A 72,089-nucleotide genomic window follows, 5' to 3' on the forward strand; every position below is an offset into this window, starting at 1 on the left:
CCTACCAGGTTCCTCTGTCCATGGGATTTTCCAGGCAAGAGTACTGGAGCCTTCTCCATTGCCATTGCCTTCTCCGAGTCGTGTCCAACTCCTTTGCGATCCTGTGGACTATAGCCCACCAGGCCCCTCTGTCCATGGATCTTCTCAGGCAAAAATACTGAAGTGGGTTGCCATTTCCTTCTCCAGGGGATTTCCTAACCCAGGGATTGAACCTGTGTCTCCTACGTTGGCAGACAGATTCTGTACCACTGAGCCCCCAGGGAAGCCCTATGATAATTCTAGTAAACCATTAAGAATTATATGTTATAATTTATATCTAAGAAATTGCATTTATTTATAAATTCTTTCACCATGACTTATCAAGCCAATTATTTTTATTAGCAAACAGCTCATGAGCTTGTTTCTGCTTTGTTTTCTTTACAATTGCTGCCAACATGTTGTAAGGTGCCAGCACCTTTATAATTGCTGAAAACTTATATATCATTTCAACTTTGCTAATAAAAACAGACCAAGAATTGAAATGCTTTATATCAAGACCTTAATATATCAGTACTTAAATGATCAGCATCATTACTGAAAAATAAAATGACACACTGTGTAACTTTGTATATTTTGATATTACTGGTGATGTTGTAGGAACTGCCTGTGTTGCATTTGATGCTATTTTATTAAGGTCCGTCTAGTCACATTCAGAAAATGAAGATCATGGCATCTGGTCCCATCACTTCATGGGAAATAGATGGGGAAACAGTGGAAAGAGTGTCCGACTTTATTTTTGGGGGCTCGAAAATCACTGCAGATGGTGACTGCAGCCATGAAATTAAAAGAAGCTTACTCCTTGGAAGGAAAGTTATGTCCAACCTAGATAGTATATTCAAAAGCAGAGACATTACTTTGCCAACAAAGGTCCATCTAGTCAAGGCTGTGGTTTTTCCTGTGGTCATGTATGGATGTGAGAGTTGGACTGTGAAGAAGGCTGAGCACCAAAGAATTGATGCTTTTGAACTGTGGTGTTGGAGAAGACTCTTGAGAGTCCCTTGGAGATCCAACCAGTCCATTCTGAAGGAGATCAGCCCTGGGATTTCTTTGGTAGGAATGATGGTAAAGCTGAAACTCCAGTATTTTGGCCACCTCATGCAAAGAGTTGACTCATTGGAAAAGACTCTGATGCTGGGAGGGATTGGGGACAGGAGGAGAAAGGGACGACAGAGGATGAGATGGCTGGATGGCATCACTGACTCGATGGACGTCTGAGTGAACTCCGGGAGCTGGTGATGGACAGGGAGGCCTGGCATACTGCGATTCATGGGGTTGCAAAGAGTCGGACATGACTGAGTGACTGAACTGAACTGAACTGAACTGAACTATTTGTGGAATGAATTTCAAAAAAAGTTCAAAAGCCATTTTAAGTGTTTTACTCCTTATGGTTTTAAAATAAGCAGTTCAACAAGAATAGGAAAATATAATTAGTGTTTAAATTTAAAGAAATATGACTTTATACTGTTACTTACTATTAAGTCTCTAGGTTATAATCTAATCCATTATTTAATGGAGTTTGAATTTTTTTTTTTTTTGAACAAGTAAGAAAGTGTTTGTCTCAGAGTATTTGTTCCCAAAGTAATCCTTTTCGAGTGAGAAGGTCATTGGGGAATTAGGATCTGAGCTCTTATTAGAATAAACACTTTATCTATTTTTGCAGTATGTTTTATTTGTTGTGGTCCCTGTGACTGCTCAGATAACCTGTCTCCATTTTTATGCTTTGCTTAGACATCTATGTGTCACCTTCTCCATAGAAGGTCAGTGGCTGAGGAGTCAGAAATGGAGGAATCAAAATTTTTCAGACCATTCTGATATAGTATTAGTGACTGTAAAAGATAATATTTGAACTTAGTGGTATCAATTTAGAGTAACCAATAGAAAGAAAAGAATCTATATTAGCTAGGGATTATCTAGCCTCAGATTTACACACACAGGTGGTCAAGCTGAATGTTAATATCAGACAATCCAAGATTTGGCAGAAGGACATAAGAAATGCTTAGGCTGGTCCCATTTGATAAAGAAAAGAATGAGGAAAGCAAGGTACAAAATATTCTGTCTCCCCTCTACTTTTTCCAACTAATTTTTTTATATTTTCATGACTTGAAAGGAAAAAAATTAATATTTCCTAAAACACGTTGATTTCATGAGTCAGCTTATATTACTGCAAAGGAGAATGAGAATCATTTTTCAATGCTAGTTGATCTGTCATCATGGATCCTCAAATGAGGAAAACTACCTTGTCTTTAATATAGTCATCAGCAGAAGAAAGTTTTTGAAATAAGGTTTTAACTTAAACATAAACTAAAATCTCCTTTATATTCTCCAGATAACATCTGGGAAATGTTTGCCTGGAAATAGTTATAAGTACTCCCCACATGACTTTACGTTGTTGCTTACAAACCTGTTTTTGCTGTGCACTGATTTACACATGCTTTTTTGGAATTATTTTCTTGCCCTTTAAAAAATAGCCATTTTGAAAGTTTTCTTCAAAGTGATGATGGTTTTCAATCTGATATACAATAATATAAATTCATTAAGATGAAGTTAATAACTCTAGACAATTAAACACACATATTAACCACTGAAATGAAAGATAAGTTTTGTTCTTCTAAATATCCAAAGTCATTTTATTGGTATAGAATGTTTAATAGTTACTTTGAAGACACGTCTCTGCTTTTTATTCTCTCCTCCTTTGAGCAATGAAAAAAATGTGGTTAGTGCAACCACGATTACTTTCAACTTCATGTTAAACTAGTCTATGCGTTAAAAACGTATAAGCTTCATCTTTCCCTTGAGGAAGTGAACATAGATTAGGGTTTAGTTCTGTGTGGCACCTTGCATTCCTTAAGAAATTACTGTACTGGATTTTCTTCCAATTTTTAGTCTATCACTGCAGAGTAGAGAAGCCGCTGCCTTGTTGCTCATGTTTTACTGTTTTCCAGCTCCCCCATGCTGTGCATCCCTGTCATATTATGCTGAGAAAAAGTGAAAGACTGAGTCCAGCAATGTGTTGCCTGTTTAACTGCTTGAGGAAGACGGCAGCCCTCTTCCAATTCCCAATCTTTCTTCCCCTTGGCATCTGCACTTACTAGTGAAGAGGGAGGGCATCCTTCAAAAGTTCAGAAAAATGCTTTCTAAGGGGGACCAAGAAAAATCACCTACACTTCTGCCATTTGCAGATATAAAGATTCTGAATATTTTCTCTTTATAACTACACCAATAAATAAGCATTGCTATGTAAATTCATAAAGTTTTTTTAATGAAGAAGAGATGTTTATCTGTTTATTAAATGAAAAAACATTCTTTTCCTATACACAAGTAATTAATCTCCTGTCTTTGAATATTGTTGAGTATTGACACAGAGATTAGAAAAAAAAGTGGAAAAGAAAGGACATTATAAAAGACAGCATATGTCATATCAGAAAGGTAGAAGGAGTCTCTGAAAAGAGAAAAATATAAAATTACTATTTGACAAATAAAAGTCATGTTCCAGTTTTCCACCATACTCATCATGTCTCCTTGTTTGACAGATTTTTCAACTTAGTTCCTGTTGAATTCTTGGTATGCACTTGAATGTGCTGAATTTTGAGCTATATAAAGTTCATATAATTTAGGCAAGCATTTATGCTCCTCCATTATGTACCCCTAATTTTGCCATGTATCTTTCCTTATATGAAATTCTCCATCTGAAATTCTTCTTCTTCTTTTTTTTTTTTTCATGGTACACAACTAGCAATAGTCCAGACTTTCCATGCTCAGGATGCTGTGGTTAAAAAATATGACTTTCATTGTCACTACTAACATCCTGAACAAAGCCCTTAAATCCTCCTCTGGGCCAGCCTCTGAACACCCAGCCCACATGATGAGCCAGGTTCCTCCAGTCTCCTCCCACCCACACTGGGATCTAATAACATCTTTTGTAGGGCTCTCCTGTAGGAATGCTCTTCCTGTCATGAAGATGTATCCTTCCCTCAGCTACAGCTTCTAGCAACATTAAGCTCTCTGCAGCACTCTCCTTCTTGTCCTCTTCCTGCAGTTTCAGATCACTCTGGCTCCAGCACCGTTGTACAAGCAGAGACTTCACTTTCCTGTGCTGTCGTGTTCAGAGCTCACTTGTCACTTCCTCCTGCTCCCAGCTTCCTCGACTCCATGAGGGGTCGCCTCCCTCAAAAAAAAAAAAAAAATGTGTTAAATCTGTAAGGACAGGATCATGAAATTGTTCCATTCTGATTGTTGCTAAATTTACACAGGTTTGGGAAATCTGCATCCTGTACTTGACTGTCACCTCCAGGTTATCACATCATGACATCTCCGAATATCCCCTCTGTCCCCAGCTGAGCTGCTGAATGACTAAAATCCTGGCCAAGTTTCTGGGTCTTGCTTAGGAACTGAGTGACTATGGGCAATCTGCTTATACTCTGAGTGTCTGTAAGCAGGCAGTGGTGTAGCTGAAGAAAATTAAGTTCACACAGGGCCTCAAAACTCTAATCTCTCCACTCCCCAACTACATACTGATGACAGATTTAAAATCAAAGTGGAGCCTAATGGAAATCTCCGATGTGTTTTCAGACACATCCCTGAATCACTGAGAACTTGAATTTTCTCAACTGAATCACACTCAAAGAAACCAGCAGCTATTTTCAAAACTGTATATCTGCTAGCAGCTCTAGGGTCAACCTTGTAGTCCACTCAAAGTCCCCTCTCCCCCGCCCTGCAGTTAAGTAATCATTTGGAGCCCTAATCAATCATTCTCTGCTTAACAAGCACTTATACTTCTTGCCAGCTCCAATCCTAATTCTCACAACCAAGGTATGTAACCTTGCAGGGTCTTTGCCTTGATATGCCTCCATCTTGTAGTCGAGGGAATACAATCCAACTGCTTCTTGCACATGGGCCCTGGAATTTCAGTCCTAACAACTCGCAAATGAAGGCCTCTACTTCAATCAGGTCTTGGTTTCTGAAATTTTGGTTAACACTACAAAGTGCCCGTGACTGAGACATCCTAGAAAGGATCCCACAGTGGCTTCACTGGGAGCTTCCTAACACAGAAGTATCAGTCTCTCCATTCTTGGGCTCAGGACAGAGTGGAGACCAGGCACCTGTGCTCTCAGCAAGCACTTATGTGACTTAGGACAAGGCGCCACTGAGGGACTGGAACCCTAACAAAGGACATATTTTTATATAAGCGAAACCAGTCCAGATTCCCTTGGAGGGAGATCCCTAAGTTGGGCCCACAACAGGGGCTTAGGATGCCTGCTGGTCTTGCCTCCTCCCTGATCCCCTCTTGCCTAAGTGGGCAATTCTCTCTGGGCTCACAGGGCTGGGTCCTCAGGCTGCTGTCTCACCACATGGTCTCCACCTGAAATTCTTTTATTTCTGTATCTACAAATGCAAATTCTGTCTGAGTTTCAAAATTTTGATAAAATGTCCCTTATAACACCTATGCAAAATTTATTATGTTAGAAGAATAAATATGTTATAAATAAATATATTATGCTTTTATTTATATTTAAATATGTTGTACTTAAATAATGGTCTTCCTTGATGACTCAGATGGTAAAGAATCTGCCAGAAAGTCAGGAGACCTGGATTCAATTCCTGGCTTAGGAAGATCCTCTAGAAAAGAAAATAGCAACCCACTCTAGTATTCTTGCCTGGAGAATTCCATGGACAGAGGAGCCTGGTGGTTACAGTTCAGGGGATCACAAAGAGTTGGACAGGACTGAGCACTAACACTTTCACTTTCATTTCGTATTTAAATAAATATGTTATCCTTAAAAAGAGTATTCTATTTTTGTAGCAAAATAATAATTGACATAAATTTTAATTTTGATATGTCCACATCATATAAATGATCATTGCATTAAAGCACATTTAATACAGCTTGACAAAATCTGTAGTCTCCTGGAAAAAGAGTGATTAACATTTAGAAACAATTTTACTATAGTACAAATCATATATGATGTCTTTAAAATACCAAAGTCAATTGAAAAACAATGCTAGTTGATACCTAAGGCAGAGACTACAATTCAACCAAGAGCAGAACCTCCAGAAACTTTGACTCTTCAACACCATTAAATGGAACTTCAAACTCACAAAGCACGTGATCTTCATTCCCAGGCATTTATAGTGATGAGTTACCAAATTGTTTGTCATTGCCTGACAAAGATCTCTAGCTTTTCAATATCTGATAGAAGTTTTCTCTCACTACTTGACTATTATGCCAGTACCACAGTTTAGTTTTATATTAGAGTAATTCCAATTGTGTTATCAATACTGATGACTGAAGTGGCCTTGAGTGACAAAAGTCTTATAAGACATCTCATTTAAATAAATGACAGCATCACTAGCATTAGAGCTCTAATCTGTAACAATAGGCTTTAATCTCTTCTGTGATGTTAAAGATCTGAACCTTTTGTTTTGGATTGCCTTAAGGTAGCTGTCAGAAAATTAAAAGGGATAGGGAGCAAACATGCAAGGAAGCTGAAAACAAAAACAAAAAAGGACTTACTAAAAAGTGCATACAGGAGGAAACTGAGTACGGCTACTTCATACGGAACAGACTTGAAAAAATATATCATATATACCATTTCTAAAATTTTTAATTTTGAAATTATTACAGATGCACAGAAATTTGCAAAGTTAGTGAAATAGGTCCAATGTATACTGAATGAAATTTCTCCCCATGGTAACTTTTTGCATAATTATAATACAAAATCAAAACCAGGATTTTGACATTGATACTATTTGTGTGTATAATTTTATATCACTTTATCACTTGTGTAGATTTGGATATTCACTACTGCATTCAAGATAATAAGTTATGTTATTACTGAAAGATCTCCCTCCTGTTATCTTTTTATAATCAGGCTCACAGGCTATCCCCCAATATCACAAGGTCCTGGCAAATACATTAGTATTCTCTCCAGAAACCAGGAGTCCATCTCTCTCCTACTCAGCTAAGTCTCCACCCGCAGCCTGTCCAGTACTGCTTCAATCAGGAAAGAGCTTTTCAGAAAGCTGTCTTCCAGGATTTTCACCTGATCTTGAGTTTCTCTTTGAACTTTTGCAGGGAGAAGCCTGGGTATGAGTGGTATGTGCGGCCATGGTGGGAAACCAAGAGGGCCAGCTGGTCTTTGTTGAGGAATTCACTGGTGATGTAGATGATGCCTCGTTGACATCGATTCCAGTGGTCGCTGAACCACTTCTTGATCTTGCTGCTGGCAAGGCCGGTCACCTCAATGAACTGGTAGACCTCAGTGTCGTCGGAAAACTGGCTCTGCAGGAAGCTGTCCTTGGGATGTGTCTATCTTCTCCCTTGTCTCCTTGTCCAACTCTATAATTCGATGATTTCAGGAATTTTATAGAAATAGGATACTCTAGTACATAATCTTTAAGGATTGGCTTTTTTTCACTTAGCATATTTTTCTTGTGATATATCCAGGTTGTCATATGTATTAAAAGTTATTTTAATGTTCTATGTCATTTTTGATATAGATGTACCATTGTTTGTCTACCCATTTGCTCACTGAAGGACATTTGAGATGTTTCTGGAGTTTGGAAAAGCTATTTTGGCTATTATGAATAAAACTGTTATAATCATTTGTGTTAAGATTTTTCTGTGGATATAAGTTTTGATTTCTCTGGGATAAATATTCAGGGATACAAGTGCTAGGCAAAATGGAAGCTATATGTTCAGTTTTTAAAGAAACTAGCAATCTGTTTTTCAGACTCCAGACTGGCTGTACAGTTTTACACTCTGGCATGCAGTGTATGAGTGCGCAAGTTTCTATCCTTGCCAAGATTGGATAGCACATTTTTGTTTTAATTTTAGCTATTCTTAATAGATGTGTAGTGAAATTTAACTGTATTTAACTTACATTTCCCTAATGGCTAATAATGCTGAACATCTTTTCGTGTACTTATTTGCCATATGCATATACCATTTTATGAAATATCTCTTCATGTCTTTTGCCCATTTTCTAATTGAACTTTTTTAACTGTTGAATTTTGAAAAATTCCAAATATATTTTAAATCTAAGTTTTTTATTTGATTTGTGCTTGTGACTTGAAAATATATTTTTCCTGCCTGTAGTTTGAGTTTTCATCCTCATAATGGAGGTTTTCATAGAGCAAAGTTTCTAATTTTGCTAAGGTAAAATTTATTAATTTTTCTTTTTAGACTACATTTTTTATATGAAAGTTCACTACTATATTGTTCTTAGGACTTGAGGTTCCTAGGTGCTCTTCCTTCTTCTCTTTAACTTTCAGAGTTACTTAACATATGTTTATACATAATGAACAAGGTTTTCTGTTGTTCAGGAGAAATAGGTAAAAGTATGAAATAAACCTATACTACATTTTTGAGACAATTTTTCCCTGAAATAAACCATCTGTGCAGTCTAAAAAAAAAAAAAAAAAACCAAACAGCCTGGAATAGCTTGGCAAACATTAAAACAACTTTCATAGGAAACAGACTAAGATTGTGTCCATTCTTTCTTATGTCCAATTCATGTGTATACATAGAAGATAATAAATGCCCAAACTGTCAACTCAAGGATTACTAGAAGATAATCCTCCTAAAAAAAGAGCATCTCTTTCTTTTTTTTGGCCAGAATTATTGAGATATAATGATATATAATATCGCAACTGTTTAAGGCATACAGTGTGATGATTTGATATGTGTGCTGCTGCTAAGTCACTTCAGTCGTGTCCGACTCTGTGCGACCCCATAGACGGCAGCCCACCAGGCTCCCCTGTCCCTGGGATTCTCCAGGCAAGAACACTGGAGTGGGTTGCCATTTCCTTCTCCAATGCATGAAAGGGAAAAGTGAAAATGAAGTCACTCAGTCGTGTCCGACTCTTTGCAACCCCACGGATTGCAGCCCACCAGGCTCCTCTGCCCATGGGATTTTCCAGGCAAGAGTACTGGAGTGGGGTGCCATTGCCTTCTCCTTGATATGTGTATATACACTGAATACCACAATTAAGTTTGTTGAAGCATTGTTTACCTCACATAATTACCACTTTGTTGTTGCTGTTGCAATCATGGTAAGAATATTAAATCTATATCCTCATGGCAGCTTTCAATAAAATATAGTATTGTTAAATAACTATAATCACCATCTTCTACATTAGAACCCAGGAAATTATTTCTCTTCTAACTGGATATTTGCAACCTAACCACCATCTCCCCATTTCCCCTACCCCCAGCTCTAAAAACTACCATTCTACTTTGTTTATATGAGTTAAATGATTTCCAATTGCACATACAAGAAAGAACACATATACCTGTCTTTCTCTGATTATTTTGCCTATCATAATGCTCTCAAGGTCCATTCATTTTGTTACAAACAGAATGAGTTCATTCTTATTGTAATAACTGAATAATATTCCATTGTATGTTCATAAGACATTTACTTTATACCTTCAACTATCATTTTGACCTTTCTTTAGGTTGTTTTCATGTCTTGACTGTTGTGAATAATGCTGAAATGAACACAGAAATATATATGTCTCCTTGAGACAGTGGTTTTATCCTCTTCAGCTACATACTTAGAAGTAGGATTGCAGCATCATCAGTTCAGTTCAGTCACTCAGTCCTGTCCAACTCTTTGCAACCCCATGGACTGCAGCACGCCAGGCTTCTCTGTCCATCAGCAACTCCTGGAGCTTGCTCAAACTCAAGTCTATAGGGTGGGTGTTGCCATCCAACCATCTCATCCTCTGTCGTCCCCTTCATCTCCTGCCTTCAATCTTTCCCAGCATCAGGGTCTTCTCCAATGAGTCAGTTCTTCGCATCAGGTGGCCAAAGTATTGGAGTTTCAGCTTCAGCATCAGTCCTTCCAATGAACATTCAGGCCTGATTTGCTTTAGGATTGGCTGGTTGGATCTCCTTGCAGTTCAAGGGACTCTCAAGAGTCTTCTCCAACACCACAGTTCCAAAGCATCAGTTCTTCAGCACTTAGCTTTCTTACAGTCCAACTCTCACATCCGTACAAGACAACTGGAAAAACCATAGCTTTGACTAGATGGACCTTTGTTGGCAAAGTAATGGCTCTGCTTTTTAATACACTGTCCAGGTTGGTCATAGCTTTTCTCCCAAGGAGCAAATGTCTTTTAATTTCATGGCTGCAGTCACCATCTCCAGTGATTTTGGAGTCCCACAAAATAAAGTCTCTCATTTTTTCCATTGTTTCCCCATCTATTTGCCATGGAATGATGGGTCCAGATGCCATGATCTTAGTTTTCTGAATGTTGAATTTTAAGCCAACTCTTTCATTCTCCTCTTTCACTTTCATCAACAGGCTCCTTAGTTCTTCTTGACTTTCTACCATAAGGGTGGTGTCATCTGCTTATCTGAGGTCATTGATATTTCTCCCAGCAATCTTGATTCCAACTCAAAATTTAGTCCTTCTTTTCTTTCTGCCATAAGTGTGGTTGTCATCATATGGAAGCTTTCTTTTTTAATTTTTGGAAGAACCTCCATGCTGTTTTCTATAGTGGACACACCATTGTACATTTTTCCAAAAAGTATACCAGAATTCCCTTTCCTCCACATCATCACCAGTATTTATTATTTCTTGTCTTTCTGATAATCATTGTAATGGAGGTAAAATGATACTTCACTCTTATTTTGATTTGCATTTCCTTATGACTGGCTTCGCAGGTGGTGCTAGTGGTAAAGAACCTACATGCCAGTGCAGGAGATGTAAAAGATGCAGGCTCAATCCCTGGGCCAGAAAGTTCCCCTGGAATAGGGCATGGCATCCCACTCCAGTTTTCTTGCCTGGAGAATCCCATGGACAGAGGAACTTGGCAGGCTACAGTCCATAGGGTCACACAGAGTTGGATACGACTGAAGCAGCTAAGCATGCATGTATAAATGATGGCTATTTTTTTCTTTGCTATTGAAATGTCTGAGTTTTTTTATATATTTTGTATATCAACCCCTTATCAGATATATGATTTGCTTTGTTTTTTTCTCAAGACAGTCTTGACAATTTGAATCTTTTGTGATTTCATGAAAAATAAATATTTTTCTGTGTCTGTGAAAAATACCACTGAAATTGTGATAGTGATTTTCTTGAATTTATATGGATTTATAGTATAGACATTTAAAAAATATTAACTTTTCCAGTTCATAAACTTAGATATCTTTCCATTTATTTATATCTTTGGTTTCTTTCATTAATATCTTGTAGTCTTCAGTGATGTACTTTTCATTTTCTTGGATAAATTTATTTCTAAGCATTTTGTTATTTATATGCTATTGGAATGGGATTGTTTTCGTTTCTTTTTCAGACAGTTCATTGCTCAAGTACAGAAATCCTATTTTGTGTGTGCATCATAGCTTTATAGAAACTGTTTATTGATTTTAGCAATTTTTTGGTGAAATCTCTAAAATTTCTCTATATAAAATTATGACATCTTCAAATGGAGAGAATTTTACTTAACCCTTTTGGATTTGAATGTTTTTTATTTCTTTTCTTGTTTAATTGCTCTCGCTAGGACTTCTAACATGCTACTGAATATGAGTGGTGGTCAGCATTCTTGTCTTGTTCTTGATCTTAGAGAGAAAACTTTTCTAATTGAGCAATTGAGCATGTTATTAGCTCTGGATTTACCATCATATTGTCTTTATTATATTTAGGTATGTTTGCTTCTGTACAAAATTTTTAAGAAGTTTTTATTGTGGAAGGTGTTAAATTATTGTCAAATATTCTTTCTGTTTCCATTGAGATGATTATATGATCTTTGTCTTCCATGCTATTAATCTGGTGTGTGTATTTATTGATTAGAATATATTGAATCTCCCTTGCATTGCAGAAATAAATCCCACTTGATCAAAGTGTATGATATTTTTAATACATTGTTGAATTCAGTTTAATAGTATTTTGTTGAGAATATTAAATCCATATTTATCAGGGATATTGATCTTTAGTTTCCTTTTCTTGTAGTGATCTTGTCTAGCTTTGGTTTCAGGGAAGTGTTGGTCAAATGGTAAGTGCTCTCTCCTCTTCAACTTTTTGGAAGAGTTTAAGAAGAATTAGAAAAATTGACATTAATTCTTCTTTAGATATTTGGTAGAATTAACCCATTAAATAATAAAGTTCTAGTCTTTTGCTTTGTTTTTAATTGGGGGATATTTTTAATTATTAATTCAAGCTCCTTATTTGTTTCTGCTCTGTTCAGATTTTATATTTATTCATGATTCAGTCTTGATAGTTTATATCATCCTAGAGATGCATTTTTTCCTTATAAATTTTCCAATTTGTTAGCATATAATTGTTCACAGTTGTCTCTTTTGAGCTTTTGTATTTCTGTGGTAACACTTGTAATTCAGTTGTATTATTCAGTGTAACATACTTTTTATCTATAATTTTAAAAATTTGAATCCTCTTTTCTTGTTAAGTTAGCTAAAGATTGGTCAATTGCTTTATCTTTTCAAACTATCAACTCTTAGTTTTTTTGAGTTTTTCTATCATATTATTTTTCTCATTTCTATTTTATGTATTTCTACTCTGATCTTCGTTATCTCCCGCACAATTGCACTCATCTCACATGCTAGTAAAGTAATGCTCAAAATTTTCCAAGCCAGGCTTCAGCAATATGTGAACCATGAACTTCCTGATGTTCAGGCTGGTTTTAGAAAAGGCAGAGGAACCAGAGATCAAATTGCCAACATCTGCTGGATCATGGAAAAAGCAAGAGAGCTCCAGAAAAGCATCTATTTCTGCTTTATTGACTATGCCAAAGCCTTTGACTGCATGGATCACAATAAACTGTGGAAAATTCTGAAAGAGATGGGAATACCAGACCATCTGACCTGCTTCTTGAGAAATTTGTATGTAGGTCAGGAAGCAACAGTTAGAACTGGTCATGGAACAACAGACCGGTTCCAAATAGGAAAAGGAGTTCGTCAAGGCTGTATATTGTCACCCTGCTTATTTAACTTATATGCAGAGTACATCATGAGAAACACTGGGCTGGAAGAAACACAAGTTGGACTCAAGATTGCCAGGAGAAATATCAATAACCTCAGATATGCAGATGACACCACCCTTATGGCAGAAAGTGAAGAGGAACTAAAAAGCCTCTTGATGAAAGGGAAATTAAAGAGTGAAAAAGTTGGCTTAAAGCTCAACATTCAGAAAACGAAGATCATGGCATCTGGTCCCATACTTCATGGGAAATAGATGGGGAAACAGTGGAAACAGTGTCAGACTTTATTTTTCTGGGCTCCAAAATCACTACAGATGGTGACTGCAGCCATGAAATTAAAAGATGCTTACTCCTTGGAAGGAAAGTTATGACCAACCTAGATATCATATTCAAAAGCAGAGACATTACTTTGCAACAAAGATTCGTCTAGTCAAGGCTACGGTTTCTCCTGTGGTCATGTATGGATGTGAGAGTTGGACTGTGAAGAAGGCTGAGCACTGAAGAATTGATGCTTTTGAACTGTGGTGTTGGAGAAGACTCTTGAGAGTCCCTTGGACTGCACAGAGATCCAACCAGTCCATTCTGAAGGAGATCAGCCCTGGGATTTCTTTGGAAGGAATGATGCTAAAACTGAAACTCCAGTACTTTGGCCACCTCATGTGAAGAGTTGACTCATTGGAAAAGACTCTGATGCTGGGAGGGATTGGGGGCAAGAGGAGAAGGGGACGACAGAGGATGAGATGGCTGGATGGCATCACTGACTGGATGGTCGTGAGTCTGAGTGAACTCCGGGAGTTGGTGATGGACAGGGAGGGCTGGTGTGCTGCGATTCATGGGGTCGCAAAGAGTCGGACATGACTGAGTGACTGATCTGATCTGATCTGATAAATTGTGGTATGCTATGTTTTCATTTTAATTTATTTAAATATATTTTAAAATTTATCTTCTGATTTTATTTTTGTCACAATGGATGTTCAAGAGTATTATTTAATTTCCAGACATTTGGTAATTTTCCACTTTTCCTCTTGTTGTTTTATATCATTGTGCTTGGAATTGATACTTAATATAATTTTAATCTTCTTAAATTTGTTGAGGTTTGTTTTGGGGCATATATATGATGATTTTTTGAGAATGTTCTGTGTGCACTTCAGAGAATACATATTCTCCTGCTGTTGGGTAGATGTTTTAATTATCTGTCTTGAATTTCTGGCTGTCTGTTCCTTTGGGGCCAGTTACTGGAGGTGTTCCATACTCTTTTAATGAAAAATTAGTTTCCTGATTCTTCATTATCCTTGTAACATTGTTTAGATATGTCAGGCGAGTGTATGCTTCTCAGTTCTTGTCTTGTCACAACAATGATTTGGAGCGACGGACATTAAAGCCCTTGGCATGTCACAGCTCTCTGGTCTTGAACAAACTGTGTCATAGCTCTTAGACAAATCAGTGTTACAGCTCTATTTTATTTAGAAGATAGCAGGAGAATCCATCCACGAAGAAGAGAAAAGAGTTGAGGAGCGTGCTGGCATGCGTGCAAGGTAGGGGTGGGCAGAGGGGAGAGAGAGAAAGAACATACGCACATGGGAGAGAGAGAGCGAGAGTGCTTGGCTCCTGCTTTTATAAGTTTTCTTCCCCCTGGGCCTGCCCTATGCAAATTGGGCTCCACCAGGAGTGCTGTTCTACCTGAAGTTCTCACTCCAGTCCTCGGACCTTTCTTTGACCTTCCTTTGTTCTATTTTCATGGGCTTTTCCCTTTCTTGTCCCTTCCACCACCATTTTGGACTCCTTTTCCCTATTCTAACTACCTAACATTCCCCCCTCAAGAGATGGGAGGCCTAATTCTTTGGAAATAAGGGCGTCAAGGTCTTTCTAGCTGTTTCCTGCTGAATTGGGATGGCAAGGGATATTGGGCCTCCCCCTCTTGCTAGTCTCAGGCCTCAGAGTCCTCATAGCAGTGTTCATCTAAGGGTGAGTGATATTTTCCATGGTGGGCTGTAGTTTTGTATCTTTGTTGAACTGGAATGGCATGTTGTAACTTGTTGACCTGAGCAGAGACAAACAGGTTAGACAATTGATAATGCATGGGAGAATCATAAGCAGCATCAATACGGTGTAACAGGGACTAGTAGGGGCATTAGCCAATTCCAAATTCACATCCCCAGGATGGCTCAAGTCCCTCCTTATTCAGGGATCAGATTTATTTCCTGCTTGTCTTGGAGTAAAATCCCTGCCAAGCTGTGCTGACTCTTTAGAGCTATCCTGAGAATTCCTATCCCCAGAAACCAGATTGTGGGGATGTTTATTAGAATGTCACTCCTTTGTAGTTCTGAATAGGTATCTGAGCTGGCCCAAGGACTCACAGATGTATTGACTAACCTCTTCTGTTTTTTTCCACGGCTTGACTCTTGAGTAGTGAATCCAGGAGTCATGTCCTGGTACTTTGACTGCTGGTGGCAGAGGCTTAGCCTCTATGGTCTCAAAGTTGGAGACTACTGCATACCCGGCTCTTCTTTTTCCATCTAAGATAAAGCTGCTTCTATCAGTGTACCAGATTTCCTCAGGATTGGTCAGAGGATCTTCCGACAATCCCTCTTGGGGTTTTGTCCAGTGGTCCAAGGTTTCTAGACAAGAGTGAAAGGGGAGACAGCCCTTGGGGGTAGGCAGGAGGGTGGCTGGGTTAAGAACCTCACAAGGGGATATAGTGAGGCCTGGATATTCCATCATTACTTGATAACTGAGGATTCTTTGATCAGATATCCATAAATGACCTTTCCCATTTAGGAGTTGTTTTACTTGGTGGCTGGTAAAAATAGTTATTTTGCCCCAAAAGGAGATTTTTAAAGCATCTTCAACCATGATTGCAATAGCTGCAAGATTTCGAAGGCAGGGGGGCCAGCCCTGGGTGGTTGGATCGAGTCTCTTGGATAAGTAAGCTACAGGCTGGGGCTCAGATCCTAACCTTTAAGTTAACACTCCCAAGGCTATTCTCTCTCTTTCATGGACATAAAGTTGGAATGCTTTCTCTGGGTCTGGCAACCTCAAGGCAGGTATCTGAGTTAAGGCCTGTTTTAGTGCAGTTGCTTTTGAACTGTGGTGTTGGAGAAGACTCTTGAGAGTCACTTGGACTGCACAGAGATCCAACCAGTCCATTCTGAAGGAGATCAGCCCTGGGATTTCTTTGGAAGGAGTGATGCTAAAGGTGAAACTCCAGTATTTTGGCCACCTCATGCGAAAAGTTGACTCGTTGGAAAAGATTGATGCTGGGAGGGATTGGGGGCAGGAGGAGAAGGGGACAACAGAGGATGAGATGGCTGGATGGCATCACTGACTCGATGGACGTGAGTCTGGGTGAACTCCGGGTGTTGGTGATGGACAGGGAGGCCTGGCATACTGCGATTCATGGGGTCGCAAAGAGTTGCACACGACTGAGCAACTGAACTGAACTGAACTAAACTGCCTGCTTCTGAGGAGTTCCCCACATCAGTGGGATTGAATCATCTCATCCCTTTAAGCTTTCATATAAGGGCTGGGCAATTAGACCATAGGTGGGTATCCAGATTCTAAAATATCCAGTTAGTCCCAAGAAAGCTTGCAATTGTTTTCGAGTCATGGGGGAGGGCACTGGAGGATTCCTTGTACCCATTCAGAGGACAGCCTCCTGGACCCATGTATAATCTGAACTCTCAGGTAAGTGACCTTCGTCTTGACCATCTGTGTCTCAGCACGGGAGACTTTATATCTCCTTTCTGCCAAAAAGTTTAGAACCTGAATTGTATGTTGTTGGGCATTTTCCTCATCTGGAGAGCAGATTAGTAGGTCATCTATGTATTGTAATATTTTCCCATTAGGTCCCAGGTCCAGATCTAGGAGATCCCAGCTAAGGGCCTGTCCAAACAAGTGGGGGTTATCTCTGAACCTTTGGGGTAATACTGTCCAGGTCATATGTTGGTGTTTTTCTCCTGGGGCCTCCCACTCAAAGGCAAAAAGATATTGGGATTCTTTAACCAGTGGTATGGGGAAAAAAAAAAAAAAAGTATCTTTGTGATCCAAGACTGTAAACCACTTGGCACTGGGTGGGATTTCTCCCAAGATTACATAGGGATTGGGTACTGTGGGATGGAGGTGGACTACAGCTTCATTTATGATCTGGAGATCTTGAACCATTCATCAGGTTCCGTCCTTTTTCTTTACTGAGAGGATTGCGGTGTTACATGGCGAATTGGTGGGGACTAATAGCCCTCAAGCAAGGAATTTATTTATTAAAGGCTGTAGTCCCTCCAGAGCCTCTCTTTTGAAGGGATATTGTTTCCCGTTAGGAAACCGAGTGGGATCTTGGAGGACAATGATGACCAGTTCAGCTTGGTGGGCTCATCCAGGAATTCCCTGGTCCCACACCTGGGAGTTACTTTTGTCCTCCCGTAGTTTTTGGTTCCTCTCTATTGGAGTAACCAGGAGCTATAGAGCTCTAGGGGCTGAAAAGTTTCCCATCACAAGGGTGGTCCCCAATTTAGTGAGTATATCTTTTCTCAATAAGGGACTAGGAGACTCAGGGACCACCAGAAACTGATGGGAAAATATTTGTCCATCCCAGCAACAAAGAAATCTTTGTAGTTGAATCTTCTGTAGTTGCTTTTCCTGTAGCACCCCAAATGGTACAGGCTTAGGAGGAGAAGTCTCTGGAGTAGGATATCAAGACAGAGTAGGTAGCCCCTGTGTCAACCAAGAAATTCTTGGACCAACCTGCCACATCCAGTAGCACCCTTGGCTCCAGCTCCGTGATGGTTATCTGTGACAAGCGGGCTGGCTGGAGTGGGCCTCTTCAGTCCTCTTGAGCCATTGTGAGGGTAGGCTTGGCGCTTGACCTTGAGGCTCTTGGGTCCCAAGGGCAGAGAGCCGTCCAATGCCCCAGTTGATGGCATTTGTGGCAAGCCAATCTAGGAGACTTGTCACGGTTTGGACACCCTTTGGCCCAATGCCCTGCCTGTCTACAGATTAGGCATTTGCCTTGTCCCTTGTCCTTCAAGGAATCGGGGTGTGCCATAGGGCTTCTCTGGAGGATAGCCAACATCTGGGCATGCCTTGTCTCTTTCCTTCTCTCTCTCTTCTAGGCCTTGGCCTCCTTCTTTTGTTCTCTATTATAAAAGGTACTAGTGGCTGTCTGGATCATCTCATCTAAAGAGGCAGCAGGGTCCTGCTGCTGTAGCCAGTGTAACTTAATTCTGATATGTGATGCACATTGGGACAGTAATTTGTCCTTTAAAATCACCTGTCCCTCGTAAGAGTCTAAGTCCAGATTGGTAAACTTTTGGAGGGCCTCTTTTAGCCTTTCCAGAAAGGCAATGGGATTCTCACTGGGCTCCTGAGTTATTGCTGAGACCCAGGCATAACTGATTACTTTTTGTTGGGCTGCTTCAGTCCTGCCTTCACACAGATTAGAGAATGATTTCCTTCCCAGACATGCTCAGGGTCATTATAATTCCAATTAGGATTGGAGGAGGGGACTTCAGTTTCCCCTACTGGATATCTGTCACTGGACATGTGAAGCCCCATTGCATACCTTTGGTGCTTCCTTTAAGACTCTAGTACATTCAGGGTCAGATAACGTTTGAGTAAATATGACCATGATGTCCTTCCACGTCAAGTCAAAGGCCAAGGTAATATGTTGGAACGTACCTATATATCTGTGTCATCTGTATAGCTTCCCAGGTCTTGTTTGATATGTCTTAGTTCTAAGAGGGAGAAGGGCTTATGGTCCCAGGTTGGTCCTAATTCTCCTCCAGTTTCAACTAAGGGACATACTCGAGCTGGCTTTTGTGGAGGGGTGCTCCTGGATATAGGGGCACATTCAGATACAAGGAAGGAGCACGAGGCAACTCGGGAGCTGTGGAAGGGTCCAGTATCTTTGGGGGTATGGGAGGTGAGCCTTTACAGGGGTGGTTCCTTCTTTTGGTTGCCTGTGCCTAACACTATTTGCCTAGTAAGCTCACTTTTAGGGCATACAATAATCCCATACTTAAGACAGTGTTCCTTCATATCCCTTAGTTGGAAGAAAATTTGGACATAGGGGATCTCTGTCCATTTCCCTTGTCTTTTGAAAAATAATTCTAGTTGCAGGGTGGTATTGTAGTTTAAACTCCCATCCTCAGGCCAGTGTTCCTCATCTCCCAGTGGATATTGTGGCCACACAGTGGCACAAAAGAATTTTAAGCGACTCCTCCTCAGAGTTAGAGGATCAAACAGCTTCCAGTTATCTAGGATGCATCTCAAGGGCATCTGCCAGGAAGCAGATTGGTTATTTCCCATCTGAAAGACAGTCATGTCAGGGAGGAAAAGAAGAGAAGAAAACTAATAGGCCTCCTTCAATTTTCATGGGTGGACTTCCCTAGGGGTGAGTCTTTCTGAAGCTTATCTTACCCAGAACTGTTGCAACCTGAGAGCCAAGCGTCCCCTGATCAGGGTGCAGATCCCCAGGAAGGCTGAGGCATCACAAGCTCCTAGAGACTGAATCCCTGGGCAGGTCAAGGCATGACGGCTTCCCGAGAATTGGGTCCCTGGGCAGGTTGAGGTGTGATGACCTCCTGGGACCCCTGGGACTGGTGGATCCCTGAGGAGGTTGAGGCATGACAACCTTTCAAGCACCAGATCCCTAGGCAGGTCAAGGTGTGATGACCTCCTGGGACCCCAGGACTAGAGTTTGGGTGTCCCCAAGGTCTCAGGCGTGACCAGTGGTGGGTAGAATTAAGGGGTTGTAACTCATTGCTAGTTTGTTCACCACAGATGGGAATAGATAGCATGATGTAAAACAATCCAAGCCTGTGCCCTGAGACTGGGAAATAGTGAAACAGTCATAAGCCTTGTCCTCTTACTCTAAGGGATTGTAAGTCACTGATTTCTTCCCCTAGTCCTCCTTAAGAGCAGGTTAGGGTGTCTCCCCTGTTAAGCATTTTGTTGTCATAAACTCACTTTAGGTAATAACAGAAGTAGTGACAAAGGAGTGGGTTATCTGACCCTGTTGGGAGCATTAAAGTATTTTTATAATAGGCTGGGTGGAGCAGCATTGCCTACAAGGGGGTAGAGTCCTGATTGTAGGAGTTAGTAACTGGCTTAATAACCAGTTTGTTTAGAGGCAACAGACCAAATGTTCCATAAAAGTGGAGAGGAGAGTAGATCCAGGGGGTGTTTGTAACTTTAGGAGAAAGGTGGTAGAGGTTTGGGCGCAAACAGCCTGCAGGGCTAACTCCCAAAGTGACAAACATTATCCCTGGAAACCCAGTTGCCTTTGAAGGGATGCCAACTGATGGATTTCTAGCAGGCATTGTGGCCTGTTGCCCACCCTAGCGGGTTCACTGAGATACTGATGTTATACATGAAGGTCTGAATATCTAGAGGGGTTGGATATTATACAGTATTTTTCTCTAAAACGCCAGCTATTTTCTGGTTGTCCCTCCAGAAGATTGTAGAGGTGACATTGTGGACTTGGACAGGGCTCAGGAAAGGAGCATGAAACAGGAGAGAAGGAGGCAGAGCACAACCTTTGAAAGAATGACATAGCACAAAGGCATAAGGTAAACCAATTAAAATCAATCAATTGGGCCCAAGATGACAAGTCAAATTCACGTAAACCTTAATCCCCAATCTATAAGCCAACAGATACACCCAGAGGTAGCAGGACAGCTCTAAGGCACTGTCAAAAGAGGGAGGAGTGTGTGGTTCCCCAATGGTTGGGATGATCCTCCCACTCAATAGCATATGAATTCATCCCACTAGCAAAACCTAGCAAGGCCTCATTCCATGGCCCCAGCCCTTGCCCTTGGCAATGGCCCACACCCTCAAGAGTGGGCTTCTCTCTGAAACCTAACAAATCCACCTCTTACTTATCGTTTTGACTCAATGAATTTTTGCAATGAGACCTCAGAGCCTGAGCTTCATTAGGTCCTGAAGTCAGGCATCCTGGGTTTTGGTCAGGCTCAAGTCTCAGGAGACAGAGCTGAAGGACAGGAGTGGGAAAATCATGCCAAGGAATCCCCTTCATAGCCTGCTGGAAAACCTGCTAAATTCCTTACCTGCGCTCACAGTTTTCATTGGTCTGATTCTTGGCACAGAGAAGAGTAAGGACAGAAGAATCCCCACCGGCTTGGGTAACAGCCTACTGGGGCCAGAAGATAGTGCCTTTGGGACATACCAAAGAGTAGCCTCTCCAGAGTCCCTCAGTTGAGCCCACTGTCACCCACCTGTTCATGGGGGGTTCAAGGAAACAAGAAATGAGAGATTGTAAAGGAATTAAGATTTTGTTAGTCATGTCCCTCCAGCCATAGGAGCGAGAATCTCCTACCTTAACCGGAGGTCTTCTGGAATCTGAGACTGAGCTATGTGAGCTTTCTGCTGAGTTCATTTGTTGCTGTCCCGGTTTCCAGCACGGTGGGCCTCTCGCCACTTCCCTTGCTCTGAGTTTTCTTCGCGTTCTGCTTCAACCATGGGAGCTTTCACCAAGTTTGGCTCCTGTGCTTGGCCTCTTCCGAGCGGAGGTTGTTCCAGCCAGGTTAAATCTGAGTCATGGCACCATAGATGTCAGGCAAGTATATGCTTCTCGGTTCTTGTCTTGCCACAACAATGATTTGGAGCAACGGACATTAAAGCCCTCAGTGCATCACAGCTCTTGGATCTTAAACAAATTGTGTCATAGCTCTTAGACAAATCAGTGTTACAGCTCTATTTTATTTATAAGATAGCAGGGAAATCTGTTAGGTAGGTAGAATAGGGAAAAGGAGTCCAAAATGGCGGTGGCTAAAAGATATGGAAGGTCCGAGGACCAGAGTGAAGACTTCAGGCAGAACAAACAGAACAAATAGCACTCCTGGCTAAGCCCAATTTGCATAGGGCAGGCCCAGGTGGAGGAAAAAACATATAAAAGGAGGAGCCAAAGCGCTTTCTCTCGGACTTTCTCTCCTGTGTGCATGCGCTCGCTCTCCCTCTCTCTCTCTCACTCTCTCTCTCCCACCCCACGCACTCCTCCACTCTCTTCTCTTTGAGTCTTGGATTCTCCTGCTATCTTCTAAATAAAATGGAGCTGTAACACTGATTTGCCTAAGAGCTGTAGCACGATTTGTCCAAGACCCGAGAGCTGTGACGCACCGAGGGCTTTAATGTCCGTTACTCCAAATCTTTGTTGTGACGAGACAAAGAACCGAGGAACATATACTCGTGTTACATATCCATCCTTGAAGAACAGAAGAGAGTGGAGGAGAGCAGCAACGCATGAGCGGAGGTGGGGGGGTGGGTGGTTGTTGATTAGAGAGAGCAAGAGAGAGAAAGAGCGTATGCACGCAGGAGAGAGCAAGCGAGAGCACTTGCCTCCTCCTTTTATAAGTTGTATTCCCCCTGGGCCTGCCCTATGCAAATTGGGCTCAGCCAGGAATGCTGTTCTACCTGAAGTCCTCACTCTGGTCCTCGGACCTTTCTTTGACCTTCCTTTGTTCTATTTTCACAGGCTTTTCCCTTCCTTGTCTTTTAGACACTGCCGTTTTGGACTCCTTTTCCCTATTCTAACTACCTAACAGGTACCTGTGCATTTTAAGACACTGTCACCTCTTCCAGATTTTATGGACTGTGTTCAGTAAGAAAATCTTCACTGGTGGGCAAAATGATGCTGGAAATTGCTATGGTTAGTGAAAGGAAACAAGTGTGGAAACCTCTTTGAATCAGATCTCAGGGTCATGGTGACTCAGCTCAGGTTGATAGCTTATTATGAATAGTGTCAGATTCATGATCTCCAAGGAAGAGAATTTAGCTTCAGGACCAAATAAAAGCTTGATCACTCAGAGCTTTTGTGTAGCAGAGATTTATTACAGTGAAAAAAGGACAGAGAATGCTTCTGACACAGACACATCAGAAAGGGGCAGAGTGCCCCACTCACTAAGCCTATCAAGGCCTTACATACTTTTTCAATTGGTTACTAACAATAGAAAGGTCTTTCCAGGTCCACTTCCACAACAAATTAAAATAACAGGATTACTCAGAAAGTTCTTATTAAGAAGCAGAAACATGTCCTTGAGTACGATACATTGTTGTGGCATAATCATTAGTACAGAGTTTAAGGAAAAACATACCCTTGAGCAAGATTAGTTGTTTTGTTCTGTAATCTTTCAGTTCGGTTAAGTCACTCAGTCCTGTCCAACTCTGTGCAGCCCCATGCACAACCTCCAACCCTGTGCAACCTCCCTGTCCATTACAAACTCCCAGAGTTTCTTCAAATTCATGTCCATTGAGTTGGTAATGCCATCTAGCTATCTCATCCTCTGTTGCCCCCTTTTCTTCCCACTGTCAATCTTTCCTAGCATCAGGGTATTTTCAAAAGAGTCAGATCTTCACATCAGGTGGCCAAATTATTGTAGTTTCAGCTTCAGCATCAGTCCTTTTCAATGAATATTCAGGACTGATTTCCTTTAAGATTGACTGATTGGATCTCCTTGCAGTCCAAGGGACTCTCAAGAGTCTTCTTCAACACTACAGTTCAAAAGCATCAATTCTTCAGCACTCAGCTTTCTTTATAGTCCAACTCTCACATCCATACATGAAAAACTGGAAAAACCATAGCCTTTGGCAGAAAGTGAAGAGAAACTAAAAAACCTCTTGATGAAAGTGAAAGTGGAGAGTGAAAAAGTTGGCATAAAGCTCAACATTCAGAAAATGAAGATCATGGCATCCGGTCCCAGCACTTCATGGGAAACAGATGGGGAAACAGTGGAAACAGTGTCAGACTTTATTTTGGGGGGCTCCAAAATCACTGCAGATGGTGACTGCAGCCATGAAATTAAAAGACACTTACTCCTTGGAAGGAAAGTTATGACCAACCTAGATAGCATATTCAAAAGCAGAGACATTACTTTGCCAACAATGGTCTGTCTAGTCAAGGCTATGGTTTTTCCAGTGGTCATGTATGGATGTGAAGTTGGACTGTGAAGAAGGCTGAGCACAGAAGAATTGATGCTTTTGAACTGTGGTGTTGGAGAAGACTCTTGAGAGTCCCTTGGAGATCCAACCAGTCCATTCTGAAGGAGATCAGCCCTGGGATTTCTTTGGAAGGAATGATGCTAAAAGTGAAAGTCCAGTACTTCGGCCACCTTATGCGAAGAGTTGACTCATTGGAAAAGACTCTGATGCTGGGAGGGATTGGGGGCAGGAGGAGAAGGGGACGACAGAGGATGAGATGGCTGGAGGGCATCACTGACTCGATGGATGTGAGTCTGAGTGAACTCCGGGAGTTGGTGATGGACAGGGAGGCCTGGCATGCTGCAATTCATGGAGTCATGAGGAGTCGGACAAAACTGAGTGACTGAACTGAACTAGACAGACCTTTGTTGGCAAAGTAATGTCTCTGCTTTTTAATATGCTGTCAGATTTGTTATAATTTTTCTCCCAAGAAGTAGGCGTTTTTTAATTTGATGGCTGCAGTCACCATCTGCAGTGATTTTGGAGCCCCCCAAAATAAGGACTGCCACTGTTTCCACTGTTTCCCCATGTATTTTCCATGAAGTTATGGGACCGGATGCCATGATCTTTGTTTTCTAAATGCTGAGCTTTAAATCAACTTTTTCACTCTCCTCTTTCACTTTCATCAAGAGGCTCTTTAGTTCTTCTTTGCTTTCTGGCATAGGGTGGAGTCATCTGCATATCTGAGGTTATTGATATTTATCCTGAAAATCTTGATTCCGGCTTGTGCTTCATCTAGCCCAGCATTTCTCATGATGTACTCTGTATATAAGTTAAATAAGCAGGATGACAATATACAGCCTTTACGTACTTCATTCCTATTTGGAACCAGTCTGTTGTTCCATGCCCAGTTCTAACTGTTGCTTCCAGACCTGCATACAGGTTCCTCAAGAGGCAGGTCAGGTGGTCTGGTATTCCCGTCTCTTTCAGAATTTTCCAGTTTATTGTGATCCACACAGTCAAAGGCTTTGGCATAGTCAATAAAGCAGAAATAGATGTTTTTCTGAAACTCTGGCTTTTTTGATAATCCTGCAGATGTTGGCAATTTGATCTTTGGTTCCTCTGCCTTTTCTAAATCCAGCTTAAACATCTGGAAGTTCACAGTTCACGTATTGCTGAAGCCTGGCTTGGAGAATTTTGAGCATTACTTTACTAGCATGTGAGATGAGTGCAATTGTGCAGTAGTTTGAGCATTCTTTGGCATTGCCTTTCTTTGGGATTGGAATGAAAACTGACCTTTTCCAGTCCTGTGGCCTCTGCTGAGTTTTCCAAATTTGCTGGCATATTGAGTGCATCACTTTCACAGCATCATCTTTCAGGATTTGGAATAGCTCAACTGGAATTCCATCACCTCCACCAGCTTTGTTCGTAGTGATGCTCTCTAAGGCCCACTTGACTTCACATTCTAGGATGTCTGGCTCTAGGTCAGTGATCACACCATCGTGATCATCTGAGTCGTGAAGATCTTTTTTGTACAGTTCTTCTGTGTATTCTTGCCATCTCTTCTTAATATCTTCTGCTTCTGTTAAATCCATACCATTTCTGTCCTTTATCGAGCCCATCTTTCCATGAAATGTTCCCTTGTTATCTCTAATTTTCTTGAAGAGATCTCTAGTCTTTCCCATTCTATTATTTTCCTTATTTCTTTGCACTGATCACTGAGGAAGGCTTTCTTATCTCTCCTTGCGATTCCTTGGAATTCTGCATTCAGATGCATCATATATCTTTCCTTTCTCCTTTGCTTTTTGTTTCTCTTCTTTTCACAAATATATGTAAGGCCTCCTCAGACAGCCATTTTGCTTTTTTGAATTCCTTTTTCTTGGTGATTATCTTGCTCCCTATCTCCTGTACCATGTCACAAACTGCCATCCATAGTTCATCAGGCACTCTGTCTATCAGATCTAATCCCTTGAATCTATTTCTCACTTCCACTTTATAATCATAAGGGATTATATTTAGATCATACCTGGATGGTCTAGTGGTTTTCCCCCAATTTATTCAATTTCAGTATGAATTTGGCAATACGGAGTCCTTGATCTGAGCCACCACCAGCTCCAAGTCTTGTTTTTGCTAACTGTGTAGAGCTTCTCCATCTTTGGCTGCAAAGAATATAATCAATCTGATTTCAGTATTGACCATCTGGTGATGTCCATGAGTAAAGTCTTCTCTTGTGTTGTTGGAAGAAGGTGTTTGCTATGACCAGTGCTTTCTCTTTGCAAAACTCTATTAGCCTTTGCTCTCTTTCATTCTGTCTTCCAAGGCCGAACTTGCCTGTCACTCCAGGTATTTCTTGACTTCCTACTTTTGCCTGCCAGTCCCTTATATGAGAAGGACATCTTTTTTGGATGTTCATTCTAGAAGGTCTTGTAAGTCTTCACAGAACCATTCAACTTTAGATTCTTCAGCATTCCTAGTCAGGGCATAGACTTGGATTACCGTGGTATTAAATGGTTTCCCTTGGAACGACAGAGATCATTCTGTTGCTTATGAGATTGCATCCAAGTACTGCATTTCGGACTCTTTTGTTGACTATGATGGCTACTCCACTTCTTATAAGGGATTCTTGGCCACAGTAGTAGAGATAATGCTCATCTTAGTTAAATTCGCCCATTCCCATCCATTTTAGTTCACTGATTCCTAAAATGTGGACATTCATTCTTGCCATCTCCTGTTTGACCACTTCATATTTGCCTTGATTCATGGACGTAATATTCCAGGTTCCTATGCAACATTGCTCTTTATAGCATCTGACCTTGCTTCCATCAGCAGTCACATCCACAACTGGGTGTTTTTTTTTTTTTTTTGCTTTGGCTCCGTCTCTTTATTCTTTCTGGAGTCATTTCTCCACTGATCTCCAGTAGCGTATTCGGCACCTACCAACCTGTGGAGTTCATCTTTCAGTATCCTATCTTTTTTGTCTTTTCATACTGTTCATAGGGTTCCCAAGGCAAGAATACTGAAGTGGTTTTCCATTCCCTTCTCCAATGGACCACATTTTGTTAGCACTCTACACCATGACCCATCTGTCATGGCATGGCTCATAGTTTCATTGAGTTAGACAAGACTGTGGTCCATGCAATCAGATTGGTTAGTTTTCTCTGATTGTGGTTTTCAGACTGTCTGCCTTCTGATGGAGAATGATAAGAGGACTATGGAAGCTTCCTGGTGGGAGAGACTGACTGAAGAAGAAACTCTGATTGTTGGTGGCATGCTCTGAACAGTATGAAAAATCAAAAAGATAGGACACTGAAAGATGAACTCCCCAGGTTGATAGGTGCCCAATCTGCTACTGGAGATCAATGGAGAAATAACTCCAGAAAGAATGAAGGGATGGAGCCAAAGCAAAAACAACACCCAGTTGTGGATGGGACTGGTGATGGAAGCAATGTCCGATGCTATAAAGAGCAATATTGCATAGGAACCTGGAATTTTAGGTCCATGAATCAAGGCAAATATGAAGTGATCAAGCAGGAGATGGCAAGAGTGAACATCGATATTTTAGGAATCAGCGAATTAAGATGGACTGGAATGGGCGAATTTAACTCAGATGACCATTATATCTACTACTGTGGGCAGAAATCCCTTAGAAGAAATGGAGTAGCCATCATAGCCAACAAAAGAGTCCGAAATGCAGTACTTGGATGCAATCTCAAAAACGACAGAGTAATCTCTGTTCATTTCCAAGACAAACCATTCAATATCACGGTAATATAAGCCTATGCCCCACCCAGTAATGCTGAAGAAGCTGAAGTTGAACGGTTCTATGAAGACCTACAAGATCTTCTAGAACTAACACCCCCAAAAATGTACTTTTCATTATAAGGGACTGGAATGCAAAAGTAGGAAGTCAAGAAACACATGGAGTAACAGTCAAATTTGGCCTTGAAGTACAGAATGTGGCAGGGCAAAGGCTAATAGAGATCTGCCAAGAGAATGCACTGGTCATAGCAAACACCTTCTTCCAACAACACAAGAGAAGACTCTACACATCGACATCACCAGATGGTCAACACCGAAATCAGATTGATTATATTCTTTGCAGCCAAAGATGGAGAAGCTCTATACAGTCAGGAAAAACAAGACTGGGAGCTAACTGTGGCTCTGATCAAGAACTCCTTATCACCAAACTCAGGCTGAAATTGAATAAAGTGGGGAAAACTATTAGGCCACTCAGATATGACCTGAATCAAACCCCTTACAATTATACAGTGGATGTGAGACATAGATTTAAGAGACTAGATCTGATAAACAGAGTGCCTGATGAACTATGGGATATCTCCTCATTGCCACCATGCCTGACTTTGGACGTGGGGTATCTCCTCTTGTCTGCTTGCTGCTCCAGCACCACACAGCTGTAATCATTAGCTCTGAGCTTAGAGAAAATTACATCTTATATAACTAAGATGAAGGAATGTAGGAAAAAAAAGAAAGGAAAAAATTTGTCCTTTTCTCCTCCTTGAGGGCCTCAGACCCCTTTCTTCTCCTCAGGAGCCCCAGACTCCTTATCAACGTACCTAAGAATTAACTCTCCCAAGTCATTGTCACTCTTAGCATCAATAATTGTATGGTCCTGGGCAAATATTGTGGGGATTCACAGAGACTGCAAGGGCTGTTGTGGTCTTCAGTGCTGACTTCAAATCCAGCATCTAGGAATTATGCCAAGCAGTGATAGTCACTGGAGCCAGTGGGGTGTACAAACTCAGTTGTGGGAACCAGCTGCAGGTGTTTGTATAGTAGCAGGGCCCAGTTACAAAAAATATAGTGGTGGGGGCTAGGGCAGGTCTCAAGGGCTGGGACCAACTATAAGCACAATGAAAGCTGTAGCCCTCACCCTCCTCTGGCTGTAGTGTTCACTGCCATGATTGCTGAGCAAGTAACGGTGGAGGCTGGTGATGGGAGGTAGGGAATGGTTGTCAGATATGCAGCTGGAAGAGTGAATACAGTGGTACAGGCCAGTGACAGAAGAGAGAAGAAAGCTGATGAAATCTTCAGGTGATCTGTGGCAGCTGTGCTGGCTTTTGATTCCTTCAGTGTCAAAAACTGCTGAGGTTGCCTACAGAACATTTTACTGGAAATCCCATTGCTCCTATTGTGTGGCTGGTATTGGTAGCTTCTTCTTTTCTTTCTTGTCATTGACCATCTCTGGGAGCCTCAGCTTTGCTGATCTCTTCATGGAGATGAAACTGAAGTAGATCCACATAAAATAGGCAAAAAAAAAAAAAAAAAAAAAAGCTTGTGCAAAAGGCTACTCACTCAGCTCTTTGTTTCCCAAGAAGGAGTACTCTTTCTAGGTGGGGAGTTTCTTCTTGGCACTGAATATCATTGGCTTTGGGGGTGGGATAATATAGCCAAAATAAAGCTATCTTTCCTCCTCTTTCCATGTGATTGTTCTCGATTTTTTGCTCCACTGTTTTGTTGAAGCTTCTTAAGTGGACTCCAGACTGCTCCTTCAGTGGTTCTGGCTTGTGTGCTATGCTGTGCTAAATCACTCAGTCATATCCAACTCTTTGCAAACCCATGGACTGTAGCCTACCAGGCTCCTCCATCTATCGGGATTCTCCAGGCAAGAATACTGGAGTGGGTTGCCATGCCTCCTCCAGGGGATCTTCCCAACTCAGCGACTGAACCCAGATCTCCCTCATTGCAGGCAGATTCTGTACTGTCTGAGCCACCAGGAAAGTCCTTGGCTTATGTATCGATGTTTAATTGTTGACTTTTTGGGGAGGTTAGGCCAGAGTCTTCTACCCTGTCACCTTTGTGATGCCACTCTCCACTTATTTCTCATAATGGAATTTATATCCTTATTTAGGTGTTATGCTGCAGATTTTTTTTTTCAAAATCATGAAATAATTTACTGTGGTTTGGTTTATGCTCAATGGACCAGAATGGGGCTGGGAAGATAGTAACAGCTGAGGTTCTGATGGCATACATTTAATGGCAATTTGTGAAAAGTGTTTCCTGGAAGCTCTTTAGTTACTCTGTCCATCTACCTTGGGATGGCTGGATTCTAATGGTACTTGCTTCATTTGTTTCTTCCCTTCCTCCTTCCTCTGTCCTCATCTTCTCTGGGCACCTGGCACCTCCATGTGACACATTGGTGCCAGCAATGACACAAAGGATCAGCAGGGATACTAGAGTGAACTCAATGATGACACCATCAACAGAGCATCCTGTATGCGTCATTTTGAGGCTAAAGTTGTTAGCATTCTATCTTTCTCAGCCCTACTTACTCATTAAATCCTGAATTTTGAAGAAACAGGTTGATGATGGAGACAAATTTTGGAAGGAACTTGGCTCCCCGTAATGTCTCCTACAAGATTCCTTACTGAAAACCCACACTGGATTGCTCAGTGAGTGGGGAGGAAAATTCCACTAGAGTTTATCTCTTAGAACAATCATTATTGTCCTAATGATTATAAGACTTACAGAGACTATTATAGTTGATGACCACCTAACTCCACAATTCTCATTTTTTTCCTTATAACTCTGAAGCTCCAGGAAGTAGATAGACACCATGAAATAGAAAGCATTGTTAGTTTTCATAAAGTCTAAAGCTTTCTCTTTCGGTTATCTTAAATTCCTTATGTCATTCTTATACTGTGTTTATAAAATAAATAGGTTTTCTTTTCAACGGGTATAGCAGGGCACTGTAGGTGCTAACAGTATTCAGCACATTTTTATTGACCAAGTGTGCTAGGATGTGAGTAAATATGCATGGATAGTACACAAATACAAGTGCTTCTTCTTCTTCTTTTTTTTTTTTTTTCCCTTGAGCGTAGGTATAGAAAGTGTTATCTCACTCAATAGAAACACAAACAAAGGACTATAATTTTCTATCTAAATGCTATAGTTCATACCATCTGGTGAAACTGCAGTGAGAGAAAGTAGTGTTATATGATAGGTATCATTGTCTATTATAGGAAGAAAAGAACCAGATGTTAAAATAATTTATATCATTCCCAGAGTTTAAATATGTATGAAGGAAGGTTTGTTTGTTTTTTTTTTTTTATATACTGGACTAATAGTGTTAATATTTAAATGGCTACTCTTTTATTCCTAAAGTAACATTTCATTAATATGTGAAATATAATATCAACTTTGGTCATATTGTTTTAGTCTGTTTGACTGCAGGCCCGGTGTGACATCCTTGCATTGATTTACATAGTATGGAATATTTTTTTTTTTTTTTTTTGCTGCTGACGGGGACTAAAACTTCATGTTTAAACATAGGCTTTTACAAGGAATAAGAGAAAGTGAACAGTTCAGACTTGTAGATTTCAAATGACTGTTATATTGGAAATATGTTAGTGTGTCTAAAGTTTCTTCTCTTTGATTAAGCAATATATGTTGACTTCTAATTTCTAAGAGACCTTCATTAACCTGACAGAAATTGGAAACTGATAATCTCAAACTCTTCTAGGATTAGTAATATTTAAAAACTTGCCTTCAAAAGTCGAGCCCAGAAGTATTACTAAAATGCCTTTTCTTACTATTTTTTATGAGTCAAGTTTCTGTATTTAGATTTTTATTATGATAAATTTTAGATAAAAGCAAATGCATGATAAATATCTCCAAATACCAATTCATGATCAATACATTTTCATTTGCATTTCCACCCTCTTCTCTTCCCCTTGAACTGATATGAAATAAACCCCAGATGTCATAAAATTTCCTTAAACCAACAACTTAAATAGAATTAGCATTATGATAAACCATGAGTCAAAAATGTTATAAATATATATATATATATATAATTCCACAACAATATGCAGTTTTATGTATATAATATTTCTCTTCCTTAGAATCATTACTTGAGAATAATTATGACCATCCCAATCTACTGTAACTCATTTTCATTATTAACATTTCCTTGGCAGCTTACTATTATTCTTAGTTGAAAAATGCATTTTCAGATGACTCTTTCTACCCTGGAGCTTACATTATAGAAAGATAGGTAGAAATGGATAAGAAAAGATCAGTGATGATAAGCCATATGCCAAACATACATTATGATTTTTTAAAATACTAAAACAAGGGTAATGGAATAGAAAAATTCAACTCCTTTTTTTTTAACCTTTTCTTTTTAAAATTATTATTATTTTTTAATATAAATGTATTTTAATTGGAGGTTAATTACTTTACAATATTGTATTGGTTTTGCCATACATCAACATAAATCCTTTTTCTTCATCAGGTTTTCTTACTCACCTGTGAGTAGATGTATTCAGAGTTACTGGCTCAAGATGTAGCAGTAAATGCCTGTAGGAAAGCAAAAATCATCACCCAAAATGTGGTTTCTTGGCATAAGAATTAGTTCAGGTTCATCATTTTTAAGGTCTGAATGACTCAGGAAGAACATTTGACCTTCCCCCTAGCTGCCTAAAAGAATGTACATAGAGGTCCTATTCCAGGAAGGAAACTGCTGTCCCCATATATAGCTACAGTATCAACTAGGTGTGTAGACAGGGAGGAAGCTAGCAAAGTCTTCCTGTTAAATTCCTCTTTGGGTTCCATTGTCTCTACCTGTCCCACCAAACATTTATTTACCAAATACTGGCTTTTCCACCTCGATGTGAATTGCCTTCCCCTTTGAAGGTCCAAACCACTATACCCAACATCTTCACATCCTTTTTAGTCCTTAGCTGAAGATGAAATTTATGGTGAGGACTTTGGCCATTTGAGTGAGTTACTCAGTTTTTCTTGGTATGTCTCATATATTAAAAACGGTGCACTGGGATGACCCAGAGGAATGGTATGGGGAGGGAGGTGGGAAGGGGGTTCAGGATTGGGAACACATGTACACCCGTGGCAGATGCATGTTGATGTATGGCAAAACCTATACAATATTGTAAAGTAAAAATAAATAAATAAAAGAAAAAATGTTATCAAAATTGTTTTATTTTTCTGCTGTTCATCTGTCTCATGTCAATTTAATTCTTAAACCAGTCAGAAGAACCAAGGAGGGTAAAGAAAAATTTCTTCCTTCCCAATACCCATGCCAATTTTTATAAATACTGCTCATAGATATATCTAGTGTACTTTAAATTATGCCACCTCTGGACATAATTTAAATTGTGCTCTATTCCTGATGTTTTGATGTTAACATCTGTAAACAGATTACCTGAATATATACTAGCATAAGTAAGAGATATGTACAAATACTCAGCCTTCTTCACAGTCCAACTCTCACATCCATACATGACCACAGGAAAGACCATAGCCTTGACTAGACGGACCTTTGTTGGCAAAGTCACGTCTCTGCTTTTGAATATACTATTCATAACTTTCCTTCCAAGAAGTAATACTACATACTGTAGTAATACTACAGAATAAATACAAAGTACATTTAGAGCTGAATTCACATTACTGGACAATCCTCCAACAAAATGTGGGGTGTGTAGCCTCTCCCTTTGAATCTATGAGGACTCTGTGGTTAATTAACCAAAATGGATACAGAAGAAGTATTTCTGAGACAGAGTCTTACCGGATTGTCAACTTCACTTCCTTTCTCTTAAAATACTTATTCTTGAAACTCAGCCATCATCTTGTGAATAAGCTCAGTTCAGTTCAGTCGCTCAGAAGTGTCCGACTCTTTGCGACCCCATGAATCACACCACGTCAGGCCTCCCTGTCCATCACCAACTCCCGGAGTTCACTCAGACTCACATCCATCGCGTCAGTGATGCCCTCCAGCCATCTCATCCTCTGTCGTCCCCTTCTCCTCCTGCCCCCAATCCCTCCCAGCATCAGAGTCTTTTACAGTGAATCAACTCTTCACATGAGGTGGCCAAAGGACTGGAGTTCAGCTTCAGCATCATTCCCTCCAAAGAAATCCCAGGGCTGATCTCCTTCAGAATGGACTGATTGGATCTCCTTGCAGTCCAAGGGAATCTCAAGAGCCTTCTCCAACACCACAGTTCAAAAGCATCAATTCTTTGACACTCAGACTTCTTCACAGTGCAACTCTCACATCCATGCATGACCACAAGAAAAACCATAGCCTTGACTAGACGGACCTTTGTTGGCAAACTCATGTCTCTGCTTTTGAATATGCTATCAGGGTTGGTCATAACTTTCCTTCCAAGGAGTAAGCGTCTTTTAATTTCATGGCTGCAATCACCATCTGCAGTGATTTTGGAGCCTAAAAAAATAAAGTCTGACATTGTTTCCCCATCTATTTCCCATAAAATGATGGGACCAGTAGCCGTGATATTTGTTTTCTGAATGTTGAGCTTTAAGCCAACTTTTTCACTCTCCTCTTGCACTTTAAGTAAGAGGCTTTTTAGTTCCTCTTCACTTTCTGCCATAAAGGTGGTGTCATCTGCATATCTGAGGTTATTGATATTTCTCCCGGCAATCTTGATTCCAGCTTGTGCTTCTTCCACTCCAGCGTTTCTCATGATGTACTCTGCATATAAGTTAAATAAGCAGGGTGACAATATACAGCCTTGGCGTACTCCTTTTCCTATTTGGAACCAGTCTGTGTTCCATGTCCAGTTCTAACTGTTGCTTCCAGACCTGCATACAGATTTCTCAAGAGGCAGGTCAGGTGGGCTGGTATTCCCATCTCTTTCAGAATTTTCCACAGTTTATTGTGATCCACACAGTCAAAGGCTTTGGCATAGTCAATAAAGCAGAAGTAGATGTTTTTCTGGAATTCTCTTGCTTTTCCCATGATCCAGCAGATGTTGGCAATTTAATCTCTGGTTCCTCTGCCTTTTCTAAAACCAGCTTGAACATCTGGAAGTTCACAGTTCACGTATTGCTGAAGCCTGGCTTGGAGAATTTTGAGCATTACTTTACTAGCATGTGAGATGAGTGCAATTATGTGGTAGTTTGAGCCTTCTTTGGCATTGCCTTTCTTTGGGATTGGAATGAAAACTGACCTTTTCCAGTCCTGTGGCCACTGCTGAGTTTTCCAAATTTGCTGGCATATTGAGGGCAGAACTTTCACAGCATCATCTTCCAGGATTTGAAATAGCTCAACTGGAATTCCATCACCTCCACTAGCTTTGTTCATAGTGATGCTTTCTAAGGCCCATTTGACTTCACATTCCAGGATGTCTGGCTCTAGGTCAGTGATCACACCATCGTGATTATCTGGGTCATGAAGATCTTTTTTGTACACTTCTTCTGTGTATTTTTGCCACCTCTTCTTAATATCTTCTGCTTCTGTTAGGTCCATACCATTTCTGTCCTTTATCGAGCCCATCTTTGCATGAAATGTTCCCTTGTTATCTCTTATTTTCTTGAAGAGATCTCTAGTCTTTCCCATTCTGTTGTTTTCCTCTATTTCTTTGCATTGATCACTGAGGAAGGCTTTCTTATCTCTTCTTGCTTTTCTTTGGAACTCGGCATTCAGATGCTTATATCTTTCCTTTTCTCCTTTGCTTTTTGCTTCTCTTCTTTTCACAGCTATTTGTAAGGCCTGCCCAGACAGCCATTTTGCTTTTTTGCATTTCTTTTCCATGGGGATGGTCTTCATCCCTGTCTCCTGTACAATTTCATGAACCTCATTCCATAGTTCATCAGGCACTCTATCTATCAGATCTAGGCCCTTAAATCTATTTCTCACTTCCACTGTATAATCATAAGGCATTTGGTTTAGGTCATACCTGAATGGTCTACTGGTTTTCCCTACTTTCTTCAATTTAAGTATGAATTTGTTAATAAGGAATTCATGATCTGAGCCACAGTCAGCTCCTGGTCTTGTTTTTGTGACTGTATAGAGCTTCCCCATCTTTGGCTGCAAAGAATATAATCAATCTGATTTTGGTGTTGACCATCTGGTGATGTCCATGTATAGAGTCTTCTCTTGTGTTGTTGGAAGAGGGTGTTTGCTATGACCAGTGTGTTCCCTTGGCAAAACTCTATTAGCCTTTGCCCTGCTTCATTCCATATTCCAAGGCCAAATTTGCCTGTTACTCCAGGTGTTTCTTGACTTCCTACTTTTGCATTCCAGTCCCCTGTAATGAAAAGGACATCTTTTTTGAGTAGCCGAGAGGAGCTACCCCATGTCCGAGGTCAGGGGTGGCGGCTGAGAGAAGCTACCCCATGTCCAAGGTCAGGGGCGGCAGCTGAGAGGAGACCCCATGAACCAGGTCACGGGAGGTGGCTGGAAGGAGCTACCCCACAGCTCAGCGCCCAAGGCCAGGGGTGGCAGCCGGGAGGACCAACCCCATGCCTGAGGCCAGGGGCGGCATCAGGGAGGACCAATCCCACGTCCAAGGAGCAGTGGCTGCGTGGGTGCAGGAGGGCCTAGAGGATCTATCCCACGTTGAAGGTCAAAAAGGGTGGCAGTGAGGAGATACCCCTCGTCCAAGGTAAGGAGCAGCGGCTGCGCTTTGCTGGAACAGCCGTGAAGAGATAGCCCACGCCCAAGGTGAGAGAAACCCAAGTAAGATGGTAGGTGTTGCAAGAGGACATCAGAGGGCAGACACTGAAACCATACTCACAGAAAACTAGTCAATCTAATTACACTAGGACCACAGACTTGTCTAACTCAGTGAAATTAAGCCATGCTCATGGGGCAACCAAGATGGGTGGGTCATGGTGGAGAGAACTGACAGAATGTGGTTCACTGGAGAAGGGAATGGCAAACCACTTCAGTATTCTTGCCTTGAGAACCCCATGAACAGTATGAAAAGGCAAAATGATAGGATACTGAAAGACAAACTCCCCAGGTCAGTAGGGGCCCAATATGCTACTGGAGATCTTGGAGAAATAACTCCTGAAAGAATGAAGGGATGGAGCCAAAGCAAAAATACCCAGCTGTGAATGTGACTGGTGATAGAAGCAAGGTCTCATGCTGTAAACAGCAATATTGCATAGGACCTGAAATGTCAGGTCCATGAATCAAGGCAAATTGGAAGTGGTCAAACAAGAGATGGCAAGAGTGAATGTAGACATTCTAGGAATCAGTGAACTAAAATGGACTGGAATGGTGAATTTAACTCAGATGACCATTATATCTACTACTGCAGGCAGGAATCCCTCAGAAGAAATGGAGTAGCCATCATGGTCAACAAAAAGAGTCCGAAATGCAGTACTTGGATGCAATATCAAAAACGACAGAATGATCTCTGTTTGTTTCTAAGGCAAACCATTCAATATCACAGTAATCCAAGTCTATGCCCCAACCAGTAATGCTGAAGAAGCTGAAGTTGAACGGTACTATGAAGACCTACAAGACCTTTTAGAACTAACACCGCCCCCTCAAAAAAAAAAAAAAAAGAATAAGCTCAAGCTTCTCCATACAAAAGGACTCATGTAAATGGGAACCAAGGTCCTACTAATAACTGCAGCTATGCTTCCAGCTGATTGCCTGTACCAATTTACTTGCTATGTGAACTTTTCCGAAGTTGTCCTCTAGCCCAGGTGGACATGCTGCATTTTGAATTGATTAAAGCAGAGAAGACTGTTTTAAACTCTAGAATCAAGAACAACATAATTGCTGTTATTTTAAACTCCTAGATTTTATTCATTATGAAACATTAGATAATCTTAAAGTAATAAATATCTACATAAGTTACCTTTTTAGGTAACAGATTTTGTAAAGGAGGTCTATTTCTGAGGTTTATTCTGTATTCTCAGGCAATTACCATAATTTTTAAAACATCAAGTTGTTTGTTGATTAGCCAGTATCCTCCTTGATGCCATCACTAACATTTTATACTACTCTTCCAGTTCTTTTCATTTCTTCCCCCTGTATGTCATGCATATCTCCTGCACTGGAATTTTTAAAAGGGCATAGATTGGGTTTGGTATATTTTCAATATTATATAATGTGGTGTCAAGCTCTCCTCTACATAAAGTATAAACATCATTGAAAATAACATTTTAGAATAAGAACAAGTTTTTTCATGTTTTGAAGGATTATATTTGTCACATAATCAATGTTAACTTTTGAATGAATGAATGATTTAAACACTATCTGGCTTAATCTTCTTATTCCTTGAGTTTTTTACCTACCTAAATATATCTTGCTGTAATAACTTTATACACTCTATCCTTTTTCAAATACAATTACTTGAAACAGGTCGCAATGAAAATTCTTCTTCTTCTTCTTTTTTTTTTTTTTTTTAAACAGTGATATATGTTGAAATTAAACTCAGTAGGGTACCTGTAACATACAGCTTTTACACCAAAGGATAATACAATAAATCAGTCTTACGATCCAGTGTTTTTTAAGGGAAAACTCTACATGCAGGGAATTAAGGAGAGAAATTAACTTTAGATTTTTATCTTCTACTTAACTGCTAGTAGCTAGGAGCTAATTGCCAAAATTAGAAATGATGTATCAAGCAAGGTCCATTCAAGAGATTAGAGACAACACTATTATCTTAACAAAGAGAATTTAATATAAGGAATTGTTAACCAAGTATTAGGAAATTAAAAGACAAAAGGGGACAAAAACATAGTAACTGATGTAGCTATCACCTCTAGAGTGGAAAGAAGTAGAAATTATTAAACTTCACAAACAGGGAGGAGGGGCACTGTATTTCTGAGAAAGGGGCTCAGTGGGCTGCAACTTGTTTTTCTGAAGGAAGTTGCAGGGCATCTTCTAGGAATACAGGAAACAAACTGGAGCCAACTGTTACTGGAAGAACCAACTGCCACAGTCAGTGTGAAGAACCACTGCTGGAGCGTTGCATGAAACAAAGTGCCCCTCCCTCCTCCTCAGGTAGGTATGTTTCCTTCAGTGTCCTTGTTGGCAGGATATTGAATATTTTTGTAATACTTTAATGCTCTTCTTTTAGAAGTTTTCTCATACAGGAAGGATATTGAATATTTTTTTTTCCCCATACACAAAGGAAGAAATGTGGATTACTGATATAATAAGTAAATATCCAGTTACTCTGCCTGGATTTGTCAGGATTCAATAAATTTGAATTAGATTAATGAGAAAATTGGATGCAGATACAAAAAGAAATATGGTTATATATGCATATATGCCTATTGCTTAGCAATTACAGGTGGAAAAATGCATGAAAAATACAAAGACAAGGATTAAAAAATAAATAAAAACAAGAGCCAAGTAGGAATAAGAAGCATATAAAGGAATGAATAAGAAAATAAAGATATTGGCAGCTTAGTCAAAAGGAAAACAAAAAACTAGTATAGAACCAATCTTTTGTAATCTAAGTGCAAATCATGTTCATAGCCAAATGTAATTTTAAGAAGTGAGGTCAGGAAAAATCATGATCTCTTTGAGTTCTTTGGAATAAATTAGTCTACCTCTGCTTCTCTGTTCACAGAGTTTCAATAAAGCTATTTTTGTACTTAGTAAGTTGTAGCTTTCTTCTTTCCATTTCATCATCTGCAAGAATGGGGCATATCTTAGGCTTTTTTGTTTCACAACAAAAAACAGCATTACCAGTTTAGTAGAACTTGCTTATTACTTACAAAGTTTCACTCCAGGTAAGAGATGTAATACATTTGTAAATCTATTAAATATTGGGACACAATTTCAGACTGAAAAATGTAAGAACTGAATATGGTAGAAGTTCTACTAATGTGACAAAGGAAAAAGCCATTTTATTAATTATCTATCTACATTTATCTATTTGTATCTCTATTCATATATTTTATGTTTATTTATGTTTAATAATTTCATATACTTTGAAGAATGCTTCCATAAACATGATCGACTATCTGGTATCTAGGAAAGAGAGTTTCTACTTCCTAATTATGTTTCTAAGACCAGTTGATCAATACGTGACACACATGACCCTTGGGTTCTCTGTTTATTTCAGCCTGGACAGTGGCTCAGGGGATAAGGATTTTGATTGGTCACTAGTGGAAGTCATATGCCAGCATAATCAACCATATTTGTGTTCATCTCTGTTCTTTCCACCACCATCTGTGAGTTTATATATTATCATTAGATAATGTTTTCAGTATCCTTACTAATATTTTCTTATGCTAATATCTTTCGTGACCTTAATTTTCATGTATAAAATATTAAGAAAAATAATAAATCTGTATTTCACTGAATTGTTTTCTTGGGCCATTATTCTTCAAAGGCTGGTATCGGTCCCAAATGCATAAAACAAACACAAACTTTCTTCTCCACTACACATTATGATTTTAGTTGACAAAATACCCAAATAGTGTTGGTGTTTATGTTCTTCTTTATTTGGATATTCAATTGTTATGTTATTTTGACAAGAGAGAATAAAATATTAGAAGAGTTTTCTTTTACAGCTTCAATATTTATAATTTAAAATAAAATAAACAAACTTTATTATTTTAATTAGATGGGCTTTATTCAGTGAAACAATGAAACAGATTCTACAAATTTGCATCGATTTGGCCTCTTTGTTTGGCATTTACAAAAAAATACATAGGTGAAGATACATATATAATGCCCAGGTATCTCCATTGCTTATCTTAATTGCATCTAAAACATTACAATAGTTCAGAAATAAAGAACTCCAAAATTTTAACTACTCCAATGAGTGAGATAACAGAGAATGTGAATAGGCCCTCAATATCAAGTTTATTCTTTCATTAAGGACATAATTAAAATATTTGAAATTTTACAAAGATAAGAAACAGGAAAAAAGAAGAGAGAAAATAGGAAAAAAGAGAGTAAAGGAAAATAAGAAATCAAAGAGTGAAATAAGAAATCAGTGGGTGAAATGAGAATTGAAGATAGAAGAGATAGAGAATGGGAAGTGAAAGTGAGAGCAAAGGCAAGCAGGTGAAAGAGAAAGATGTAAAATAATTTTGCTAAATGATGTCTGAGATTGTATCTGATTCACTAGTGAAGAGAGACTGCAGAATCATAGAAAATCTGCAAGTTTAGAAGCTGATTTTTTATAACTGATTTTTCTAATGATTTTAATCAGGATATAATTTATTGTGCATTATGCCGTTTTAAAGAACTTTACTTAAGTATTTCTATTTTCTTCAGATTCCAAAGTTTCACAAAAGCCTAGATTTTGCCACTTTTAAAATACTCTCTGCAATTTGCAAATCAATGCACCATTTTCTTGCTAAAATGAGCCTTGCCTAAAAGTATCTGTAGCTAAACAGGAGCATTAGCAAAGGTGTGAACTACTTCAGAGAAGTGCTAACTGCAGAGCCCAAATGAGCCCATCTAAACGCTAAAATTTTTCAGCAACAACAAACAAATGTTTCTGTAAAATATTATTCTTTTCATATTTTCCAAACTGCTATTTTTATGTACATCCATTTTTTCATTCTTCAGACTTGGACTTTCCTGCCACTTTACCAATTTTCAGGGTCTATTCATCCTTGAAATGTTTCATTTTTACTTCTAAACCTCTCCTCCTCTTCAGTAATTGCAATGGAAGATGGGTATATGGTTTTGCTCTAAAAAATGAATTCAGTATTAGTGACATGTACCAGGCTGATGGCATTGCAAACTAAAGGCCATTGTTTTAATCACAGCAACCCAGGCACCAAACAGCATATCTCACAGTTGCCTGAACAGCTATTCTCAATTCTGTTATGAAAGAAGAGACGATGATTAACCCTTTTGCATAAAACACAATTTGTGTTAATTTTTAAAATGACTGTGCATGATATAGATTTCTGCCTGAAAAGACATATTGTATTGATGATGCCAAACAGAGACCCATTAGATTCTATTGAATTTAAATGGCTCACTAAGGCAGACACCTGCCTATTAATTATGTTTCAAATAAGTTTGTGACTGTCTAGAAATTAACTCTCAAAAAGAGATAAATATATTTCAAAGGCAACTTGGATGATTCTAATATATAAGCAAATTTTTTTTTTTTAATTTTATTTTATTTTTAAACTTTACATAACTGTATTAGATTTGCCAAATATCAAAATGAATCCGCCACAGGTTTACATGTGTTCCCCATCCTGAACCCTCCTCCCTCCTCCCTCCCCATTCCATCCCTCTGGGTCGTCACAGTGCACCAGCCCCAGGCATCCAGTATCGTGCATCGAACCTGGACTGGCAACTCATTTCATACATGATATTTTACATGTTTCAATGCCATTCTCCCAAATCTTCCCACCCTCTCCCTCTCCCACAAAGTCCATAAGACTGTTCTATACATCAGTGTCTCTTTTGCTGTCTCGTACACAGGGTTATTGTTACCATCTTTCTAAATTCCATATATATGCGTTAGTATACTGTATTGGTGTTTTTCTTTCTGGCTTACTTCACTCTGTATAATAGGCTCCAGTTTCATCCACCTCATTAGAACTGATTCAAATGTATTATTTTTAATGGCTGAATAATACTCCATTGTGTATATGTACCACAGCTTGCTTATCCATTCATCTGCTGATGGACATCTAGGTTGCTTCCATGTCCTGGCTATTATAAACAGTGCTGCGATGAACATTGGGGTACTCGTGTCTCTTTCCCTTCTGGTTTTCTCAGTGTGTATGCCCAGCAGTGGGATTGCTGGATCATAAGGCATGTCTATTTCCAGTTTTTTAAGGAATCTCCATACTGTTCTCCATAGTGGCTGTACTAGTTTGCATTCCCACCAACAGTGTAAGAGGGTTCCCTTTTCTCCACACCCTCTCCAGCATTTATTACTTGTAGACTTTTGGATTGCAGCCATTCTGACTGGTGTGAAATGGTACCTCATAGTGGTTTTGATTTGCATTTCTCTGATAATGAGTGATGTTGAGCATCTTTTCATGTGTTTGTTAGCCATCTGTATGTCTTCTTTGGAGAAATGTCTATTTAGTTCTTTTGCCCATTTTTTGATTGGGTCATTTATTTTTCTGGAGTTGAGCTGTAGGAGTTGCTTGTATATTCTCGAGATTAGTTGTTTGTCAGTTGCTTCATTTGCTATTATCTTCTCCCATTCTGAAGGCTGTCTTTTCACCTTGCTAATAGTTTCCTTTGATGTGCAGAAGCTTGTAAGGTTAATTAGGTCCCATTTGTTTATTTTTGCTTTTATTTCCAATATTCTGGGAGGTGGGTCATAGAGGATCCTGCTGTGATGTATGTCAGAGAGTGTTTTGCCTATGTTCTCCTCTAGGAGTTTTATAGTTTCTGGTCTTACGTTGAGATCTTTAATCCATTTTGAGTTTATTTTTGTGTATGGTGTTAGAAAGTGTTCTAGTTTCATTCTTTTACAAGTGGTTGACCAGAGTTCCCAGCACCACTTGTTAAAGAGATTGTCTTTAATCCATTGTATATTCTTGCCTCCTTTGTCGAAGATAAGGTGTCCATATGTGCGTGGATTTATCTCTGGGCTTTCAATTTTGTTCCATTGATCTATATTTCTGTCTTTGTGCCAGTACCATACTGTCTTGATAACTGTGGCTTTGTAGTAGAGCCTGAAGTCAGGTAGGTTGATTCCTCCAGTTCCATTCTTCTTTCTCAAGATCGCTTTGGCTATTCGAGGTTTTTTGTTTTTCCATACAAATTGTGAAATTATTTGTTCTAGCTCTGTGAAGAATGTTGTTGGTAGCTTGATAGGGATTGCATTGAATCTATAGATTGCTTTGGGTAGTATACTCATTTTCACTACATTGATTCTTCCAATCCATGAACATGGTATATTTCTCCATCTGTTAGTGTCCTCTTTGATTTCTTTCACCAGTGTTTTATAGTTTTCTATATATAGGTCTTTAGATTCTTTAGGTAGATATATTCCTAAGTATTTTATTCTTTCCGTTGCAATGGTGAATGGAATTGTTTCCTTAATTTCTCTTTCTGTTTTCTCATTATTAGTGTATAGGAATGCAAGGGATTTCTGTGTGTTGATTTTATATCCTGCAACTTTACTATAGTCATTGATTAGTTCTAGTAATTTTCTGGTGGAGTCTTTAGGGTTTTCTATGTAGAGGATCATGTCATCTGCAAACAGTGAGAGCTTTACTTCTTCTTTTCCAATTTGGATTCCTTTTATTTCTTTTTCTGCTCTGATTGCTGTGGCCATAACTTCCAAAACTATGTTGAATAGTAATGGTGAAAGTGGGCACCCTTGTCTTGTTCCTGACTTTAGAGGAAATGCTTTCAATTTTTCACCATTGAGGATAATGTTTGCTGTGGGTTTGTCATATATAGCTTTGATTATGTTGAGGTATGTTCCTCCTATTCCTGCTTTCTGGAGAGTTTTTATCATAAATGGATGTTGAATTTTGTCAAAGGCTTTCTCTGCATCTATTGAGATAATCATATGGCTTTTATTTTTCAATTTGTTAATGTGGTGTATTACATTGATTGATTTGTGGATATTGAAGAAACCTTGCATCCCTGGGATAAAGCCCACTTGGTCATGGTGTATGATCTTTTTAATGTGTTGTTGGATTCTGATTGCTAGAATTTTGTTAAGGATTTTTGCGTCTATGTTCATCAGTGATATTGGCCTGTAGTTTTCTTTTTTTGTGGGATCTTTGTCAGGTTTTGGTATTAGGGTGATGGTGGCCTCATAGAATGAGTTTGGAAGTTTACCATCCTCTGCAATTTTCTGGTAGAGTTTGAGCAGGATAGGTGTTAGCTCTTCTCTAAATTTTTGGTGGAATTCAGCTGTGAAGCCGTCTGGACCTGGGCTTTTGTTTGCTGGAAGATTTTTGATTACAGTTTCAATTTCCGTGCTTGTGATGGGTCTGTTAAGATTTTCTATTTCTTCCTGATCGAGTTTTGGAAAGTTGTACTTTTCTAAGAATTTGTCCATTTCTTCCTTGTTGTCCATTTTATTGGCATATAATTGTTGATAGTAGTCTCTTATGATCCTTTGTATCTCTGTGTTGTCTGTTGTGATCTCTCCATTTTCATTTCTAATTTTATTGATTTGATTTTTCTCCCTTTGTTTCTTGATGAGTCTGGCTAATGGTTTGTCAATTTTATTTATCCTTTCAAAGAACCAGCTTTTGGTTTTGTTGATTTTTGCTATGGTCTCTTTTGTTTCTTTTGCATTTATTTCTGCTCTAATTTTAAGATTTCTTTCCTTCTACTAACCCTGGGGTTCTTCATTTCTTCCTTTTCTAGTTGCTTTAGGTGTAGAGTTAGGTTATTTATTTGACTTTTTTCTTGTTTCTTGAGGTGTGCCTGTATTGCTATGAACTTTCCCCTTAGGACTGCTTTTACCGTGTCCCACAGGTTTTGGGTTGTTGTGTTTTCATTTTCATTCGTTTCTATGCAAATTTTGATTTCTTTTTTGATTTCTTCTGTGATTTGTTGGTTATTCAGCAGCGTGTTGTTCAGCCTCCATATGTTGGAATTTTTAATAGTTTTTCTCCTGTAATTGAGATCTAATCTTACTGCATTGTGGTCAGAAAAGATGCTTGGAATGATTTCTATTTTTTTGAATTCACCAAGGCTAGCTTTATGGCCCAGGATGTGATCTATCCTGGAGAAGGTTCCATGTGCGCTTGAGAAGAAGGTGAAATTCATTGTTTTGGGATGAAATGTCCTATAGATATCAATTAGGTCTAACTGGTCTATTGTATCATTTAAAGTTTGTGTTTCCTTGTTAGTTTTCTCTTTAGTTGATCTATCCATAGGTGTGAGTGGGGTATTAAAGTCTCCCACTATTATTGTGTTATTGTTAATTTCTTCTTTCATACTTGTTAGCATTTGTCTTACATACTGCGGTGCTCCCGTGTTGGGTGCATATATATTTATAATTGTTATATCTTCTTCTTGGATTTATCCTTTGATCATTATGTAGTGACCATCTTTGTCTCTTTTCACAGTCTTTGTTTTAAAGTCTATTTTATCTGATATGAGTATTGCTACTCCTGCTTTCTTTTGGTCCCTATTCGCATGGAAAATCTTTTTCCAGCCCTTCACTTTCAGTCTGTATGTGTCCCCTGTTTTGAGGTGGGTCTCTTGTAGACAACATATGCAGGGGTCTTGTTTTTGTATCCATTCAGCCAGTCTTTGTCTTTTGGTTGGGGCATTCAACCCATTTACGTTTAAGGTAATTACTGATAAGTATGATCCCATTGCCATTTACTTTATTGTTTTGGGTTCGAATTTATACACAATTTTTGTGTTTCCTGTCTAGAGAATATCCTTTAGTATTTGTAGGAGAGCTGGTTTGGTGGTGCAGAATTCTCTCAGCTTTTGCTTGTCTGAAAAGCTTTTGATTTCTCCTTCATACTTGAATGAGATCCTTGCTGGGTACAATAATCTGGGCTGTAGGTTATTTTCTTTCATCATTTTAAGTATGTCTTGCCATTCCCTCCTGGCTTGAAGAGTTTCTATTGAAAGATCAGCTGTTATCCTTATGGGAATTCCCTTGTGTGTTATTTGTTGTTATTCCCTTGCTGCTTTTAATATTTGTTCTTTGTGTTTGATCTTTGTTAATTTGATTACTATGTGTCTTGGGGTGTTTCGCCTTGGGTTTATCCTGTTTGGGACTCTCTGGGTTTCTTGGACTTGGGTGATTATTTCCTTCCCCATTTTAGGGAAGTTTTCAACTATTATCTCCTCAAGTATTTTCTCATGGTCTTTCTTTTTGTCTTCTTCTTCTGGGACCCCTATGATTCGAATGTTGTAGCGTTTAATATTGTCCTGGAGCAAATTTTGAACTCCACAGGGCATATGCGTTTCTAGTAATGTGTCTTTTAAAATATAAAAGAATTAAAACTTGTCTTCCCATACCTAAGTATATGACCACTACAGACAAAATGCTAACTCCAGAATAAGTCTCTTACTGTTTAAAACAACAACTCATCCCCACAAAAATCAACTGATAGTAGTTTTGTGAGGCTATGACAAAAAAAATGGACTAAGACTCAGGATGACAAAATTAAGTAAGATGCATCAATAAGGTAGAGTGTTGTTTTTCAGTCACTCTGTCATATCTGACTCTTTGTGTCCCCATGAACTGTAGCCCACCAGGCTCCCTTGTCCATGGAATTCCCCAGGCAAGAATACATGAATGGGTTGCCATTTCCCTCTCTAGGGAATCCCCTCAACTCAGGGATTGAACCCATGTCTCCTGCTCTGGCAGGCAGATTCTTTACCGCTGAGTCACCAGAGAAGCCTATCCGGTAGAGTAGATAATCACAAAAGTCTCATACTCATCTAATAATTTCCAGTTGAAATAGCCAAGGGCTTTTGAATTTAGAGAAAAATTCTATGAAAAAGTATAGAAATTTAGAGTCTATCTCAATAAATCTTTAAAAGAGTATGACTCCTTTTGGATAGTTAGAAACTGTTCTCGATGTTATAATTTGATGTATCCTTAAATATCTTCTAATATGTAATCCCATCACATAATTCCCCACCATTAGGATTTATTACTTTAATGGATTTTGTTCACTATTTTACTAAAAAGCAAATAACCTTGAGGTTCACCATACTTTGTATTTGTTATTCAGTTCAGTTCAGTCACTCAGTCGTGTCAGATTCTTTGTGACCCCATGAACCACAGCACACCAGGCTTCCCCATCCATCACCAACTCCCGGAGTTTACCCAAACTCATGTCCATTGAGTCAATGATGCCATCTAACCATCTTATCCTCTGTTGTCCCCTTCTCCTCCTGCCTTCAATCTTTCTCAACATCAGGGTTCTTTTTAAATGAGTTAGTTCTTCTCAGCAGGTGGCCAAAGTATTGGAGTTTCAGCTTCAACATCAGTCTTCCAGTGAACACCCAGGACTGATTTCCTTTAGGATGGACTGGCTGGATCTCCTTCCAGTCCAAGGAACTCTCAAGAGTCTTCCATTTGTTATTAGCTCATATAATAGCTCAGATTGGTTTATAGCTTAAACCTTCAGGAGGACAGGACACAAACAAAGAACATGGGGATTAAAACCTTGTCTTTGAGAAAGGAAAAGAGGATTAGAAAGCACAATTCCTCACTGCTAACTCAAGTATTTGAGGGACTAACTAGATTACATTTAATGGAGCCATGTGATTATGAAATGACTTGAATTTTAATTGCAAGAGGTGAAAATGAAATCTAAGGTCATAACTGGCACAAATGATTAGAAATTACATGAAGCAAATTACAATTAAATATCAGCATAAACTTAATGCTTAAAGCTGCATAATGACAAAATCATGAATCTATAGAGGTACTAGTTTCTCCATCTCTGGAATTTAAGTAGAGTTTAAACAGCCATTGTCAGAAATATACACAATGTTTTTGCCTAAAATTAGCATTTTGAGACTCTGTAAAAAGTATTCAACAAAATGTTAATTCCAAAGGATATTGTTATCTCTAAAGTGGAAAAATTATATTGTCAAATAAGTATAGTAAGTTAATCATGCAACTTCAATGCACATCATTTCCCAATCTTCAATATAATAACACACTATTCAAATTACTGGTGGGAAATGTCAAGTGTTTATTAAACACAGAACCCCATGAAATCCTTTTTTCATTAATGATCATATGGTATAATATTTTGCATAACATATTTGCAAAGTATAATCTATTTTACAAGTTAGAAAAGATCTTATGTTTTTTCAGAATTTAATCTGGTTCGAACTATCAATAGGCCTTATTGGTCTGATGTGAGTAATTATGATCTAAGTATGAAATATTTCTAAACCATGCAACTTTTCCCTAAATCACACTTCTAGATAAATACCCTGCTTACATATATGAAAAATTGATTGATATCTTTATATCTTTAGAAAGTTTAATTTAGAGATCTTTATTGGGAAATCTACAGTAAAATGGGCTTCCCTGGTGGCTCAGATGGTAAAGAATATTCATGCAATGTGGGAGACCTGGGTCAATCCCTGTGCTGGGAAGATCTCCTGGAGGAAGGCCTGGCAACCCACTCCAGAATTCTTGCCTGGAGAATCCCCATGGACAGAGAACCCTGGGAGGCTACAGTCCATGGGGTCACAAAGAGTTGGACACAACTGAATGACTAAGTACATGGCAAAATACTTTTTAAAGAACACAGTATGAATTATAGCTACTAATTCTTGCAATGTGGTGTATAATATTGTTGTAATTTTACAAATGAGAAAATGACTATCAGATAATGGAAATGAATGGTCCAAGATTATAAATTTAAACATTGGATAGAAATCAGTGTTTTGCCTTCAGGGTCTAAATTCCTACTACTTTCTTGTTAAATAAAATATGTGTGGTGTTTTTCCAACAACCTTTCAAGGAAAGATCTTCAAAAATAGACTATATCATGAATCATCTTAATGATTCAAATACTATCTTATATGAAAACACCCGTGTGGACAAATTATCTCTAAAATTTCTTTCTGGTTTTGTAGTGGTAGATAGAAGTTTAAAAATAATTTTCATGCAATAAAGAAATTTGTATACTGTTATTAACTAAAAAGGTTTGAACAGTCACTTATCATAAACTTCTGTGAAAAGCATGATTAATTTTTATCAATTTGAAATTGTTCAGTAGAAACAGTCATTGCTTAATGCAGAAGAATGAACTAAATTGCATTTAAACGTCCTTCATCTATATGAATATAGCAGCCAAAGTTTAACTACTTTTCCTGGAAAGGACACAAATGATAAAGAAAAGAAAAATATACATGGTCTTAAAAGAAAAGAAGCAAGGTATTTTCTGAGACTTGAGACTTTAAGCCAATATGACTACCAATTGGCTAACCTTTAAATTCAAGGCTATGAGGGAAATTCTAGCATTACAATACATAACTCAAAATAGTTCTGAATTCTTTGAATTGAGTATTCTAATTTTTGAAAGTGTCAAATTTGTTAAGAAATAATCTAAATTAGTAGTTACTGCAAAAAAAAGTTGCATTTCCTCATTCATGTACATGGTCAGCATTAAATTTGAATTAATTATACATCCATTAGATATGTATACATTTTTTCTTATTGTGAAAAAATATTAGAAAAAAAAAATGAAATGCCAGCAGAAAAATTTTATCCTCAATAGAATGAGGCAATAATAAATCAAGGATAAACAGTTCTAGATCTAGTCTTGTCCACTTTTCAGAATTTGCTTTTCTGCTGACAGTTATATAATGTAAACATTATTCTGAATCTACATTTAACTGAACTTCCAGGACTTATTAGACCAACTCGAGGTGTGTTTTCAAAAAACGATTACAGTGTCCAAGATTCTTAACAACAACAAGAAAACAAAGGCTTTTATTTTGTTTTGGGATATAGCTAATTAATAATGTGATGGTTTCAAGTGGAACCCAAAGGGATTCACCCATACATACACATGTATCCATTCTCATCTCAACTCCCCTTCCATACAGGCTGCCACATAACAGTGAGCAGAGTTCTATGTGATCAACAGAAGGACCTTGTTGGTTGTCCATTTAAAATATGGCAATGTATATATCTTGATCCCAAACTCCCTATCTCTTTCCTACATTCTTCCTCCCTGGCAACCTTATGTTCATCCTGTAAATCTGTGAATCTCTTTCTATTTTGTTAATAAGTTCACTTGTATCATTTCTTTCTAGATTTTGAATATAATGTATGTCACAGAATATTTCTCAGTATGACAATCTCTAGATCCATCCATTTTGCTAGAAATGGCATTACTTGATTCTTTTTAATAGCTGAGTAATATTCATATAGTACATCTTCTTTTGAATTGTGGTGCTGGAGAAAACTCTTGAGAGCCACTTGGACAGCAAGAAAATCAAATCAGTCAATCCTAAATGAAATCAATCTAAATATTCATTGGGAGAACTGATGCTGAACCTGAAGCTCCAATACTTTGGTCACCTGATGCAAAGAACCAACTCTTTGGAAAACACCTTGATGCTGGGAAAGACTGAAAACAAAAGAAGAAGGGGGAAGCAGAGGATGACATTGTTAGATAGCACCACTGACTCAGTGGACATGAATTTGAACAAATAGTGAAGGACAGGGAAGCCAGGTATGCTTCAATCCATAGGGACACAAAGAATTGAACACGACTGAGTGACTGAAAAACAACAACACCCCATCTTCTTTATCCATTGCTCTATCAATGGACGCTTAAGTTTCTTCCATGTCTTGGCTATTGTAAAAAGAGCACTGATGAATATTGGGGTACATATGTGCTTTTGGACTAGGTTTTTTTTTTTTTTTTTTTTTTTTTTTTTTTTAATATATGCACAGGAGTGAGATTGCAGGGTCATGTGCTAGGGCTATTTCTAGCTTTTTACAAAACCTCCACACTGTTCTCCATAGTGTCTGTACCAATTTACATTCCCTCATTCCAATCCCAAAGAAAGGCAATGCCAAAGAATGTTCAAACTATCGCACAATTGGACTCACCTCACACACTAGCAAAGTAATGCTGAAAATTCTCCAAGGCAGGCTTCAACAGTACCTGAGTGATGAACTTCAAGATGCTCAAGTTGGATTTAGAAAAGTCAGAGGAACAAAAGATCATTGCCAACATCTGTTGCATGATAGAAAATGCAAGAGAGTTCCAGAAAATATCTACTTCTGCTTTATTGACTAGGCCAAAGCCTTTTGCTGTGTGGTTCACAAAAAACTGTGGAAAATACTTCAAGAGATGGGAATACCAGACCACCTTACCTTCCTCTTGAGAAATCTGTATGCAGGTCAAGAAGCAACAGTTAGGACAAGACATGGAACAACAGATTGGTTCCAAATTGGGAAAAGAGTACATCAAGGCTGTATATTGTCACCCTGCTTATTTAACTTATATGTAGAGTACATCATGCGAAATGCTGGACTGGATGAAGCACAAATGAATCAAGATCGCCAGGAGGAAAGTCAATATCCTCACATACACAGATGACATGACCCTTATGGCAAAAAGCAGAGAAAAACTAGTCTTTTGATGAAAGTAAAAGAGGAGAGTGAAAAATTTGGCTTAAAACTCAACATTCAGAAAACGAAGGTCATGGCATCTGGTCCCATCACTTCATGGCAAATAGATGGAGAAACAATGGAAATAGTGACAGACTTTATTTTCTTGGGCTCCAAAATCACTGCAGATGGTGAATGCAGCCACGAAATTAAAAGACATTTGCTCCTTGGAAGAAAAGTTATGACTAACCTGGTCAACATATTAAAAAGAAGAGATATTACTTTGCCAAGAAAGACCTGCCTAGTCAAAGCTATGGTTTTTCCAGTAGTCATGTATGAATGTGAGAATTGGACTATAAAGAAAGCTGAGCACTGAAGAATTCATGCTTTGGAATGGAGGTGTTGGAGAAGACTCTTAAGAGTCCCTTGGACTGCAAGGAGAAGTCCATCCTAAAGGAAATTAGTCTGAATCTTCATTGGAAGGACTGATGCTGAAGCTGAAATTCCAATACTTTGGTCACCTGATGTGAAGAAGTGACTCATTAGAAATGACCCTGATTCTGGGAAAGATTGAAGGCAGGAGGAGAAGGGGATGACAGAGAATGAGATGGCTGGATGGCATCACTGACTCGATGAACATGAATTTGAGCAAGCTCTGAGAGTTGGTGATGGACAGGGAAGCCTGGAGTGCTGCCGTCCATCGGGTCATAAAGAGTCAGACACGACTGAGTGATTGAACTGAACCAACAGTGTAGGAGGGTTCTGTTTTGTCCATGTACTCTCCAGCATTTGATATATGTTGATAATTATGAGCATCTTTTCATATGCCTCTTGGCCATCTGTACTTTTTTTTTTTTTTTTTTGAGAAATGTCTGTTTAGGTCTTCTGCTTATTTTTTGATTGGGTTAATTGTTTTCATGATATTAAGCCTCATGAACTGTTTGTAAATTTGGGATTGTAAACAAGGGATTGAAACTAATCCCTTGTTCATTACCTCATTTGCAAGTATTTCTTCCAATCTGTGAGTTGCCTTTAAGTTTGTTTATTGTTTCCTATGCCACTAAAATTTTGAGTTTAAATAAGTCCCATTGGTTTATTTTTGTTTTTATTTCCTTTATTCTGGGAGATGAATCAAAAAAGATATGGTTGCAATTTATATCAGAGAGTGTTTTTGATTGTTTTCCTCTAGGAGTTTTATAGTGTCTGATCTCATTTAGATCCTTAATCCATTTTGAGTTTTCTTCTGTGTATGGTGTTAAAAGATGATCTGATTTAATATTTTTACATGTGCTCTCCAATTTTCCCAGCACAATTTGTTAAAGAGACTGTCTTTCTGACATTGTGTAGTCTTGCCTCTTTTGTTATAGATTAATTGACCATACATATCTGGGCTTTATTGCCAAGGTTTATGTCCTGTTCCATTGATCTATATTTCTATTTTTGTACCAATACCATTCAGTTTTGATGATTTTAGCTTTGTAGTATAGACTGAAGTCAGGGAGCCTGATTCTTCCAGTTTTGCTTTTCTTTCTCAAGATTGTTTTGACTATTCAGGGTCTTTTGTATCTTCATACAAATTTTAAGATTATTAGTTCTAGTTCTGTGAAATTACAAATTGGTAATTTTATCAGGAATGCATTGAATTTGTAGATTGCCTTGAGTAGTATAGTCATTTTAACAATATTGATTCTTGCAACCCATGTACATGGTATATCTTTTCATAGGTTTATGTATTCTTAGATTTCTTTCATAAACATCTTATCATTTTAGAAGTATAGGTCTTTTCTCTCCATTGGTAGGTTTATTCCTAGGTATTTTATTCTTTTTGATGCAAATATAAATTTAACTGTTTCTTGAATTTCTATTTCTGATCTTTCATTGTAAATGTATAGAAATGCAACAGATTTATGTGTATTAATTTTGCAACCAGAAAATTTACCAAATTCATTGAGTTCTAATAGCTTTCTTGTAGAATCTTTAGCATACTCTATGTACAGTATCACAGAGAAGATGCATTCACAAGAAAATACAGAAGAACTGTACAAAAAATATCTTCAAGACCAAGAAAATCACGATGGTATGGTCACACACCTAGAGCCAGACATTCTGGAATGTGAAGTCAAGTGGGCCTTAGAAAGCATCACTACGAACAAGCTAGTGGAGGTGATGGAATTCCAGTTGAGCTATTTCAAATCCTGAAAGATGATGCTGTGAAAGTGCTGCACTCAATATGCCAGCAAACTTGGAAAACTCAGCAGTGGCCACAGGACTGGAAAAGGTCAGTTTTCATTCCAGTCCCAAAGAAAGGCAATGCCAAAGAATGAGCAAATTATCACACAATTGCACTCATCTCACACACTAGTAAAGTAATGCTCAAAATTCTCCAAGCCAGGCTTCAGCAATATGTGAACCGTGATCTTTCAGTGATCAAGCTGGTTTTAGAAAAGGCAAAGGAACCAGAGATTAAATTGCCAACATGCGCTGGATCATCAAGAAAGCAGGAGAGTACCAGAAAAACATTTATTTCTGCTTTATTGACTATGCCAAAGCCTTTGACTGTGTGGATCACAATAAACTGTGGAAAATTCTGAAAGAGATGGGAATACCAGACCACCTGATCTGCCTCTTGAGAAATCTGTATGCACGTCAAGATACAACAGTTAGAACTGGACATGGAACACAGACTGGTTCCAAATAGCAAAAGGAGTACGTCAAGGCTGTATTTTGTCACCCTGCTTATTTAACTTATATGCAGAGTACATCATGAGGAATACTGGGCTAGAGGAAGCACAACCTGGAATCAGGATTGCCGGGAGAACTATCAATAACCTCAGATATGCAGATGACACCACCCTTATGGCAGAAAGTGAAGAGGAACTCAAAAGCCTCTTGATGAAAGTGAAAGTGGAGAGTGAAAAAGTTGGCTTAGGAACACATGTATACCTGTGGTGGATTCATTTTGATATTTGGCAAAACTAATACAGTTATGTAAAGTTTAAAAAGAAAATAAAATTAAAAAAAAAAAAAAAAAAGCTCAACATTCAGAAAACGAAGATCATGGCATCTGGTCCCATCACTTCATGGGAAATAGATGGGGAAACAGTGGAAACAGTGTCAGAGTTTATTTTTGGGGACTCCAAAATCACTGCAGTTGGTGACTGCAGCCATGAAATTAAAAGCCACTTACTTCTTGGAAGAAAAGTTATAACCAACCTAGATAGCATATTGAAAAGCAGACATATTACTTTGCCAACAAAGGTCCATCTATTCAAGGCTATGGTTTTTCCAGTGGTCATGTATGGATGTGAGAGTTGGACTGTGAAGAAAGCTGAGCGCAGAAGAATTGATGGTTTTGAACTGTGGTGTTGGAGAAGACTGCTGAGAGTCCCTTGGATTGCACGGAGATCCAACCAGTCGATTCTGAAGGAGATCATCCCTGGGATTTGTTTGGAGGGAATGATGCTGAAGCTGATACTCCAGTACTTTGGCCACCTCATGCGAAGAGTTGACTCATTGGAAAAGACTCTGATTCTGGAAGGGATTGGGGGCAGGAGGAGAAGGGAACGGCAGAGGATGAGACTGCTGGATGGCATCATGGACTTGATGGATGTGAGTCTGAGTGAACTCTGGGAGTTGGTGATGGACAGGGAGGCCTGGCTTACTGCGATTGATGGGGTCGCAAAGAGTTGGAAACAACTGAGCCACTGAACTGACTCATGTATAGTAGCATGTCATCTGCAAATGATTACAGTTTAAATTCTTCTTTTTCAATTTGGATCCCCTTTATTTCTTTTTTTTAATCTGCTTGCTATAGGTAGTACTTCTAGAACTATGTTGAATAAAAACAGTTAGAGTAGACAACCTTGTCTTGTTCCTGATCTAAGAAGAACCACTTTTAGCTTTTCACCTTTGAGTATGATGTTAGTTGTAGGTGTGTTGTCTATAGCTTTTATTATATTGGTGTAGTTTCCTTCTATGCCCACTTTCTAAAGAGCTTTTAGCATAAACTTGTATTAACCTGTGTCAAAGGCTTTTTATGTATCTGTTGAGATGATGGTATCATTTTTATACTTCAGTTTGTTGAAATGTTGCATCACATTGATTGATTTAATATTAAAAAGAAAAAAAAAAATCCTTGTACCCCTAGGATGACTACCACTTGATCATAGTGTATAATCCTTTTGATACATTGTTGGATTTAGACTACTAGCATTTTGTTGAGGATTTCTGAATTTATATTCATCAGTGGTATTGACCTGTAATTTTTTTTTTTTTTTTTTTTTGGTGGTGTTGGTGTATTTTTGCTGGTTTTGGTATCAGGGTGATGGCAGCCTCACAGAATGAGTTTGAAATTTTTTCTTCCTCTGCTATTTTTTTTAGAAGAGTTTTAAAATGATGCATGTTAGGTGTTCAGTAAATGTTTGATACAATTCTCCTGTGAAGCCATCAGATTCTGGACTTTTCTTTGTTGGGAGTTTTTAATCACAGTTTCTACTTCAGTGTTTGTGATTGTTCTGTTCATAGTTTATATTTTTTCCTGTATCAATTTTTGGAGACTGTGTCTTTCTACGGAGAAGGCAATGGCACCCCATTCCAGTACTCTTGCCTAGAAAATCCCATAGACAGAGGAGGCTGATAGGTTGCAGTCCATGGGGTCCCTGAGGGTCAGACATGACTGAGCGACTTCACTTTCACTTTTCGCATTCATACATTGGAGAAGGAAATGGCAACCCATTCCAGTGTTCTTGCCTGGAGAATCCCAGGGAAGGGGGAGCCTGTTGGGCTGCCGTCTATGGGGTCGCACAGAGTCGGACACAACTGAAGTGACTTAGCAGCAGTAGCAGCAGCCTTTCTAAGAATTTGTCCATTTCTTTCAACTTGCCCATTTTATTGGCATACAATTTCTCATAGTAATGTCTTATGATCTTTTGTATTTTTGTGGAGTCAGTTGTAACTTTTTTTCATTTCTAATTTTATTGATTTGAGTCCTCTCCCTTTTTCCTCAATGAGGCTGGCTATCAATTTTGTTTATCTTTTCAAAGAACAGATTTTAGTTTCATTGATCTTTGCTATTATTTCCTTTGTATTTTATTTCAATTCTGACATTTATTATTTCTTTCCTCTTCCTAACCTTAGGTTTTGCTTGCTCTTCTTTCTCTAGTTTTTTAGGTGTAAAGTGAGGTTGTTATTTGAGATTTTCCTTGTTTATTGAGATAAGATTATATTGCTATAAACTTCATTCTTAAAACTGCTTTTGTTGCATTCTATAGGTTTTGGATTGTTGTTCTTTCATTTTCATTTGTCTCTAGGTAATTTTTGCTTGTGCATTATTCTTAATTGCTAACATGGTCAGAATCCATAAGTAAGAAGACGACTAAACTCATTTATGACTACCTAATTTTCTTTGGTTTTCCTTGATTTTACTGGGGAAGAGTTTACATTAACTCACAAATATAATTTCAGGCACTGTAAACTCAGTGCCTTTGGTTTCTGTAAGATGTCCTGATAAAACACTCAAGACTGAAGCATTGAAACCCATTATGTTGCTTTATTCTGCCACCTTAGTTTGTGGATATGTTCTAAGGGAATGTCATATGTTTTGTGAATAGTCTCAAATGATAGCTGCCTAACTAATTTGGGGGTATATCTCTAAAATGGGCTTCCCTGGTGGCTCAGATGGTTAAGATCCTGCCTGCAATGCGGGAGAACCAGGTTCAATCCCTTGGCTGGGAAGATCCACTGGAGAAGAGAATGACAACCCACTCCAGTATTCTTGTCTGGGAAATCCCATGGAAAGAAGAGCCTGGTGGGCTACAGTCCATGGAGTCACAAAGAGTCAGACATGACTGAGTGACTAAAACAAAACCTATACCTCTAAAGTACTATATTTGTCTGTTGTCCTTTCCTTGATTTCTCCTTTTCTACATCTCAAAACCAAAACAAACAAATTGAAAGAGTAGAAAAATCTGAAGGAAAAAAAATTAATTGCTACTCCTTAATATATGTGTATTCAGATATTTAATATTTCCTTAGTTCTAAAAACCTATAAAAAATTAACTAGATAGATGAGTTATATTACTGAATACTCAAATAACTTCTGCCAACATTCATTATTCACATTCAGTAAGAACTGAATATTTTCCTTTACAAAATCTGCAATTTAATCAGTGAAATTATTTCATTATTTTGCTGAACTCCTTTTTTTCTGATATTTGACACATATTGGAAACAATACTTTAATATTTTCCTTATAACAATTATATACTAATAACATTCTTATATATGTCTATTATGTCTAATGTCATATACATACATATGCATATCCTATGAATATATAAAGGATTGTGAGTAAAGATAACAATATCTTGATGGAACAAGAAAAAGATTTTCTCCAAGTTTAAGTTTAAAAGCACACTCATAACCAAAAATTTAAAAGAAAATACAGAGGCTAGCCAAATTTTACACCATCTAGAAGCTACAGTTATTTTTTGGATATTTAGAATGATGCAGTAGATCTTAATTGCTGGACACATGTCAGTAGTCACAAGGAACAGCTGATGATAGGTGAATTTCTTTATACTCAGTCCTTCACCATGTTAATGGGAGTCATTTAAGGTTTGAGTTAACATCTTTTGTTTCTGTCCTTCTTTATTTCTCCCTTCCTTCCTTCCACCCTTCCTTCCTTTCTTCATTCTATTTTTGCTTCCCTCCTTCAACAATGCTTGCTATTTTATTGCTAGGTCCTATGCTAAGACATAGAATTCAGTGTGGACTGCAATAATGTGGCAGTTTTCTTCACAGAACTTAGAGGCTAAGGGGGAGATGGCAAAATATCAAAATGGAATACAAATAAATATAAAATTTGTATATTGTGATTGCATATTATGGCAAATACAATGAATTTAATGGCCAAAGATTTTGAAAAAAAAATAATAGTGGTAGGTGTATAACAAGCATTAGATATATTAGATTATAGTATTAGACGCATATTTAAGAAAAAAAGTTTCTGAGAAAGTAGCACTTAATGATATTTAAACAATGAGAAAGAAACAGCCATGAAAAGAATAAGTGCATTTATGGGAGAGAATGATTCACTCAGGAGACTGACATAAGCAGTCAGATTCTGCATGTGAAAGACAGGCCTTGTGGACAAATGGTACTGAATGAGTAGAAGAGTCATTTGCCTTGAGGTTGGATAAATAAGCATAGGATGTATCACACAGGTCTTCCAATCTGTATTAAACATAATCCCTGTCTAAATGCAATGGAGAAACATTGAAAATGCTAATTGAAGGCGTTATAAGCTGTATTTTATATTTATAAAATGTATCTGTAATTTGTACAGAAATATAGCAATTAAGAAAGAAATAGACAAATTAAAACTATCCAGGTTAGTATAAGTGATGGTGTGGACTAGTGCAGAAGAAAAGCAAGAAACTGGAGAGAAAGTAAGTTTTATCATTGAGGCAGTTTTGTAGAATTAGTGATGATATGTAGTTCTCTGTGACATAAAGAGGGGAACCCATTGCTGTTCCTCATTTTTGAGCTTGAATGATTCAGCAAATATTCACATTTGCTGAAATTCTCATTCACTGAAATATGAATGCATGGTGTTTTGGGGGAGGGAAGAAGCTGAGAGGAAAGTTGGCAGTTTGTTATTGCATATATCACATTCAAAAGTAGTTTTTTGTTTGCTTTTCTACATATTAAACAAGAGAACCATGTGAATGAAAAATATTGTCTGCCATATCAGTAAACAAAGGATTCTGCAGCCATCAAATCATAATATTACAGCAACCCTGATGGTGAGTTTTGAGGGAATTCAGGATGGAGGCAGTATGCTCCCACCCCCTCTAGAAGTCAGCCGCTGCAGGCACCAACAAGAGTTTACCCTGAGGAAACTCAGGATGGGAAAACACACAATAGTAGTCCCAGATAGCTGAGGTGCATATCAAAGGAACGATTTCAGTGAGCCCAGAGTCTTGCACCTTCTTGTACATAAAAAAAGCACTAAATGCCTTAATATATCTGGTTTTCTTTAATTAACAGTAATCTTTTGATATTCCAACTACTTGGTCTTTATTACAAAAACTTCTATATATCTTGGCTCCCCCACCCTTTATCTCTTTTGAGCAATCCCTCTAGAATTTTTCTGAGTCTTGTCTCTTGGGCTTGAAATCCTCAGATTGTCTGCCCAATAAAACACAGCTCTCAAATTTTAGGTTGTGAATTTTTGATGATGCAAATTTGAATGGAATTTAATCTTAAGGAGATAACAGGTCAGTTTATTAGCTTCCTAGAACTGTTGTAACAAAGTATAACAAACTAAGTGACTTAAAACGATAGAATTGTTTTCTCATAGTGTTGGAGGGTTTAAGAAATAAATCAAGGTATACACAGGGTTATGCTCCCTTAGAATTAAAAAAAAAAAAAAAGTCTCTAAGAAGAGTTACCTTTGTTTTTTTCTTGCAGTTTCTTTAAGCATTAAGTGTTCTTGGTGTGGAAGTGTAACAACTGTCTAGGTCCCCATTTTCTTTCGCCATCTTCCCTCTGTGACTCCATGTCATCACACGATGTTTTGTTTTTTGTGTATATCTATCACTTCTTATAAGGATACTGATTATATTAGATGAAGGCCCAAGATTACTCCATGGTCACCTCATCTTAACTAATTACATCTGTGAAAGTGAAAGTCACTCAGTTGTGTCCGACTGTTTACAACCCCATGGACTATATAGTCCACAAAATTCCCCAGGCCAGAATACTGGAGTGGGTAGTCTTTCCCTTCTCCAGGGGATCTTCCCAACCAAGGGATGGAGCCCAGGTCTCCCATATTGCATGCAGATTCTTTACCATCTGAGCCACCAGGGAAGACCAAGAATACTGGAGTGGGTAGCCTATCCCTTCTCCAGCAGATCTTCCCAACCCAGGAATTGAACCAGGGTCTCCTGCAATGTAGGTGGATTCTTTACCAACTTGAGCTATCAAGGAAGCCCATTTGTGATAACACTATTTTCACATGCAGTCACATTCTGAGGTTTTGGGGAATAGTACTCCAACATATCTTTTTGTCATGCCATGCACTATGTGCTCAGTCATGTCCAGTTCTTTGTGATCCAATGAACTGTACTTTGTCAGGCTCCTCTGTCCAAGGAATTTTTCAGGCCAGAATACTGGAGTGCTTTGTCATTTCCTCCTCCAGGGTATCTTTCAGACCAAGGAATAGAACCAGCATCTCTTGTATATCCTGTATAGTAGGCAGATTCTTTACCCGCTGAACTATCAGGAAAGTCAACATGACTTTTTGTGGAACACAATTCAACCCAATATTGTCACCTTTAAAAAGAGTATAGATTTGCCAAATATCAAAATGAATCTGCCACAGGTATACATGTGTTCCCCATCCTGAACCCTCCTCTCTCCTCCCTAATACAATTATGTAAAGTTTAAAAATAAAATAAAATTAAAAAAAATACTTGAAAAAAAATAAAAAAGATAAATAAATAAAAAGAGTATAGAGAAAGAAGTAACAAACTTAACAATGAACATTTGAAGAATTTCAGCACTTAGATTTCTCATGGTGAAGGCTCTGATGGAAGCTCTGGAGAGTTAGTTAGGAGGAAGTCAGGTGTGTATTTCCACCACATAAAGTGAGGAGAGTATTTAGGGCCGGAGTGGCAAAAATCATTCAATTCTGAGAAGTATGATGAAGGCAGAAAATGATTAAGTTCATCAATAAGCAATAGATGAACTTACTCATTATAAACATTGTTGATGTTTCTAATGATAATCCTGGTCATCATGAGTAAAATATTAAATTATTTTGAGATTATTGGACAAAGCAAGAAAATATGAAGTGTCTCTTAGAAAGATTTACATTGAAGTTACTACTATTATATAATTTAGCTATTGATGTTCACTGGAAAATCTATGATGAATGACACCTAAATTCCAAGATTAAAAGGATTCTACATGGCTAGACTTATGTCTTCTATGCATGTTCTCTATATATATGATGAAATAGGGGAACTCACTTTTCAGTTCATTGTGGAAGAAAATATATCGGATGCTTTACACTGAATAAAAGTAAATTTTATCTTCATGAGTAATATGAATATAGAAAATAAAATTAACAAAAATTTGAAAGTATATAAATCTGAGAGAATTAAAAATATATGAAAACTAAAAGTTATAGGATAAAATATTAAACATTTGGTAATATGTAAATACATATATGTGAACAATATGACAAGATTTATCATAAGCCAATTTAAACTAATTAAACCACTATTTGTAATGCTAAAACCTAAAATAAATTACTTATACATTAATCTTGCAAACACCAAAAATGGAGGGTATACAGTAGGAATAGAGTAAGAGAAAGAAAAATACTGACAAGAAATGTGTATGTGGTAAAAATAATACTATGCTATCTTATTTAAATAAAAGCATCCACATAGGTATTTCACCACTAATGACAAAGAACTTAAATGATTTTATGAAGACCTACAAGACCTTCTAGAACTAACACCAAGAAAAGCATGCCCTTTTCATCATAGAAGACTGGGCAAAAGTAGAAAGTCAAGAGATACCTATAGTAACAGGCATGTTTGGCCTTGGAGTCCAAAATGAGCAGGCCAAAGGCTAAAAAAGTTTTACCAAGAGAATGTACTGGTCATAGCAAACACCCTCTTTCAACAACACAACAGATGACTCTACACATGGACATCACTGGATGGTCAGTACTGAAATCAGATTGATCATATTCTTTGCAGGCAAAGATGGAGAAGCCCCATACCGTCAGCAATAACAAGAACAGTAGCTGACTGTGGCTCAGATCATGAACTGCTTATTGCAAAATTCACACATAAATTGAAGAAAGTATGAAAAACCACTAGACCATTTAGGTATGACCTAAATCAAATTCCTTAGGATTAACCAGTGGAAGTGGCAAATAGATTCAAGGGATTAGATCTGTAGACATTGTGCCAGAAGAAATATGGACAGAGATTGTGACATTGTACAGGAAGCAGTGATCAAAAACATCCACAGGAAAAAGAAATGCAAAAATAAAAATTGTTGTCTGATCTGAGGATGCCTTACAAATACCTGAAAAAAGAAAAGAAGTGAAAGGCAAAGAGGAAAAGGAAAGATATATCCATCTGAATGCAGAGTTCCAAGGAATAGCAAAGAGAGATAAGAAAGCATTCCTAAGTGATCAATGCAAAGGAATAGAGCAAAACAATAGAATTGGAAAGACTAGAGATCTCCTCAAGAAAACTAGAGATACCAAGGGAACATTTCATGCAAAGATGGGCACAATAAAGGACAGAACGGTATGGACCTAATAAAAGTAGAAGATATTAAGATGTGGCAAGAATACACAGAAGAACTATACAAAAAAGATCTTATTGACCCAGATAACCATGATGGTGTGATCACTTGCCTAGAGTCAGACATCTTGGAGTGTGAGGTCAAGTGGGCCTTAGGAAGCATTACTATAAACAAAGCTAGTGGTGGGGATGGAATTTCAGTTGAGCAATTTCAAATCCTAAAAGATGATTCTGTGAAAGTGCTGTAGTCAATACACCAGTAAATTTGGAAAAGTCAGCAGTGGCCACAGGACTGGAAAATATCAATTTTCATTCCAATCCTAAAGAAAGGCAATGCCAAAGAATGTTCAATGTACCACAAAATTGCAATCATCTCACATGCTAGCAAGGTAATACTCAAAATTCTCCAAGCTAGGCTTCAACAGTACATGAATCAAGAATGTCTAGATGTTTAAGCTGAATTTGGAAAAAGCAGAGGAACCAAAGATCAAATTGCCAACATCCATTGCATCATAGAAAAAGCTAGAGATTTCCAGAAAAAAACATCTATTTCTGCTTTATTAACTACTCCAAAGCATTTGACTATGAGGATCACAACAAACTGTGGAAAATTCTTAAAGAGATGGAAATACCAGACCACTTTACCTGCCTCCTGAGAAGTCTGTACGCAGTTCAAGAAGCAACAATTAGAACCGGACATGGAACAGCAGGCTGATTTCAAATTGGGAAAGTAGTACATCAAAGCTGTATATTGTCACCCTGTTTATTTAACTTATATGCAGAGTACATCATGCAAAATGCAAGGCTGGCTGAAGCACAAACCAGAATAAAGATTACCAGGAGAAATATCAATAGCTTCAGATATGCAGATGATACTAACTCTTATGGCAGAAAATGAATAGGAATTAAAGAGCCTCTTGATGAAAGTGAAAGAGGAGAGTGTTAAAGTTGACTTAAAATCATAAAACAAAGATCTTGGTATCTGGTCCCATCATGTTATGGCAAATTCATGGGAAATGTTGGAAACTGTGGCAGGCTTTCTTTTCTTGACCTCCAGTCACTGGAGATGCTGACTGCAGCCATGAAATTAAAAGACACTTGCTCCTTGGAAGAAAATCTATGACCAACCTAGACAGCATGTTAAAAAGCAGAGACATTACTTAGGTTCTTATGGTCATAGCTATGGTTTATCCAGTAATCGTGTATGGGCATGAGAGCTGGACCATAAAGAAGGCTGAGCTCTGAAGAATTAATGCTTTTGAACTGTGGTGTTGGAGAAGACTCTTGAGAGTTCCTTGGACTTCAAGGAGATCCAACCAGTCCATCCTAAAGGAAATCAGTCCTGAATATTCATTGGAAGGATTGATCTTGAAGCTAAAGTTCCAGTACTTTGGCCACCTGATATGAAGATCTGACTCCTTATAAAAGGCCTTGATGCTGGGAAATATTGAAGGCAGGAGGAGAAGGAGATGACAGAGGATGAGATGGTGGATGGCATCCCTGATTTGATGGACATGGGTTTGAGCAAGTTCTGGGAGTTGGTGATGGACAGGGAATCCTGGCATGCTGCAGTTCATGGGTTTGTAAAGAGTTAGACATGACTGATTGACTGAACTGAACTTTCACACATAAAATTGGTATTACATGTGATTAAATCTTAAAATAAATGCATTCTTTTATTTTTTTTAATTTTTTTACTTTAAAATCACTGTAACATAGACCAATAATTTTATATATAAGATTTATTTTGTATATCTTTTTCCTATTGTCAGTTCTCAAATATCTCAGCTCTAATCATTATCCCTGGATGACTTATTTTGCTTATTCTGAACTTCCAGATGTTCAAGCTGGTTTTAGAAAAGGCAGAGGAACCAGAGATCAAATTGACAACATCTGCTGGATCATGGAAAAAGCAAAAGAGTTCCAGAAAAACATGTATTTCTGCTTTATTGACTATGCCAAAGCCTTTGACTGTGTGGATCACAATAAACTGTGGACAATTCTGAAAGAGATGGGAATACCAGACCACCTGACCTGCCTCTTGAGAAATTTGTATGCAGGTCAGGAAGCAACAGTTAGAACTGGACATGGAACAAGAGACTGGTTCCAAATAGGAAGAGGAGAACGTCAAGGCTGTATATTGTCACCCTGCTTATTTAACTTCTATGCAGAGTACATCATGAGAAACGCTGGGCTGGAAGAAACACAAGTTGGAATCAAGATTGCTGGGAGGAATATCAATAACCTCAGATATGCAGATGATATCACCCTTAAGGCAGAAAGTGAAGAGGAACTAAAAAGCCTCTTGATGAAGGTGAAAGAGGAGAGTGAAAAAGTTGGCTTAAAACTCAACATTCAGAAAATGAAGATCATGGCATCTGGTCCCATCATTTCATGGGAAATAGATGGGGAAACAGTGGAAACAGTGTCAGACTTTATTTTTGGGGGCTCCAAAATTACTGTAGCTGGTGACTGCAGCCATGAAATTAAAAGACACTTACTCCTTGGAAGAAAAGTTATGACCAACCTAGATAGCATATTGAAAAGTAGAGACATAACTTTGCCAACAAAGGTCCATCTAGTCAAGGCTATGGTTTTTCCATTGGTCATGTATGGGTGTGAGAGTTGGACTGTGAAGAAAGCTGAGCTCTGAAGAATTGATGCTTTTGAACTGTGGTGTTGGAGAAGACTCTTGAGAGTCCCTTGGCCTGCAAGGAGATCCAACCAGTCCATTCTGAAGGAGATCAGCCCTGGGATTTCTTTGGAAGGAATGATGCTAAAGGTGAAACTCCTTTACTTTGGCCACCTCATGTGAAGAGTTGACTCATTGGAAAAGACCCTGATGATGGGAGGGATTGGGGGCAGGAGGAGAATGGGATGACAGAGGATGAGATGGCTGGATGGCATAACTGACTCGATGGACGTGAGTCTGAGTGAACTCCGGGAGTTGGTGATGGACAGGGAGGCCTGGCGTGCTGCAATTCATGGGGTCGCAAAGAGTTGGACACAACTGAGCGACTGAACTGAACTGAACTGAACTGAATATTAATAAAAAAAGAAAACACACAAGAGTTCTCTAAGGCAGTCAAAGTAGTAATAAAATATAACTTTCAAAAATGTGAATAAAAATGGAAATCAAAGGAATAAATGTACTTTAATTAATATGTTAATTTTAATTTTATTAAAATTGTACCTTCATGTTTCTTATGATAAGGCATAAAGGTGATACAATTTAGCAATGGCAAGATATAATTCATTATGAAATAGGTAAATGCAGTTTTCTAGTAAGTCCAAAGCTAATCATATTAATTTATGGGCCATTGCTTAATAGAGAAAAATGTCAAATTATTCCTGTAAGCAAACTGTAAAATATTCCTAGTCCTCTAAAATTTTCACATGAATAAACAACATCCTTCAAAATTGTAGTCTGTATATTATATGCAATTAAACAAACAGAAAGTAGTGAAAATCTAGTGACATATAGGCTCACATTTATCCAGTATTGTTCTGAAATACTCCACAAGAAAATTTCTAGAACTGAGGAAGTAGAAAATATTCTCCCATCATTTTCCTGTGCTCTCTCCATAAAGCTGGTATGAGGGAGGAATTGCTCAGTTAATGGTTTCTATAGAAGCAGTTTAACCAGTTTCCTAGGGAGCATAGTTGCTTAGGAAACTCAAGTATGTTAAAACACAGAGGCCGTGATGAGACACCTGCTGGTGCAGTTTCATTTTTACCCACTTCTTCTCACTTTCCTGGATGAGCTCTGATATGGCAGAAGTGCAGAGTTGGAAAACCATTGAGGTTTTTTACACAAGGTAGGGTTCATATAATTGCTTATGGGGTTACCATAAAGACCACCTTTAGTAGACAAGTTGTTTTTGAGGGCAAATTGGGCAACATTTTCCTACCCCGCAAGTACCTTCCACTGGACAATGGGATAATCTCTGAGGATTTATTGTAATCATATTTTCTGAAAACTCTGGCACATTAAGAAATGGTAATTGAATTTCATGAAAGCTATTTTCCAAAATCTGCTCAATTAAGAGGAAAAAAAGAGCATAGGTATATAAGACACTTTCTAAACCGTATACTGGTTTCCTGCAAATAGCAATGATGTTTTCCCTTTGAAATGCTTAATGATATATTAACAGAGTATAAGTTATATAGTCACTTTGGGATTTTTTAATCAATGAATAATTCAGGTGTTAATGAATTGTTTTTATTTTTTTATCAAAAATGAAGGTTATCTGAATGTTAATTTTTATGCCTATTTACCTACCTTCTAGCTATCTACCTAAATTGGTTTTGTAATGCCTTTTAAAACTGAACCACTCATTTTCAGTGGGTATCATTTAAAAATGTGACATTATAATAGTAACATGGGGACAAAAGCTGCAAATGCGACTTGTGGCCTCAGCACACCAGGCTGCCACATTTTGCAGCTGTTCAGTAGACATGAGGAACTAAGCGACAGGACCCATGCCAGTGGGCTGGGAGCCCCTAAATGACACAGCGTTATAAAAAGAGGAAAAAAATAAACTTTGCAATTAACCAGCAACAATCCCTTAGGGTTGGGGCTCAGCATTATCCCTGCCATCTGCATTCTGTCTGTGAAACTCTTAGACAGAGGCCATGACAGCTTTTTCTCAAAAATGTTTCATAACATATTATGGTAAAGCTACTCTTATTTTAAAAGTTTTAGATATTGAGAGAGAGAGAAGAGAGAAGAGATGCCTAAAACCTAATTCAAGTTACCCTAAAGTTAAAGTGAACTTTAAGTTATTTTGCAAATATTTAATTTTCCGATTAACTTGTGTGCTTTGATGGTAAATTGAACCCTGAAACTCTGTTGTTCAGACACTACCTGCTTAGGATCATGGTCATATTTTTGTTTTTCATCTTTCTTTTGTGTTACGTTTCTCTTGGCATAAAAGAGATAAATGTCAAATGTTTTTATTCATAAGTAACAATCAATGGCATGATTTTACTTTTTAAAAAATAGTCTAATTTTTGTGTGTGTGGTTAATCGCTCAGTTGTGTCTGACTTTGCGACGCTATGGACTGCAGCCCACCAGCCTCCTCTGACTGTGAGGATTCTCCAGACAAGAATACTGGAGTGGGTTTTATGCCCTCCTCCAGCAGATCTCCCCAACCCAGGGATTGAACCCTGGTCTCCCACATTGCAAGCAGATTCTTTACCATCTGAGCCACCAGGGAAGCCCCTCTAATCTGAGCACCCCTCAGTGATCCCTGGCTCTCCAAATTGGAATGAACTCCCAGTTTAACCACAGCTCGTGGTCTCTCCTGGGCTTCTAGGAACATATGCCTGTCAGTGACATGCTAAGTGTGAGACTGGTCTTTCTTGAGCAATGATAAATAGCACAGACTATGCCTTCTCACCAGTAAGACAGTAGCTCTGAAATCCTAACATTCCTCTTCTTTTGCTTCTTATTCTTCTCTTTAGACACTATGTGCTTAATTGTGCTGCATACTGTGTGTGTGTGTGTATATATATATATAATCAACACCTTTGTGGAACTCACATTCTCCCATCACTAACTGCAGGACCTCACCCTATTGAGTAACACTGGCTATGTACAGGACAACATGTTGATGCCAAGCTCATTTTACATCCTGGACCTTCTTGGATTTTAATGGCTGCTTGACAGCATCCTTGGAGCCTCTTTTTAAGCAGAACCAAATAGCTTCTTTTGGTAAACTTTTTTCTCCTGCTGATTATCTTGGTGTCTCTTGTTAAAAGGCAAGAAGATCACAGTAGAAGGTTACTATGAATGCAGGAAAAGAGTAACAGGAATAAATATCCAGAAGCTTATTAAATCATTTTAAAAATAACAAATATCTATATGTCCAAAGTAACAAAAGGACTCTGGGTCTATGGACACTTCCAACAAGGTAATGTAATCATTTTTATTTATCCTCAGGTTTTCCATTTTATTTGTAGGGTTTCAGATTTATTTTTAAATACAATTTTGCTTGCTTCAACAAAGATGTATTTTCCACAGAGCTGTCAAAAGAAGTCATTTCAAACCTTTTTAAGATCCCATGCCCTTGCCCAAAACACTCCGGGGTCTTTCCATCACACCAAAGAAAAAGTCCTGGAAGTCCCTCCATGATCTGCCCCCTGATTACCACCCTCCCCTTTGCACCCTGTGCTGGCCTTTACACTCTTCCTATGTGTGCCTTGCATGCTCCTCTCTTAGATTCTTTTCCTCATTATTCCCTCTCTCCTGAAAACTTGTCCCCATATAGTTGATGGCAGTTCCTTTAAAACACTAGACATGCTTTCTTCTCAAGATGTCTTTTTATATCTCCATATCTAAATATCAATACTAATCCCTCTTTGTTCTTTTACTTTTGTAATCATTTTATTCTTAGCATGCTTTACAATACTATGTATTATATATCTAACGTTTTATTTTGTTTACCAAATATAGTGTAAGTTCCATGAAAGCAGAGATGATCTTTTCAACTGCTCTAGTGTAAGAATCTAGAAAACTCCTTGGAAAATAGCTGAGAAAATTTTTTAAAATAGTGATCTGAATGAAAGGATGGAAATGATTCAAAAAAATCTCTATACATAATAACTAGGATATTGTTCATAGTTTCTTTGAGTTACCTCAGAAAACCTCCCCAGAGAGTCACTTTCCCAGATTCGTCTGGGAAAAAAAACAACAACAAAGAATATGATTTGAAATCTTACAGTGATGGGTATGCAACGTTCAGATCAGATTATCACTTTCAGATGATAGTGCAAAGTACAGTTTATTAAATCTTCTTGAGAACAAGAGAAAACACCTACAGTTCTATGTCTTATTAATTAATATTGATATTTTAATGTGAAAAATATGAAAATATGTTAGTCTATGTGTTAGTAGTCTGTGCTATGGGACACATTCTGTTTTTGTAGTTCATTATATTTTACAATCAAGGGTTACAAGTGAATATAGTTTTGTGACAATGATTCAAATACTAAAAATAGGGGGGAAAAGCAATATTCTGTGTTAGCTTGAATGTCCTCAATAGGGTTGATACAATGACTTGTGTGCAGATAGTTTGAGATGCAATGCCAGAGAGTCAATGTAAAGACATATTACCAATTCCACTGCTATATATAACAAATGCTTCTAGGAAGCATAAGGCATGCCTTCTGTGATTATCTGCTCAAAGCACTTTTTCCCTTATTGCTCATGTTTGTTGATTAAAAAAATTTTTTTTTTTTGCTTACTTCAGCATGTTTATACCTATACTGCTGACCTGCCCACACTGTGAGCACTTCCTATTTCTACCCAGTAGAAACCCTGGGAGAGGCCAAGAGAATGTGAGCTTGGGGCATTAGAAATAAAGTTGTGAAAATTCCACCCTTAGCTCCATCCACAAATGTCTTGTATGAAGTTCAGTCTGTTGCTGAGTCATCAAGATCTCTACTGATGACCTACTATGCAAGAGTTAGTGAAGTAGGCTAGATTCCTTTTTTCTGAAACAGCTTAAGGTAGTTAGTTCCCCTTCATGGATCACAACCTTGTCATGGTGAAGGGGTTATTTTTCTCAATGAAGCTAAGAGCCATGCTGTGTAAGGTCACCCAAGACAGATGGATCACATTGAGGAATTCTAACAAAATGTGGTCCACTGGAAGAGGAAATGGCAAATCACTCCAGTATTCTTGCCATGAGAATTCCATGAACAATATGAAAAGGCAAAAATACATGACATTGGAAAATAAGCCCTCCAGGTCAGAAGGTGTATAATATGCCACTGGGAAAGAATGGAAGGCAGTTATTAAATATTAATAGCTCAAGAAGAAATGAAAGGGTTGGGCTAAAGCAGAAATGACAGTCAATTTTGGATGTGTCTCATGGTAAAATTGTAGTCTGATGCTGTAAGAACAATATTGCATAGGAACCTAGAATGTTAGGTCCATGAATCAAGGTAAAATGGATGGGGTTAAGTAGGAGATGACAATATTGAACATTGACATGTTAGGAATCAATGAACTAAAATGGATGGGAGTGTATGAAATTAATTCAGATGATCATTATGTCTGCTACCATGGGCAAAATTCCTGTAGAAGAAATAGAGTAGCTCTCATAGCCAACAAAACAGTCTGAAATGCAGTAATTGGGTGCAATCAGTAAACAGCAGAATGGTCTCAGTTCATTTCCAAGGCAAACCATTCAACATCACAGTAATCCAAGTCTATGCCCCAACTACTAATACTAAAGAAACTAAAGTTAAACTTGGGCTTCCCAGATGATACTAATGGTAAGGGACCTGTCTGCCAATGCAGAAAATATAAGAGAAAGGGGTTCAGTCCCTGGGTCAGGAAGATTCCCAGGAGGAGGGCATGGCAACCCACTCCAGTATTCTTGTCTGGAGAATCCCATGGACATAGGAGCTTGCTGGGCTACAGTCCATAGGGTTGCAAAGAGTCAGACAAGACTGCAGTGGTTTAGGAAATATGTATGGAGACCTACAAGATCTAGTAGTAACACCAAGAAAGATGTCCTTTTCATCATAGGGGATAAAATGCAAAAGTGGGAAATTAAGCGATATCAGAATAAAAGGTAAGTTTGGCCTTGGGGTACAAAATGAATCAGGGCAAGGCTAACAGACAATTTTCAAGAAAGCACATTGGTCATAGTAAACACCCTTTTCCAAAAACACAAGAGACAACTTTACATATGGACCTCACCAAATGGTCAATACCAAAATCAGATTGATTACATACTTTGTAGTCAAAGATGGAGAAGCTGTATATAGTTATCAAAAACAAGATCTGGAACTGACTGTGGCTCAGATCTTGAGTTCTTTATTGCAAAATTCAGGCTTAAATTGAAGAAAGTAAGGACATCCACTAGGCTATTTGGACATGACCTAAATCAAATCCCTTATGAGTATACAGTGGATGTGACAAATAGACTCATAAGATTAGATCTGGTAGAGACTGAAGAACAATAGATGGAGGTCCATAACATTGTACAGGATGTAATGATCAAAACCATTTCAAAGAAAAATAAATGCAAAAAAAGCAAAGTGGTTTTATGAGGAGACTTTAAAAACTGCTGAGGAAAGTAGAGAATCAAGAGGCAAGGGAGA

The sequence above is a fragment of the Bubalus bubalis genome, chromosome 13, assembly GCF_019923935.1.
Source record: "Bubalus bubalis isolate 160015118507 breed Murrah chromosome 13, NDDB_SH_1, whole genome shotgun sequence".
NCBI classification, from domain to species: domain Eukaryota; kingdom Metazoa; phylum Chordata; class Mammalia; order Artiodactyla; family Bovidae; genus Bubalus; species Bubalus bubalis.